Source organism: Garra rufa, chromosome 3 (assembly GCF_049309525.1).
Source record: "Garra rufa chromosome 3, GarRuf1.0, whole genome shotgun sequence".
In the NCBI taxonomy this organism is placed as follows: Eukaryota; Metazoa; Chordata; class Actinopteri; order Cypriniformes; family Cyprinidae; genus Garra; species Garra rufa.
Window position 1 is genome coordinate 26211338 of NC_133363.1, and position 72089 is coordinate 26283426.

Sequence of the window (72089 nt, forward strand, 5' to 3'; positions counted from 1 at the left end):
GCGGTCGGCAGGGAGGGTCGTCCTCGAAGCCAATACGCTGCTGTGGGTGCCGCAGGAGTACCGATTTCACCAACAATTTTCTTCCAGGCCTGTCGATCCGTGGCTACAGTTTTCGCTTGCTCAAGGTTAAGACGACATGATTTAAGGTTGTGTTCGATCTGCTTGACCCATATCTTTTTCGGCGCGTCGCGTCTAATCCTCCACTGGTCAGGGCACTGCCGCCATAGCAATCGATGCGGCAAACGATGATCGCTCATGCGGCAAACATGACCGAACCATCGTAATTGCCGTCTCTGAATTTGCTCATCAATTGATGGTTGATCATGGCATCGGTGACGTATCTCGTCGTTGCTAATGCGGTCGCGCAAGGAGACTCGAAGGATTTGTCGCAGGCATCGCATTTGAAATACCTCGAGCTTGTTGAGGTCGTGCTTGAGAATGACCCAGGCTTCAGATCCATAGAGGAGAATTGGGAGTATCATCGATCGATACAGGCGGATCTTTGTGGAAAGGGTGACATTAGGTTTCCTCCAGACGCACCATTGGAGGGAGGCAAAAGCAGCCGTCGCTTGTCCGATTCTTGAGTAAATGTCTGCCGTCGCTGCAATTTTTTTCTCTTGGATCAATGAGCCGAGATACTTAAATTTTTGCACTTGTTCCAGCTGCACATCTTCAAGATATACAATTGCTGGTGATCCATCAGTTGTCATGACTTTAGTCTTTTCGGCACTGATCTTGAGGCCATAGGGTCGAGCGTGGCGAGCGATGTCATAAAGGATGTTCGTGGCTTCGGCATCATTCTGCGCGAAGATGGCACTGTCATCGGCGAACATGAGGTCTGTTACGAATTGGTCATCTGCAAATTGAACCCCGCGGTGACCCTCGAATGCTCTTCACATGATCGCATCAATAACGATGTTAAAAAGCAACGGGGATGCTACATCACCTTGCCTTACGCCAGTTTTGATCAGAAATTCATCTGAAAGGTCACTCCGAATACGCACGAGACTTGTTGAGCCATCGTACGCCGATTTAAAGAGACTGATGATCTTCGGAGGGATATGGTCTGCCTCTAGCGTTCTCCACAGTGCCGTCCAGTCGATGCAATCGAAGGCGGATTTGAAGTCAATAAAGGCAATCACTGTTCGCTGTCCATATCGGATATGTCGCTCGACCAAATGCCGGAGGGCGAAGATCTGATCGCGACATCCACGCCCTGGTCGGAATCCAGCTTGTTCTTCACGGCTCATCTGTTCATAGTGCATTAGGAGTCGCGACTGCAGGATTTTCATGAAGACTTTGCCGACGACTGAAAGAAGGCTGATTCCGCGATAGTTATTGCACTCACGGCTGTCGCCTTTCTTGTGAATCGGGATAATGATAGCCTTCTTCCATCTTGTTGGAACTTTGTCGAGTCTCCAGATCATCTTGATGAGATTGTGGAGTCGAGGGAGGAGGGTGTCGCCACCGGCCTTAATTCCTTCTGCGGTAACCTGATCCAATCCAGGTGATTTCCCATCTTTCAAGGCGTACACAGCGAGCTTTACTTCTTCGAAAGTCGGTAAGGATTCTCAGTAATCGGCCACTATTATGATTGGCTATTATGATTGGCTAACATCATTGCATAGGAAACAGTATCAGTGCCCCCTCGCTATTGCATGTGCATGTTTTGACAACATGATTTAAAAAAAAAAAAAAAAAAGGATTCTCAGTAATCGGCCACTATTATGATTGGCTAACATCATTGCATAGGAAACAGTATCAGTGCCCCCTCGCTATTGCATGTGCATGTTTTGACAACATGATTTAAAAAAGCAGTCATTTCCAGACAAAGCATTATGAAACCATTTACTTACCATTTGTGATGCAGCTGCAGTCAGACCTAGTAGCTACCGCTTTATCTTTCAACAAATGTTTCTTTGTGAACTCTCCATGACACTGTGCCTGGTTTACAAAACAACATGCTCCAAAGTCTGAACAATCCTCCGACACGTTTCGGGGTGACAATCAAAATAAACTATCCACTTGTTCTTTATGCTGGGATCCTTCTGATATCTGTGCACAGACGCGAACAAGCTATTTAAACCAAACATCAAAGTGAAAGTTTTTTCATATTGACGACAGATTCAATCTTGTGGACTGTGTCAGAAAGCGAATGTGCATCTGTATACTGTATCCAGTGTAAACAAGTTAGCGACAGTGATTGTAATTTTTATTTGCTTTTGACATGACGTGACTTTCACATTCAGCAAAATCAGTAAAAAGTGTCAGCTTTAAACAACTGAATGCCAGTGGGCGGGGCCTATGGTGAGAAGATTATTTGTCGACGTCTTGCACTGGATGGATGTTTTCTGAGGGTTATTACATAAATGTTTTTTTATTGATGATGAGGACATGAAGTTCGATGACAAGTTATGAAACTTGCAACATGTATTAAGCATACAAAGACCTCTTCTATGTCAAAAGATCAAGGGAAATTTGGTTTCTAATGTCATCACCCCTTTAATGTTCCTAATTTACTAAATGATTATTTGGGGTGACCATCAGTTTCCAAAAACTTTTCCAGAGAGAATGCAACATTTCAAGACGACTACAGTTCCTTATTCTGCAGTTTCTGACTCTGAGTAGGTGCTTGTCAGAAAGAGTAGAAACAGTTATTGAAATTTAGGGTGAAATGACCCCATTCTTGTCTTTTTAATGTCTGTTCACTTTAATCTTTAGTCTGGGCTGTCTGTGCGCTTTAAAGAGAACGATGGCAGGGTTAGGTGGAGGTTAGGGGTTGACAGTTGATGAAAATAGATTGAAAGCAGTTTCCGATATACATACAAAGAAGCAAATTGAGCGAGTGTGATCTGAGTGAGTGGAAGTGGATGTAAGAGAGGTAATGCAGTTAATCAGATACTAAACCCTTTGCCCCCTTCCCCGCTGTTCCCCCATGTTGTTTTCAGCATTTGAACGGCGCTAATCCTGTGCGTTACCGCTGACAACAAACTCATCATATATGACGGCAGCACCCCATTTCAGTAAATTCATTCCAGTGACCTCTGTCTGCTGCGACTGAGTGACTTGGGGAGCCAATGGCAACATGAGCACCATCCTCTAAAAGGATTATATTTAGAACTGGGAGCTGTTGCACGTACTGTACACTTCTCTGGGCACTGCAGCCTGAATGACACATAAACAACCAGGAACCTCTCACAGGCTCTGCTCTCAAGGGCTGGCCCACTTCCCCATCCTCTCTCTCTCTCTCTCTCTCTCTCTCTCTCTCTCTCTCTCTCTCTCTCTCTCTCTCTCTCTCTCTCTCTTTCTTAATCTATCATCTAATGCCTGGTTGGTCTGATGATGACTGAAATGAAAAAGAAAGTCATCTCCATATGCCTCTGTAAACAGAAGCTCCTCAAGTTGGTCTGTTCTCCCCAGTCTTCCTCCAGATGGACACAGTAGGGAGGACAGGGAGAGGCTAGTGGTGACAGTATGTTTCTAGGTTGAGATTGCAATGGGACTCTTCCAATTTCAGCAACAGGTAACCACTAATTAGTGATGTCTCCCTATGCTTTTACCCCAGATGTTCCTTTTGTTTGGCATGCGATAATACAAACAAATACAAGATAATGAACAAAATAAAGATCAGACTGCATGAATTTTGGAATACTGGATGGAAATCTTAAAAAAAATAAAAAATAAAAACATTCTGTCATTAATTACTCACCCTAATGTCGTTCCAAACCCGTAGACCCATAGACACAAATTAAAATATGTTTGATGAAATTCGAGAGCTTTCTGACCCTTAGCAACGCAGCTACCATGTTTAAGGCCCAGAAAGGTAGTAAGAACATCATTATCATCATAGTCCATGTGATATCAGTGGTTCAACCGTAATTGTATGAATATTTATTGTGCACAAATAAGTATAACAACATTAAACAGTTCTTCAGTGTCAGTCATGAGGGTCATTAGCTGTGGAATCAGACAACAATGGTTGCTCTGTCTGTTTTATGCTACCTGGTTTCATGTCGAAAATGTACCGCTACAAACTTTTTTACAAGACGCGAAATACGTTCCAATAAGTACATATCACTGCAGTGTCTAACAGAAATTAACACAAGATGCGGTAAAACAGCGTGCACTTGTAATCATTTTTGTACATAGTTACGATTACAGCTCCATATATTTCACATTCCGAACGTAACAAGTTTGCTTGGTGTTAAATCTTGTCAAAAACATGACTCACGATGTAAGAGCTGAAAGATGAGAGATGCAAAAAACATTGACAGCTAAAACGACATGCTTGCGATTGCATTTTTACATCACGTTCGCTTTTGTTCATACTATATCATATATCGGGTAGGTTTAGGTGTAGTGCAGATGGTAAATTATTTTAAAACGTCACGGAGCATTAGAGTTATAGTGCCACTCAACTGACATTTCAAGTCAGAACTGCGGTGACATGTACAAAACAAACGTCACATAAAACGTTCCACATCTGTTCCAGGGGGAAAAAAACGAACACTCTATTAGCGCCACGCAGTGGACATTTCACATCGAATATGTCACATAACTTTCATGACAGTATGTATTTCGTGTCTTGCGAAAAAGTCCCCAGAGGTACATTTATGTCATGAGACCAGGTTGGTTTTATGCAGTAGCAGTGTTATGGCATAGTTAAATACTGAAAAAAACTCAGATTATATCAATGTGGTACCAGTATTTTTTATTTGTTTGTTTTGTTTTTTAATTCTATCTCATCATTAATTGTTTTTCTTTGAAATACTCGTGCAAATAGGAGGGAGTGATTGCTTAGTGGGATGCACAGAGAGCAATGTGAGCAATATTATGATGAACCAAGAGAAAGAACGTCAGGGAACGGGACAATGAGGGAAGAGAGAGAGATATTGAATGACGCTGATACAAGGCTTTGAAGGGGGACCCGCTGTTTTAGTTTCACCATGCTGAGAACAAATGGTAGTAATCTGAGCCTCTCCAGTGCAAATAAATGCCATGATGTGTCCTTTCTCTAAAGAGAGAAAGAGAGAGAGGAAAAATAAAGAGCACAGGAGACAGCACAGAGCGACTAAACAAATGGCAAATGATGGTTTCCCTAATCATTTAAAAGAGCCTCTGTCAACAGGACACCTTGTGCTTGGCACATATGTCCTACTGAAACACTTCTGAGGCATCCCTTCATTAATAAGCAGCTTTCATATTCTGCGTCTGAGAGAGTCATCATGTCATCTCACAGCATGCAGCCCCTTTTAAGTGTCCATAAAGCACTTAAAGACGCTCCCATGATGCTGTGTACAGCAACAAGCTGCATTCAAACTCCGTTGCTTGCATGGATTTATAATGGCATAGGTGAAAATAAATCTAGTATATTTTGACATTAAGACAGAAAGAGGGTGGGCGACGTGTTCATAATGTGTCCTAGAATCCACCTTGGCATGCACATGCTGCATCAAAGCTCTGCACACCCGGTCTTATCTAATTATTTATTAATTAATGACCCTCTTTCTCATCTCTCTTCATCTTAATGTCAGAGTGAGTTTTCCTCCCCGGTGTCTGTTATTTTGGATGATTAGGGAGCTTGCAGGAGGGTGCTAAGGCTCTCTTACTCCGACCTTAAGCATGCAAATTTAAAGCATGCTTAAAGCGGCGGTCTGGGTCTCAAGCTAGTCTGCCGAGGCAGAGATCCATACATTCTGTCCTAAGCTCAGCTTCTGTTCATCTAATTATTAAGGATTCAGAGAGACTCATTTGAATAAAATAAGGGAAATTATGTGTTCGAGGGGAAAGGATGTTTATTGGCATCTATGGTTCCATTAAAACTTTGCATTGCACAAAGCACTCTTTATAGTGGAAAAAGGTTTTTTAGATTTTTAAACAGCAGGTCATATGGGTTTTCAAAAAATATGTTTTGCAGTTCGTAACATAGTTATCCTTAAATGTAAACAATCTGCAAAGTTGTTCATTAAAAAAGTGCATGATAAAGATATTGTCTCTCAAAAGAGATTTGATTCTGAATCGTCTTAACGAGTTGTCAAATTTTTGAATCTTCTTCCTGTTACCAATCTACGTCATTTGATAACATATTAGCATAATCCCTGCCTACCCACGAAATATGAACACTCTAACCTGCCCACAAACACATTAGTGTCGAGAAAATGCTTTGTTCTGAACTGTGAAAGCAAATTTGCAGAAAGTTTCATTGCCGAAAGTTGATGATGTGAAGACCACAATACCACACCAATACAATTACAATCTTTTGTTGAGTTTGTCATCATTTTACAGAGGACTGCTTCTCTAACCTTGGAGAGTTCAACTATGGATTTGCTAAACACTTGTCCATAAAAGATAAGACCGTACCTTCTTAATTTGGACCAACAAGCATCTCCGAACCACTACCTCTAAGTACGATTCATACGATATGTGTACACTCTCAATTGAGTGCTCAAAATAGTTTTTTGTGTTCATATGTGATGCATACCTGTGCAGCTTTAGGGTTTCCAGGTAAACTCAGGATATTACTGTCTTACTGAAATAGTTCTGATAATTCGCTGTGAACCCACTATTAGTGGTTTGTGTGAATCACTCAGCTTCACCCACAGCAGAAGTGAGTATAAGGGTTTTTTATGTATCTTTGCAAATAGCCTTTCTTAATAATCTCATAACCCCACAGCAGAGTTGAATTTTTGCAGAGCTGATTTTGACAAGGTAAAGGGTGTTCTTTTTTACACTACTATTGAGAATTTTTAACCAAAGTATATTATAGACTTTTCATTAAGACCCTAAAGAATCATATGAATTTGTGGAAAATGGGCATCCGATGACCCCTTTAAGAAATGTTCAGTGAATTGCAGTTTTTTGGGGAACCTGCAATGGTTGTTCTATGGCATTGCTGCAAAATTTTTCCATTACAAATCTATATGACTTTCTTTTGTGAAACACACACACAGGCTTTTCGTTTTAAAATGCTCTTCGTCCACACTAGCGTTTTCAATCGTTTTCCAAAAGTTTCTCATCCACATCGGAGAATGTTAAATTTGCTTTACTGTGCATGTGTAAAAGCCTCATAAATGCTTACTGAGATGATAAAGATGGAACAGACTTGAAGGGATAGTTCACCCAAAAAAATGTATTCTGTCAATTAATAACTCGCCCTCATGTCCTTCCAAACCCATAATACCTTCATTCATCTTCAGAACACCAATTAAGATATTTTTGATGAAATCCAAAAGCTTTTCTTTACACACAGAAAGTATTTTTGTAGCTTCATAAAATTAAAGTTGAACCCCGGATGTCACATGGACTATTTTAACAATGTCCTTACCATGTTTCTATGCCTTGACCATGGAACACTTGCTGTCTTTAATCAAAAATATCTTCATTTGTGTTCTGAAGATGAACGAAGGTCTTGAGGTCTCGAAGGTCAACTGCCCTCATATATAAAACAGCAATGCAAATACATTTTCTGTCATTTTGTCATTAAAAGTGTACAGTGACATATCTTTAGCAACACTGTGAAAATGAATTGCACATAACGGGCACAATCCGCTATAAACATATCTGTGGATTCAATGTGCGTCACATAAACATGCATCATCATTTTCAAAAGCCTTATTTTCATAATCTACACTACAGTGTGAAAACTGCGTTTACAAATGTATCCACTTTAAAGAGCAATTTAAAAACCTCAGTTTTCCTTGACAAAAACACCGTCTCAGTGTGAACAAGGCCAAAACGACAAGAAAAATGTGAGTTTTAAAACAAGGCACAGATATGTATATATATATATAGAGAGAGATCTTCTTATCGTTTTACAATAGTCAATAAAGGTCCACTGGGTTACATCATTGACTCTCTGTTCACAAAAAAAAGGTGGTCATGCAGGTTTGGAATTACATGGGGGGTGAGTACATAATGGCATAATTTAAATTTTTGAGTGAACTATCCCTTTAAGATGCCTTTTCCCGGCTTTCTCACTGTTATTCTCTCTCACTCTGTCTTTCTCTCTCATTGGATTCTGTGCTGCGGGTGAGAGGGTTACATTACCACAGTGACCTCTGTTTCCTGAGAATGTTTATTGCAGATTCAGATATTCCTGGTGGATGAAACATGAGTGTGGACGAGTCCTAATTGCAGGTACACATCACATCACTGCAGTTATACAAAAGGTACTGTACTGATCTAAATCTATAACTGACATACACTTGTGAATCTGCCATTATGAGGATTACAAATCCCAAACATGCACACTTTCCCTGCTCAGCATCTTTTGATATCAAACAGTTGTCTGGAGAATGATGCCAACAAAATAAATTTGCCTGTGTCACAGGAAAGGGATGGTGTCGTACTCAACCTTGTTCAATTTAGCATAACAAAAGAAGTGAAGAGCCATTCTCAAGATAGAACATGAAACCATCTGGCTGCAACGTGTGACACATCAAAATTATTAGCTCTTTTTTTCCCCCTCTATCTCATCTAAGGGACCAGCATGTAATATGAAGACATATACACAAGCAGATAAATTGAGTCTTTTTTTTCTTTCCTCCTGCCTCTGCCCATATACTGTACCAAATACAGTGAAATTTGCAAAAGCAAGACTCTGGCTTTGAATTGTACTGTCCTCTGAGGTAAATAAATTGCATTTTGTAAGGTTGTTGTTGAAATATACCTACTACTGTTCAAAAGTTTGGGGTCAGTATTTTTTTTTTAAAGAAATCAATACTTTTATTCAGCAAGGATTCATTAAATAGATCAAATGTGACAGTAAAGGCTTTTATGTCACAAAAGATTTATATTTAAAATAAATGCTGTTCTTTGAAAATATATTGCTGTTTTCACAAAAATATTAAGCAATTGTTTAAGTAACAAAAAAAAGTTTCTTCAGGACCCAATCATGTGACACTGAAGAATGAAATTATATTTTAAACTATAATAAAGTAGAAAAATATTATTATTTATAATGTATTTTATATTAATTATAATATTCCACAATATTACTGTGCATTTCTAATTAAATAAAGGCAGCATCGGTATGCATAAGAAATAATTATTTCAATGCAATAAAATGGTGTGAATAATGGTAGTAAATAATATTAGGTAACAAGGAAAAGATTCGTAAGTTTACATTAGAGAACAGTGTTAGAGTAAAACTTCCACACTTAAGTCTTCAAAGATGGAGCTGTAGGTGTTTCTCCGTTGCAAATGAAATTACATTTTGATCTATTAACATAAACCTTAATATTGTGGGCAGATTTGTGAAAAGTTCAATAAGATGTTCAGAGGCTTTTCTACTTTTTCTGATTACACCAGGGTGGGCCAAGGACTAGATGTTCAGAATCTATCAGAGTTGAACACATTAAGTCAGTCTTTCTTATTTGTTTAAGTGTAGCAGCACGCACATTTATCAAGGCAAGAGCGTTATGTTGGAAAGCAAGAGTATAATTTGCAGAATTAAATTAGAGACAGAATGTAACGGTAGAATCATGGATTTCTCCGAGCTTCCATATTCCATCTAAGTGTTTTTATGTCCTTTTCTATAGAAACTATTACACAAAACTATCTGAAATTGGAAGACCCTATTTCTGAACTAAGTTGCAGGCCACTTAAGGCAAGCAGATAGTTTGGGGAAAAAAGGAAAAGAAAAAAAAACTTAATAGTGTAGCCTCTTTGGTTTCAGTGGTGGAAAAATAGCATGATGGAGAAAGTCAGAGTGCCATCAGCAGTGTTGCTTTAAATTACATTGCAGGCTACATCTACCGTGCCACATGCATTAATATCGCATTGCTTGCTCATGAATTAGACAGAATTGCTGTCATCCTGGCATAACTAGCTTGCTTACTCTCGAGACTGGCCAGCAGCAGACACAGCCTCCCAGAGATCATAAATATCGCATTGTCCTTTCTGCTAAATGCTGTGCAACAGCACAAGAGAAGCGAGATTTTAGATGGCATAGGCCAGCAGACGAGGGAACCTGAAGGGACCTTGGTCCAGGCACTGTTAGAACATCACGACTCACATTAATAAAATACAAGAAAACAGCCTTCTGACTGTCTGTGTGCTATAAAGGTGATCCAGTTGTCCAACTCTGAATACCATCTCTAAGTGCAATTAAGTCAAGTTTCACACAATCTCTTCATGAAGTAATTTTTTTCACAACTTCAAACCACAGTGCTTTGGCTTATCTTTAACAGCTTTATGAATGTGACGGTTTATCTTCAGGAAAATGGGAATTACCTAGAAATTAATGCCTGCAGATAATGCATGCTATTATATAGTTTAGTCATTTACTTGTATTTTAAATCGACAGCAGTGTATAATGGTTATTATCTATTATTAAAGCAGGCATTAGATGTACCCTGCCGTCACACTATCAAGAAGGGCTTCTGTACAGTTTTAAGGAGTGAAGGGTGCAGATGGTTCAGACCCAAAGGACGATAAAAGGCAGTCATCAATAGTGACAGACTCTGATGAGATTCGTCTACGGTTAGTGCCAATTGTGGGTTTTACTGAGCGATCGTGATCTAGGATATTTAGCGCTTTATAGTTGCATATCTGTTATAATAAATGATCATCCCTCTCCAGTCTTCATCAAACCACTTATTTATAAACAGTTATGTACATATTTACACTTAACATTCTTTATTTACATCTACATAAATTGTGTGTATGTTTGTGTTAGGCATTAATTAGTATAAATCAAATGAAAATAGTAATATTTTAAAATGTAATTTATTACAGTGAGCCATCCAGTCTTCAGTGTCACATGATTCTTTAGAAATAATTCTGATATACATGGTTACACTCTAAAAAAAAAATTTTTTTTTTAAACCAAAATGCTGGGTTCAGCCTGCTGGGTCATTTTATTGAGTTATTTTTTATATTTGTACCCAGGTGCTGGGAAAACATTTTTCACTCAAAAAAATGTGGGATTCTTTTTTTGTTTGTTTGTTTGTTTGTTTGTTTGTTTTAACCCAAATGTGGGGTTCAGCCTGATGTTGGATAATTTTATTGGGTTATTTTTAAAAATTTTACCCAGGTGATGGGTAGGTTTTCAGTAACTCAGCTACTGGGTCAGTTTTACTGTCAATAAAAAAGATGAACATACATACCTTACATGCCTCACATGAACCTCGCATACCTACCCAGCACTGGGTCAGTGTAACCCAATGTTTGGTAGTCTGTGCCAAACTGTGTAAAAGCAATTATGCTCTTTATTATTATAAGTCTTTATTATTTTTAGGGATGCATTAGAACATGCTCTCATGCATGGTGGTTAGAAAAACGCATAATTTTTCACATAATTTACATTATTACAATGGCTTTCTCCCCAGGCTGACACAAATGGCTCGATTAGTTATGGATTTGATGAAGGTCCACCTTCCGAAAAACCAAATGTGTTGTGATTGGTTAGCAGTCTCACTGTGTTGCAATTGATGAACAGCTTAAGCCCCGTTCACACTAGACGCGACTTCTGTCGCTGCATGTCGCCAGAGGCTGGCGATGAGGTCGCGAGTGGGCGTTCTCATTACTGGTTGCTTAGTAACGTCATTTAACAGACGTTTTTATCCAAAGCAACTTTGGAAACAAAGACAAGCAGGTTACAATTCATTTTAATGCAGTTAACATTATTTTTGTGTGTGGGCATGGACATGTCATATACAACAGGACAATCACTGCTGGAGCTGAAAGGAGAATGATCACAAGCACTATCGTCTTCTTTCCTATTGGCTGTCGCTCCCGAAAGTCGCTCTTCATTTGCATAAAGTTTAGAGATTCTGAACTTTGTCGCGTCGCTGGACACGCCCACATCCGGTCGCCAACGGTCGCTGACGGCCGCTGTCGCTCTCGTCGCCGGAAATCGCCGGCTCTCCATTGAAATGAATGGGATCGCGTCGCTTAGTCGCTGCATGTCGCGTGTAGTGTGAATGGGGCTTTAGACTGCGTTTCAGTACTGCCACGCCCATTCCCAAAGCAGCAGGCTAGATTAAAGTGATTCTTACGTTTTAAATATAGATATTTTTCTTACAAAAACACATCGGATCGCTAAAGGAGGCTTTTACTGAACCCTCCGGAGCCATGTGAGAGACTTTTTATTATGGGTCGACTTATTTTGGACTGATGGAGAGAAACACTTGTCTATGCCATTCAGCCTATACTCTAGTCACCGTTAGTTTTTACAGCAACCGTGGCTCTGCGTGTGTTTGGACCCTCTATACCGCACACGTCAACAGCACAGCTCCAGCACGGCTACCGGAGCAGTTCACGAACACATTAGTCAATGCTCACATTTATACGAGGCGCCCTGCGGCTCGCTGAAGCATCCCAGAAGCGGCTGTCCATAATACCTCGCTAAAGTTAGGCGAATTCCCCACCCGCCAACTATTTGAATTTTCGTAGGCGGGATTTACGTTGTGACATCATAGCATCTGGAAAACAAACGCTGTAGTCCAAAGGAGCCATTCGTTGTAGTTCTTGAAAAGGGATTTTTTAAAAACTAAATATCTCCCTTTGGAGTGGACTGAGATGGACTTTGAGATTTGTATCTTTGTAGATGTTTTTTATGACCAAACATACACACCACATACTGGCTAAAGTTCAACAAGTGAAAAAGCATAATAGGACACCTTTCAAATTTGTCAGCGGTCATTTTGTGTTCTGTCCTAAGAGAAAACTTGACTGACGAAAACCTCCTGAATGAAATTAAGGTTTGTATAACATTGTATTTCAGTCCAATTATTATTGTATAAATAGAAAAAGTCTGTAGTCTCACATTTTCCATTTTCGTTTAAATGTACATCAGCGAACGTCTGCTTGGAACGCTAGCCTTCTACAAACGCAGCATTCACCCGCCCTCTTCCGTCCACATCCCTTTCGATCTGGCCACCGCTGTCCCCTGACAGCCCCTCAGCCCAACACTTGTGCAGTGGGATCGCCGCGGGGCTGCCAGTTTCCATTGGCGTCTAGGCTGGAGGATCCCTCAGCTCCGCCCTCCAGCCTCAGAGTCCAGAACTCCGCCTCGGCCCCACCGACCCTGCGGCTCCACCACGACTCTCAGCGTCCTCGTCTCCATCGTCGCCCGTCGGTCTACCAGCTCCATCGGGCTCCCTCGTCTTTCCGGCTCCGCCCTGGTCAGTTGTCACCCCTCCGTCGCCTCAGGACTCTGCTCCTCCGGCTGCGCCTCGTCACGCCGTCCCACCGGCTCCTAGGGAATCCTCCCTCCCTTGGGCACAGCCTCCATCCTCTGGCGCTCCGGCTCCGCCGCGGACCTCCGAATCTCCGCCTCGGCCGCCAGAGCCTCCAGTTACGCCTTGGCCCTCCGGATCCTCGGCGTCACTCTGGATCTTCAGCTCTCCGCCTCGGGCTCCTCCTCTGCCAGCTGCTCCGCCTCTGTCGGTCGGCCCCATGGAGTCGTCAGCCCGTTCTCCACCATGGCTCCTCCCTCCGTCGGCTCCACCGTGGGTCGTTATCATGGCTGTGGTCTGGGTCCTGCTAGTTTCCTCCTGCTTCGGGTCCCACCTGTTTCCTCCCTGGCTGCTCCCACCGTCGCCGCCCCCTTGGACTGTCTTGTCTGCAACTAGGACTTTTGTTTTGGTCCCCCTCCTGGGGTTGCGTCCTCCGCCGAAGCCTTCTCCATGATGGACTCAGTTTTTCTGTTTTTTCCGCCCCTCTTTTTTGTTTTCTTTTTTCTTTTTTCTACGGCGCGAGGACGCGCCTATTCGGAGGGGGGCGTAATGTCACAGTTATGTCGGTTTATGTCATTGGTTTCTCCCACTGTCTCCCCCCATCGATCTGTCTACCTTGGTTCAGCCCTCGTCAGTGTGATTCCCGGCACCTGTCTCTGTAATTAGCACACCCTTTATAAGTCTGTCTTTGTCATGAGTTCCCTGTCGGTCTTTATTTGTTAATATTGTCCAACGTGTGTGGAGATATCTGTGTTCCTGCCTGTTCCTGCCTGTTCTTCAGAAGATTATATTAAAATAGCGTTTATTGTGTACTTCGTCTCTCGTCTCGTCCGTCCAGCACGCTACTCTTATAACACTATTACATTAAATATATGGAAACTCCCCATAACACATGAAAACCCAGTTTGTGTGTGATCCTGGTAAATCCTACGTAATGGGGACGAAATGTCCCCACAAAGATAGCAATATCTGAAATCCTTGTCCTTGGGGACATTTTTAGTTCTAGCTTGCAAATTTTTACAAAAATGACGAGAGTGATATGATAGAATGTACAGGAGAACAAAAACAAAAACATCAGCCGTGCTGCATGGGTTAACAATGGATATGTGACTCCTCTTCTAAAATATATTGGGAAATGTTGTCCAAGTATTTGACTGATGAGTATCTTCCTACAACAGAAGGACAGATTACTGTTCAATCCCTCTCTGTCTGATACTCAGCCTCGATTTCTCCCTCTCAATCTCGTATACTTTCTCCTCTTGTTTTTCGACCACATTGAGCACTCTTACATTCTCTTTCTCACCATCTCTTGAGCACCAATACATCAATAATGGGCAAAAGCCTAATTTCAATAGTGCCCTCACGCCATTTGTCCCTTTATCTCTCTCTCTCGGTTTCTCTCTTCCTTTTCTGTGTTGGTGAAGTGCTAATGGGAGTGTAGGGGTGAACAAGTGCTACATTATTGGCAGGCAGGCAGCTGGGAGGGAGGGCTGTTTTAGGATTCAGCCAGAGAAGCACTCTGCTGCACAAGCCTGGGACTCCAGGGACAACGCTGGATTAGTGGTCAGATATGGTGACACATCCTTCAATTCAATGTGAATGAATATGTTTGTGTTTGACTTGTAGCACACATGTCTCACAGCGTTAGAATATGGATCTACAAAGATCTTGCTGATGTCTTAATAACCTTTATATAAAAGTCATACCACTAACTCTAATAATAACAGTTACTACTGTTGTTATTATTATTATTATTATCAACCGATATAATAGCTGATATTTAGTGGCCATTTGTGACCCTGGACCAGAGAACCACTCATAAGTAGCACAGGTATATTTGTAGCAATAGCCAACAATACATTCTTTGGGTCAAAATTATTAAATATAAAAAATATATATTTTATTCTAAAATCATTAGGATATTAAGTAAAGATCATGTTCCATGAAGATATGTATTGCTAAGAACTTAATTTGGGCAACTTTAAAGGCGATTTTTCTCAATATTTTTTTCTCGCCCAAATATTGTCCTATCCTAACAAACCATACATCAATGGAAAGCTTATTTATTCAGCTTTAAAAATTCTGGTTTGTGGTGCAGGGTCACATTTCTCTGCATTGGCTAATAACCAGTAGTGTTGCTTCACAGCAATTTTGTTTATATCATATTTATTTATATCGGCCACTGACCACTGTTAGATATCCAAACCAAGACCAACAGACACCTGCACAGCTTCTTTCCCAAAACGGTATCCCTTATGCAGGTTCTCTCTAAGCGCTGAACATTAATAATAAGCACTACAATTTTGTTCATATTTTTAGAATAAGAGCTGAAAAGGCTGAAGACTGAACCTTTGCTTCCAGGAATGACGTACATGGCTAAAGGAGGTGTACAGTTATTTGAGTGACTGCCAGCCCTATTGAAAAATCCAGTTTCACTCTCAGAAATAAGGGTACAAAAGCTGTCACTGTGGTGATACCAAAAAAGGGTTCATTTATACCTTATAGGTATAGTTTAGCACTTAATTGAAGTGTACATATTAGAACCTAATAGGTAAAAGTGTACCTTCTGAAAAGGTTGGAACTGTGTTTTGAAACATAATAGTGTCATCTGTGGTATATTTTACCATGTCTCCAAAAATCAGTTTGACCAAATGGTAGCTTGTGTTTTCCTGATCCAAGATGGTCTACCACCTTGTTCTAGCTAATGACCATCTTAGACTAGAAACCAGCATTTTCCAGATTAATCTAGATTTCCCAGCAGGGAGGAAAGGAATCACAGATTACCTCGATGGTATTATTACCCGTGGCAAACGATAGGACAGAGAGAGATTAAGAGTGACCGCCTAATCTGAGATATCAGACTTTCATATTAAAATGAAATACTTCTGGTGATATAGTCGCTTGTTGCTCTCGCAGAGTAAACCGCATCAATCGCCGAAGCGCTTTTTATTTTCAGTGATTTGCTTTGTACGTCGGCTGGTACGGTTTTCCTCTTATTGGTCGAGCCGTATGCTGATTTGAGAGACAGAGACGGTTAGTTTGCTCCCAAACCCCGTCAGTCTGTCAGTGGTCTGGAAATGCCAAAGCGCCTCCTCGCTGCTCACGCACTCACACACAAAGCAGAGGGTTCCGGTGGCGCAAGCTGGAACGATCCACTGATGCCGCTTCTTCGTTTAGGTGCTTAACTGCTCCTTAAAAACGTCGAGGGAATCTCTTGTACTCCGACGTTGGGCTTTTTTTTAGTTTTTTGTTTTTTTGGTTTGCGGGTTTAGACACAGGATTGTTTTGTGATGGGTGGTGGAAACGAATCACGGATTTTTTCTCTTTTTATGGAGACCAAAGTGAGCAGATTTCCTACTGTTGAAAGCAAGTTTTATCTTGATAAGAAGCAAATGGTGGAACAGAGGATTCTTTAGGGGCAAAGGATACTTACTCAAGAGAATAACACTTTTCACACAATTTTCCCAATAGAAAGGAGGCTTTCAGGTACGCAGCATTGGATTTTACATTTTGTTTGACTGACGCAGCATCGTTTTGGAGTATCTTATTTGGAGATTTCCGTCCTTTCATTCTACATTTCGGGGAAGAAACTATATACTAACAAGAAAAAACCCGGACGAGAAGTTATGGAGATGCCAATGAAATAAAACCTGTATCTCCAGGTCAAATGACCGCTTCGACTCGATCTCCAATCTGACCATCTTATTTATGACATGGAAAAACGGGGACTCCACAGCGTCCTTTATTATTTCATTCTGAATGCGCCCCTGCTATTCTGTGTAAATGGTGAGTAAACTTGAACAGATTTTAGTCTCTCCCTTGTTTCGTATTTACTCAGCACGAGCAGTCTGTTGCGATTCTGTTAGTTTGCCTCTTTTTTCTCATGTGAAATTACTGCATTGTACTTGTTTAAGTTTCATTGTGTCTTTATTCATACCATATGGTTGCATATTAAACCTGGTATTAAATGCATATGGATGGTAAAACTAATAAATTGTTATGATGACGTGTGAAGAATTGAACATACACCTATCTGAACCATAACACAGCCTACTAAAGCTTTTAAAACACAAGATAAATCTGTGTCATTTTAAATACAGGCCTTATTGGTCTATTTGAGCAGTTTCTTTTAACCAAACTATCTGCTGTTGATGTGTTTTTTTCATAAGCCACATTTACTGAAGTGCCCAAAGATGTGAGTGTCGGTGAGGGCGAGGACATAGAGATGCCGTGCGCTTTTCGAGCCGTCGGAGTCTCGCCGTTCTCTCTGGAGATTCAATGGTGGTACCTCAAGGAAGCGGCCCCTAAAGAGCTCGCTCACGAACTGCAAATTAGCGCTCCGGCCAACAGAGCCAAGGTAAAGGGGCTTTCGTTGTTCTCAAAGCCGCTAAAACGCCTTTTTAGTTTAAGTTTCTATTGGAGTCGCACCGTGCTGTTTGACGGCCGCAGTGGGATGTGGCAGGCTTCACGTGGCCAGATGCGTCCAGTTGGATCCCTTGTGAATGATGAGCGATCTCAATTAAACGCACTGAGGCGATTAATTATTAATTTATGTCGTTGAATCAAGTTGGGTTGTGTGCCTGTGGGTGGGCATTCAGGAGAAGAATAGGGGTGAGATGTCATGTTTAGTTATACAAAAATAAATAATGAATACGTAAATAAATTGCACAAGGTGTTTACGAAGCCCTGAGATGGCTCCTTAAAAGAAACAATATCTTAACTTTCAATTGATGACTGACAAAGCTGTGCATCTCAGCTTTTGTCGATGGAACTGAAGGTCTCCTATATTGAAAGTGACATATGAAACACTAGATGTCAGTTGAACCAGTAATATGAATCCTGCCATAGCCATATGAAAGATACGGCAAACAGCATCAACTGTTGCTGTCCATGGTGCTACTGCCAATGAATGGCCCTCTCGTTTATTATTAATTGTAAAGTCTTTGAAGCATCAATATAAGTTCCCCATTGATATTGTGACACGAGTAGCCTAATTAAACTACTCATGCTGACTACTCATGTTGTTTTGATGCGATCTATTACAGGTTGCCCACCGGGACGCCACGAAAATAAGCGTGAGTATTATAATCCGTATTTACACTTGATCATAATTAATAGCCATAAACGAACGCTACTGTCACATGTTTTTGCTGATATGTTTTGAACTAATGATAAACCTCTTTCACTGAATTTGTTTCAAAAACCTTAGGGGGAAACGTACTTTCGTTTTCATAAAGATGAAATACATACATAAATATTAAATAAATAAATTCCCATATAAATCTGTTGTCCGCAGTCTGTTTGTGTTTACAGAAATTTCAGCTAGTAAAAAAAAAGTTAAAAATTCTAGTTCTATAGGTCATTTTGGGGACTCGATCTTATGAGGTTGGTCTCACTCAAATGATACTGCTCAGGACTAGTACTTATTATTATTAGTACTAATAGATTATTGCCTGCGTGTAAAATGTGAATCAGTAGTAAATAAAGTGATAAATGTGACCCTGAATCCCAAAACAAGCCTTAAGTAGCATTTGTAGCAATAGCCATAAATACATCGGGTTAAAATGATCGATGTTTCGAAGTAATGATCATGTTCCATTAAGATATTTTGTAAAGATATTTTTGATTAGGAATAGGCCTGCATTGCTAAGAACTTCATCTGAACAACTTTAAAGGCGATTTTCTTAATATTTAGATTCTTTGCACCCTCAGATTCCAGATTTTCAAATAGTTATATCTCGACCAAATATGGTCCTATCCTAAGAAACCATTCATCAATGGAAAGCTTGTTCAGTAGGGTCCTTATGTTTCGCAAACGGTGCGTTCGAAACTGTTCCTAACGCAAAGTTCTCGGGCGTTCTGTTGCTTTAGTTAGGCTACTATCCCAGGCAAACGCAAATTCACAAAGATCTATTTGGCTACTGAAAATATAATACTAAGTTGCTTAGGCCTACTGAAATTGGCTAATGTGTATAGTTTAGTCTATTAAACGTACTTTTGTAAGAGTCCCCAACAATTTGAGGGCTATAGCAGCCCCACCCCTGATAATACTTCGTCATAATACGACAAAGAATGGCTAATAGGGCTGCAAAAAGTATGATACAAGTCAAACAACAAAACCTGTTGTGATGTGTCATATCTCTTCGTGAACAGACGGTGAGGGTCCAGGGTAACGCTATTTCCCACAAGCTCAGCCTATCGGGTGTGCGGAAGGAAGACGAGGGAGTGTATGAGTGTCGAGTTTTGGACTTGTACTCTGATGAGACTCAGGAATACAAGGTGCAGGCCACTCTGCGCGTCACACCGCGCGAGGGAATGCTGGCCGAGGAGGCCGTGTCTCACATCCAGAACCGATGGCCACTGAGGAACAGCAACACAGCGACGGGAGGACGTGCCACTTCTGAGCCGGGCCAGGGTCAGGGAAAACCCCGCGTGCCTCCGCCGGTTGGAATAGGACCCGCTCCCCCTTCAACGACTACGACGAGCTCTGCAGTCAAGTCGTCAGCTTCTCCTCGGCCGGGCAATTCATCTATCCTGAGACAACAACACGGATCCGGTGAGTGACAGTGCAACAGCGACACCGAGCGGTCTAGAGGGGAAAAATAATCAGGTGTTCGGTGTTTGAGTTTGCTTTTTAATGGAATTAATGTTTGACGCCAGGATGTAGCTGAATGCTTCTGAAAACGTTCTTGGTGTGGCATTTAATAAATATTATTCCCATGATATGAGTGAGTAGATTTTGCTTTTGACATAATATCTTCTAAGATAGCTGTCTGTGTTTTAAAAATGTATGTGTGTGGTAGGAGTAGGCTATTCATTTTTGTTTATCTACTTCAAAGCATCTCCCAAGTTAAATTTCACTAAGCCATTTATTTAGTATGTTTATTAGGATGTTCTTTTGGGAAGTGGACCATAGGCTAACCTCCACAATGTAGGCAATTTCAGATTGTATTATTCCTGTGAGAATATTTGGAGCTGCCAAAACCCGTAGGCACATTTCTTTTCTGTCATGGTGGAATATTCCATTGACGTTTTTGTTTTTATAGAGAGCTAATTATATTTTACTTCTTTGTTCCTAAACATAACCCTTCGGGAACACTGCATTTATAGATTTTCATTAAGACATTATTTAGTATGTTTATTAAGCTGTTTTCCTATTGGGGACAGTAGACTGCACCCCTGAGGATTGGTGATTTCAGGTTTTACTATCACAGTGGAGACATTTGGTTGCAATGTAGGCTGTTGTTGTGACCCACACACAATTTTAGAATAATCACATTTGCTGGAAGGTTTAATTTGTCAGCGTGCCATATCAAACCTCTGTCTGCTCAGTAGGCAGTTGAAAATTGTGTGTGTGTGTGTTCTCTGTGTGATGCTTTATCTATCATGCTCTGAGAGTGCAAATGCAAGAGATAAAAGCTGCTGGCGACACCATGTCTGTCTTAAGCAGGAAGTGCCATTGCGATCCGTCCAGCCTCGGCGCATAAGTCTCAACCCCCCTTGTCTCTTTATAACCATGGTGCGGTGTGACAGAGAGGTTATCAAGATATCACCTTGTCTCTTTAACTCTTGCCTCGAGGTCAGGGCCTCTATTTATTGGGGGCTTCATTGGGGATTTAGAGGGTTGGGTGTGTTCTGACTCTCGCTTCTGCCACGGCAGGAGTGTTTCCTGCAGACAACGAAGGGCGATTACATGAAGTCTCTAGCTGAGCCAGAGGAGTTTGTTTGTGGCAGGGATGCATTACCCTGCAGTGATTTCTAAACACTCTGGACTATAGACTGATACAGTGAAGTTTACAGTCATACTAGACTATAACTGCGAACTGAAGTCTCATGAGAGATCCCTGTCAACAGTTGTGTTCTTGGCCTTCAGTGTTGAGCAAGAATAGATATCATTCTGTTCATCCAGTTTGATAACTGTAACAGTTTATTTATCACGAGAATATTAAAGAGATAGTTCAACTAAAAATGAAAATTCTATCATTAATTACTTACCTTAATGTCATTCCAAACCTGTAAGACCTTCGTTCATCTTTGGAACACAAATTAAGATATTTGGTGAAATACGCTTTCTGACCCTTTATAGACAGCAAGGGTCCTACCACAGTCATGGATCATTAAAATAGTCCATGTGACATCAGTGGTTCAATCGTACAAAAACACAGAAGTACATAAAAAAAAAATAACAATTTTATTTAACGATTTCTTCTCTCCTGGGAGAGTCTGCCACCATTAACAAGAGTACCATGAAGTATGCGTCGGAGAGCTCTTAAATTTCATAAAAATATCTTAATTTGTCTTCCGAAGATGAATGAAGTTCTTACGGGTTTGGAATGACATGTGGGTGAGTAATTAATGACAGAATCTTTATTTTTAGCTGAAAATTATCCATTTAAGTTAAATTTTAGATTCTTACAACAAACCTACAAATATTTATGTTTTACAAGCTACAAGCATGATCAGCAAAGTAATCCTAACATTATTTTACATTGAAACAAATTAAATTCGAAATTCAAAAGCATTTGTAACAATAGCAGAACTGTTTTTAGTGCTAAATAGAACCCGTTTTATAAAGTTCCATAAAGAACCATGCTTTGAAAGTACTTTATAGAACTTTAATGGTGATATAAGTAACCTTTTTAAAAATGGTCCTATAATATCTTGTAGCCTGTATTGGGGTTTTACATAACAAAAACAGAATGTTATATCAATTAGGTACATTTATTTTATATTGATGTATGAAACTGGTAAAAATGACAGTGCTCTAGCAACAGTTATTAGCTGAATACTTTAATAATTGACAATTGACATTGAACATGAATAAATACATTAAGAAGTAAAACACGAAATGGAACAGGGAAATAGATGTAATGAAGACCAAGGTCCATTGAAATATTTTCAATGGAAAACATACTAAATTTGTTTGAAACAACTTTTGAATTGTGTCTGCATGAGTTTCCTTTTTCTGTTGAGCACAAAATGAGATATTTTTAAGAATGCTGGTGACTAAACATTTGACGGTAGCCATTGTCTTCCAGTGTATAGAAGAAAATACTATGGAAGTCGATGGCTACTGATTTTGATGATATTTGTTTGATACAAATAAAATAATTCATTATTTCCAAACAGGCTACAACAAATTTCTCTGTGCATAAACAAAACAAAAAGTAAATTTAGCTTTTTTTTTCTTTAACACAATGTTTCTTGATGAAGAAGCTAAAAGGGTAAGTTGACCCAAAAATTAACATTCTGTCATTAATTACTCACCCTCATGTCGTTGAAAACCCGTTGCTCATCTTCAAAACACAAATTAAGGGTGCTTTCACACCTGCCTTATTTAGTTCGGTTGAATCGCACTAGAGTTCGTTTTCCCTGTTGGTGCGGTTCGTTTGGGCAGGTGTGAATACAGCAATCGCACTCGAGTGCGCACCAAAAGCGGACCAAAGAAGCGTACCGAGACCTGCCTGAAGAGGTGGTCTCGGTACGCTTTCAAACGAACACTGGAGCGGTTCGTTTATGGTGAGAACATGAACCGAACTTGAACAGACCCAACCGCAAAAAGTACTGCACCTTTTTGGACTAATCCAGGTGCCGTAGTCTGCTGCGCTGTTCATTATGGGATGAGGACAAGTATGTGTTGACAGTTAGCGCTTTAGCAACATAGCCCCTTGACAGCTCGCGGACAAACTTGGAGTTGTGAGGAGGTGCGGAGCCTCATAAATTTGGTCTGATGATCATATAGGTCCCAACTTTCAAAAACTCACAAGAACATCACAATCTGAATGAGAACATTGTTTAAGGTGCCGTTCACATGTCGCGCCTAAAAACGCGTGGAAAGCTTGCGCTCCAGTGGCGTCTGCCGTTGCTAAGCAACCATGACTTGCGCTCTCCATAAATACGCTAAAGTTTCAGCAAAGGATAAATGGATTTTTTTTGCAGCATCCTGAAAAGTTGAGATGTTTTTACCTCGATGCGGCGCGTTCGCGAATTGAAAAAACGTGCCTAACAGTTTAGAAAACACGTTCAATACACTGATCTATATAATTCTCTATTATAGATCAGTGGTTCAATGACACGATCTGGCCAACGAGTGATGTGGATGTTGTCACATGACTGCATTTTGGTTCGTTTCAACTGGTTCGGACCAGAGCAATCAGTGTGGTGTGAAAAGGACCTAAAACGGCAGAAAAATGCTACAATGTATCATTTGTTGCCCTTGGTCCGGACCAAATGAACCGAACCACAGATGTGAAAGCACCCTAAGATACTTTTGATGAAATCCGAGAGCACTCTGACACTCCATAGACAGCAATGGTACTTCCACGTTTAAGGTCCAGAAAGAAGTTGTTCTTTTATTAATATTATTATTTTTTGCACTCAAAAAGTATTCTCATAGCTTCATAAAATTACGGTTGAACCACTGATGTCACATAGACTATGTTGTTTATGTTCTTGGTACCTTTATGGACCCTGAATGTAGAAGGACCCTTGCTGTCTATGGAGAATCAGAGAGCTCTCGGATTTCATCAAAAGTATATTAATTTGTGTTCAAAAGATGAACAAAGGTCTTACGGGTTTGGAACAACATGACGGTGAGTAATTAATGACAGAAATGTTATTTTTTTGGTGCACTATCCCTTTAAACAACAGGATGCATTTGATTCTAAATGTAACTGTGCCACATGCTGTTTTGGGGCCATGACAACCGTGTGTCTATATACATCCATGTTTGTGTGTGTGTGTGTGTGTGGGAGTGACTGTATGTGTGCCAACATGCTCAGCCAGCCCTATCTTTAGTGCAGCCAGACATGGAGGCAGCCATTTGGCGAGCATGTCGGACATTAAGAGGGCCAGTGCACTGATCCTCCACGGTATTGCATTCCAGGCTTTCTCTGGTTATTCTGCTGCCCTATGCTTTATTGTTCTCTTGTTAGAATAGATTAACTTTTGGCTTGTCATATTTAATCAATAATTAAGCATATTCATTTATTTTTAAAAAAGAGAACGTTTTGTATAATTTGGTAATTTACTTTTGATAGGAAATACAAGCCATGGTATAAAATCTTCAGTGCTCAGTGCTAGCTTTTTCCTTATTTTAAGTTTTTAGATTGTTTTTTGTTTGTGGGCTTGTGTACCTTTGTGATTATTAGAGCCCCTGTATTACACTTCTGAATGCGGAAAGGGGTTTTTACAGGGTGAGGCAAATTGATTCAAATGAACCAGCCAACCAACGCTAGTCACTCCGTCATGTGTCAGCTTGGGCACATTTAACATTGACAGGAAGATCTCAAATTTGTCTTTTTCCACTTTTGGTTAGGAGCTCTGTTTTTGTCATTGGAGTGAGAAGGTTAAAGAGTCATCTGCCACATTTGAAGGATTGCAGCTTTCAGTTCTGACCACACTATCAGCTTCTGAGGAGAGAAAGAAAATTCACCCCTCGCTGCTCACGCTCGCTCTCTTTCTCACATACCTCCTCTTTTGGAAACATGCATCTGTCACTTTTCCACAATGTCATCTCATTGAGTGGCAGAAACAATTAATATTAAAGGAATGCCACGGGCGGGAGCTGATAAGCTTGGCCTTCTACACGCTGTCAGGTGCATCAAATTGCCTCTTGCTGCTTTCGCTTCTTTTATTTGTTATTTTTCCCAGCAGGGCTGGGTGGCATGTCTGTCCTTACTGGAAAGAGCAGATTAACTCATTGCACTGTTGAAAATGGCCCACCAAGCCCAAGAACAAAAAATGCAGGTCTCAGAGGAACAGTTCCTCTCTGATCGCTCCTCTCATGAGAGCGTCAAGCATTAAAATGTGTGTTTTCGCAGACGTGCTCTATAATTAAATGCCATTTGTGGTAATGCTTACTGGAATAAGACATTGTTTCAGCATACTGTTTGTTTAATTAATTCAGAAGTTCATTTCATATTAATGCCACGGCTTCCTGATTGTATAATTAAGCTTTGTGTTTGCCCTTAGGTTAAATTGACGTTAAAATACTTTTACAAAGAATCAGCAGGTTAGAATAATCTAATTACACAATTTAATTTTAAGATTTACCCTTGCATTTGGCTGTCTGCTTCAGTAAGAAGTGCAGGGAGAATTTGAAATAGATTCACTGCCATTCAAAAGTTTGGGATTAGTAAGACTTGGAATGTTTTTTAAAGAAGTCACTTATGCTCATCAAGGCTACATTTAGGGCTACATTTGATCAAAAATACAGGAAAAACTATGGAAGCCTGTTTTCACCACTGAATAAAAAATAAAAAAAAGGTTATTGTGACCTGTTATCTCACAATTCTGACCTTTTTTCTCAAAATTCTATGATACAAACTCGCAATTCTGACTTTTCTTCTCAGAATTGTGGGATATAAACTCGGAATATTTAGAGAAATAAAGTCGCAAATTGTGTGATATAAGCTCAGAATTGTGAGTTATAAAGTCAGAATTGTAAGAACATAATCAGTCTTTTTTTTCTCTTCAGAACTGGACTTCATAACTCGCAATTGCGAGTTATATCTTACAGTTCTGAGAAAAAAAGTCAGAATTGCAAGATACAAATTCGCAATTGCGAGAAAAAAAGTTTTATTTCTCGCAATTGTGAGTTTAAATCTCGCAATTCTGACTTTATATCTAGCAATTCTGACTTTATAACTCGCAATTGTGCATTATATCATGCAGTTCTGAGAGAAAAAGATGTAAACTCGCAATTGCGAGAAACAAAAGTCAGAGTTGTGAGATAAAAAGTCGCAATTACCTTTTTTATTCTTATTTAGTGACGGAATTGGGCTTCTATAAAAACAGTAATGTTGCAAAATATTGTGAAAACAAATTTTCATCAGCCATTACTCCAGTCTTAAGTGTCACATGATCCTTCAGAAATCATTCTGATATGCTGACTTGTTATTAGAATTGTCAGTGTTGGAAACAGTTGTGCTGGCAAATATTTTTTGGAACCTATTTCAGTATTTACTGATGAATAAAAAGTTTAAAAGAACAGCATTTATTTAAAATCTAAATCTTTTCTGACAATTATTTGATATCACTTTTTATTTAATTACCATATCCTTGCTGAATAAAACTATTAATATTAATTTCCTTAAAAAAAATCAAATATAAATTTACTGACCTCAAACTTGTAAATGTTAGTGTATATTATTAAAAAAGATTTATATTTATTATTTCTAGTTTCTAGTTATTTAAAACTTTTAATTCATCAAAAATTCTGAAAAAAGTATCACATAGAAGAAAAAAATTTAACAGTATAACTGTTTCCAGCACTGATAATAGATCAGCATATTAGAATGATTTCTGAAGGATCACATGACACTGAAGACTGGAGTAATGATGCTGAAAATTCATCTTTGATCACAATTGATTATATTTTAATGCATATTAAAATAGAAAAACATTATTTTACAACGTAATAATATTACATTTCTTTCTGTATTTTTGATCAAATAAATGCAGCCTTGATGAGCATAAGAAACTTTAAAAAAAAAAAAACTTTAAAATCTTACTCATCCCAAACTTTTGAATGGCAGTTCATCCAAATTACCCTTATGTGGTGTTTAAAGACAAGACTAATAGTTTGAGAAAGAGAGAATGAAATACAATGAAAAGCCCAAACTGGCTTATGCAATCTCTACCCACAATGCATCATGCCACCTCTGGTGCCCTTGATAAGTTTATATCACTCTAGCCACACAGCTGTTTTAATCTAGACTCTGTTCCATGTGTGCATGTGTTTTCTCAGAACTCAATGTTCCCTCTTCATCTAATGCGCTCAGACATCAATCTGGTTATTTTGCGTGCATAATAAATATACAGAACACACGTGTGCCATTCCTAGTTCAGTTATACTTACTTTTCAAAAACATTTTTGCCTCCCACACATTTTGCAAACTTAAAACACCTGTTATCAAATTGCGCTCTCCCTCGAGAGCGAGCACAGGAGCTTGTGGTGGCGGGTTGATTGCGTGCTTGAGGGGAGAAGCCCGGTGTTTAGTGCTGCTGGACAGCTTTCGCACTTAACTGATGAGCCACATCCAGCTGCAGACACCTCTGCCGCAGACATTTTTTACCTGAATGTGTTTGTGCATTGTCACTGTGTGGGAAGCACTTCAGCACTCTTAGACAAGTGTTAATTGTTTCATCTTTGCTTCTGTCATGTTGGGACACTGTGCTTAGTTGTGTACCTGCTGACTCCACTAGGGAAATCAAGGGGAACATTGTCTCAATCTAGCTTTTGTTTGGCTACATGACTCACATAGACAGCGAGAGACCGAAAAAGAGAAGAGAGATGAAGGTAAGCCTGAACATAAAGCATTAGAGCATGAATAATAGATATGTGATAGCTGGCTAAAATGGGTGTAGAGGGAGCTTTAAAAATGGGAGGTGACTGAATAAATGGACAAGCCAGTGAAAAATAAGACAGCTTCATGACTCAACTACATATTTCAATCAATGCAGTGTGTCCACAGTTCATATTTAACCTTGTTAGAGTCACAGTGTGTTTATTTATTCATTTTATTACCATTTTAGACATCATAAGAGAATAATTAACAATGAAAATGGCAGTATTTCTTCAAACTAAGTGGAAATACAGAAGCCGACCTTGTTGGCAAAGACTGTTTTCACAAACACCGCTCAGGCAATCCCTTTAGACGAACAGGGTGTTATTTCTATTTATTACACGGCTCTTTGGAATGCTTGATTCTGATTGGTCAGTTGAGACATTTGCAGGTTCGTTCTTTTCAAATAATCACCGCTCCAAAGTAATAACGCATAGCCGGTACTACTTGTATGTTTAAAATCCCTCCGTGCCAACAAAGATTACCGTTTGGCCCCATCTTGTGACAAACACTGGACAACCACAATTAACAATGGAAAATTTCGACATTAATCTATTTAAATTGTCTTACTAACGTACATAGTTTGAATGTTAGTCACGTGGTACTATATCGTTTCGCGGAAGGATTAAAATGTTAATTTAAAACAAATATGCCAATAAAAGATTTCAAATTCATATTCATGTCCAGTTTTTTTCCTTATGTGGCAAGTAGCCGTGTAATAAGCAGGATAATGTACAGGCAGCCTATAGTTATCACGAAATAAGCTCCTTCAGTGTGGTACAAGATCCTGATCACACTGTCGGGGCTTATTTCTGCGATAACTACCGGCTGCCTGTACATTATCCCTTACTTAGAAACAGTGTAAACAAGATGCTGTTTGCTGCTACACAGTATTTGCCACTATTTACTACTGTAAATAGCATCTTACCTTGTTTTACACTTACACTGTGTACTAACCAGGTATAATATGACTAGATTTCAGGAAGCAATTTGTGGAGGAGAAATGGTGATGGGAAGCAATTGATCACAAAAGTTTCCACCTAGTATTAAGATGCGTTTTAGATGAGCCAAACACAAGTGGTCAGCTGAGATGCAATTCTGTTTTCATCTGGGGCCAGATTTACTAACCGTCTTTTAACGTTAAAGGAGTAGTTCACTTTCAAAACAAAAAATTACAGATAATGTACTCTTGTCATCCAAGATGTTCATGTCTTTCTTTCTTCACTCGTAAGGAAATTATGTTTTTTGAGGAAACATTTCAGGATTTCTTTCCTTATAATGGACTTCTATGGTGCCCCGAGTTTGAACTTCCAAAATGCAGCTTCAAAGGACTCAAAACGATCACAGATTAGGAAAGAAGGGTTTTATCTAGCAAAATGATGGGTTATTTTCGAAAAAAAAAAAAAAAAAAGTTACAATTTATATACTTTTTAACCTCAAATCCTCGTCTTGTCTAGCTCGGCAAGATGAGCGTTTGAGATTTAAAAGTATATAAGTTGTAAATGTTTTTAGAAAATAACCCATCGTTTCACTAGATAGGACCTTCCTTCCTTGGCTGGGATCATTTAGAGCCCTTTGAAGCTGCATTTAAACTGCATTTTGGAAGTTCAAACTTGGGGGCACCATAGAAGTCCATTATAAGGAGAGAAATCCTGATTATGTTTTCCTCAAATAACACCATTTCTTTATGACTGAAGAAAGAAAGACATTAACATCTTTGATTGACAAGGGGGGAGTACATTATCTGTAAATTTGTTCTGAAAGTCCTTTAAAATAGTACTGTCAGGATTTACTAAAGACGCACAGTGAAGAAATATTGCTGAAAAGGCATGGACACAGTTATTTTTGCCCCTGACCTTATTGAATATGCATTTGTAGGAGTTTCCCTTTCAGACGCAAAATTTATGGGAGGAGAGTATTAAATTTAATCACGCAACAGAATTTACTTACATTTGAGCTCATCAAATTACTGATATTTGCGCTGCTCTTGGTAGATTGCGCTGGTCATTATGGAAATGATCTGGCTCCGTCTGTGTTCTTTAATGTGCGCTTTGTCAGTAAATCACACACCGAATTTTCCTCTCCCATTGGTGCTTTATGGAATTGTGCTCTAACGCTAATTTGCTCTGTTTAGTAAATCTGGCCCCTGGTCTCCTATGACAAGTTTGGGTTTCATCAACACTCCCATCTTATTCCATCACACTCTACATCACTTTAAAGGAAGTGTTGAGTACAGGAAATAGCATGAAGTCAACAAACTCATGTTACATGGCTTGCTTTGGCTCACTTGTTTTGGTTGGCTTTGTCACAACACATCCTAATGAAATTTTGCAGAAAAAAAGCTCCATTGTCTGATGTCAACAGTGTAGCAATCTGTGAAGCACAGCTCACACAGAAGTCACTCTCAAACTAAGCAGGTTTCTGACTGTCAACATGGGAAATCTGCTAGTGAAATATTTTGTTCTTACTCAAAATTTGTGATTGTGAGAATTCCTATTGAATGCCTGGATTTCGGCCACAAAAAAAGCCCCACAGTAGCCTACAGCAGTAAATGTGACCACAGCTTTAGACGAGTATGTAGTGCTTCATTATGATTCGTGACGGATCAGAATGGATGAGCATTTCCACTACAAATGCGATGTGGTCACCTTCCTATGTGGTTTCAATTATATGATTTTAGATCCCATTTCCAGCCTCTATTTAGTGCTGACTGCTTGTTATCGGATAATGAAAAACACACTTTAATAAAAGGTAACAGAGCAGGTTGTTGATGTTTCCCTGCCATTCTCGCTCTGTCTGCACAGCATACGTGAACACGCCAATGACGTATGCTGTCTGCACAAACAGGGTGCGCAGAGGTATGCAAATACAAATGTTGACAGGCCGGTACGCCTATTGTAATGTTTGAACCAAACATTTCTTGGTCCTACGCCTTCCACAACATATATAAATACATATGAATACATTTAGACCACTTAACTTAAAGATTGCTATCGGGATGTGAAGACACTTTCAACCAGCATAACAAAAATGTTTCTGAAGACAATCACCTATTACATCTTTAAAGCTGCAGTCCGTAACTTTTGGCGCTCTAGCAGTTACATTGTAGCCAGAGCTGTGTATGATTAGTGGTTCCTACCAGAACAAGTATAAAATAGTCTGAAAATAAAAACGTTTTATAGGTGTACTGTAGTTATCCAAAAACACGGATTGGAAAATAGATTCATGATGTGCTCACTTATTATAAAAATTTTGTAAATTATAAACACACACACACACACACACACACACACACACACACAAAAGCTTTAATTAATTATTAGATTTTCATATACTCATGAGCCCCCTGCAGTTCCTTTATGAACCCCGGTTTGGGAAACTTTGACATAGTGTAGTTTTTAATATTCTTCATGTTGTTAATAACAACAAATGAAATATATTTAATTTGCATTTTAATATCAATATGGTACAGTATTACACTATTTAAATCAATGTGATAAGCAAGTTGGGTCAAAAGAAATCTGGAAGTAATTAAAATGTAGTCTGATTAAATTACCTAAAATATGTAATGTACTGGATTATGTTATTATTATTTGGAATCAGTAATAGACTACAATTTGTAAGTAATCTACCCAGCTCTGGATGTGGGTGTGTCCACCTGGAGCTATTTTACATACATTGAAACCAAGAAACTGACTGAAAGATGTGTTTTGTCATTGTAAGAACAAAAAGATTAAAGTGGAAGAGATACCTTTTATTGTTTGTTTCTTTATCATATTGGCACGTATTGCTGTGCTTTTATTACGCTGCTTGAGGTACATATTGCAGCTGTCCAGAATTCAAATACCCAGGGAGTGTCGCTAAAGTTTACCCAACCCTAAACTTACCCAATAGTGTTAACAAATGCAAAAGTGATACAAAACGCAATTGTTGATGCAGCCATGCTATTTTAACTTCCTTATGCAGATTTGAGCTGTTTTATTGAACCGTAGTTTCACAGGGTTCATACCGGAGCTCTTCATCACTCAAGTGCAATGCCGTATTACGTGAGCTACTGAGCAAAACTACTAAATTACAAAACTCATACATATGAAGCTATAAATGTGACGACAGTGTTCAAAAGAATCAGTTTTCAAATCACATAGGATGTTAAAATAGTTTTGAAGTCATAACATAATATTCTGCTTTATAAATCAAAGCTCTGTACCTGTCATACTTTGTGTGAAAAGAAATAAAAGTTGTCGGGGGGTTTTCTGCCTCTAGTGTTCATTTCAACTGGAAACTGTGGTGATTTGTATACATAGGTATGTTTTTTGTTTTTGTTTTTTTTTCAGTTTTGCAGAAATGTATGCAGAGGCACGTATTTCCAATGATCCTATGTTGTGTTTGGGTGTCTTTTCATAAATGTGAAATGGCTAAAACAGGTAAATTATCAGTATGTATACTGAGTGTGTTGGCTATAGTGTGATCAATAATCCGCTTTTTCAGCCATTCAGGCTTAAATCTTCTTGTTCGCTAAAGCTTTGCTCTTGTCCAGAGCAGTGTGTGTTCTTTTGTTTATAGGCTTCCTGTATGTGAAGATATCAGAATTGCACTGCCATGCCGGGCCACGGTTTTGATATTATAACTCATTATAGATCCATCAGCATCTTAAGTACTTGAAACGAAAAATCATTTGCAGGTGTCATTGATTTACTATATCAGCCTCCGCATTCACAGGCATGCTGGGGCAGCCAAACGTGTGCCTGTAGCTTATAAAGCATGTTTCGACAATCCATAGGCAATTGGATTTTGAGGTGTGTACAGTGTGCTGCTGAAACTCTATTATCCCTCAGAGGGAGAGGAACACGGCCTCAGCTCAACAGATATGATCACACAGTAACCCTCTAATCCTTCATCTTTAGAGTCCATTGCTTCTGATCTCCCAGTGGGCCCTCAAGGGCCATTACAGCTCTGCGTAAGAACACCTGCTGAGATCAGAAGGGAGTGAAAACAATTGATAAAAGCAAAATGTGACATGTGACTTATTTTCAAACACTCTGTAATGCAGCAAGAACACTGCCGTTATACTGATTATAACGGCAGTTATTACCAGTAGAAAATGATTCAGATGTGGGCTGAACATAGATCAGGGTGGTTTGCTGTTATTAAGATAACCATGTACCCTGCATTGCATCAGGAGAAGCTAATGGAGAATGTCAGGTCATTTGTGCTTGGCCCGAGGGCTGGACGTAAGTGAATATTGCTGTGAGCCAATACATTTAAGATAGGGGCAGTTAAGAAAATTCTGCTTCTTAGAGTGACTAGTCCACATGAAAACGTAATCTCAAGGTTGTGGCAAGACCTCAGGCAGGATGCTTCATGTAGCATATAGTTAAAAGAGTGAGAAAAGGGGCAATGGGAACAAATGACCCAGAAATGAATGCTGGAGACTAAATATTTTACACGCAGTGCAGTCAGTCTACTGAGGATGTGCCTAAATTCGCGTTTATCCTTAAAATTCAATTCAGCTAAACTAAATGATTCAGATAACTTGCCCTTATTGGACCAGCATGGATTATTAAACAAACAACATAGGTTTTTTTTGTGGGGATTTACCTTTCCCATTATAATATGTCCTTCTACATACTGTATGAGAATCATAATCCCTCAAAGGTTATAAAATATTATTAAAAGTGGCAGTGACCCTGATCACTGGGGTGTGTTCATTAAATATGTTATTAAGCGAACAGACGGATTAACGTTCTTTTCTAGAGGGTTAAATGAGGAAGAGGAGGAGATTACTGATGACATGTGAGTAATGAGCTGGACGCAGAAGCCCTCTGCGTCGATGTTGACTGTAATTATTTCCACAGCAGTCAGGGTCATGACTTTGCCATTTTAGCTGATTTGCACGTCTGTTCGTGTATTCACTTACCCTTGTTTAGTATAATCTCGTGTGTATCTATCATGTCCCTTGGTAAGAGATTTTCTTTGCGCGCAGAGTGACATTTTGAAGGACGATTTATAGAACAGCCTATGGTTTCAGGCCCAATATAGCTTCAATATATTAGTTTTTAACTCTTCTTTTATTACACAAAGCTTCTCCGCCATTGACAAGTTATTCCAGCAACTGTTTTCACTGTTAGATCTGTGTAAAATAGGAGTGGACAGAGGTTGTTTACGCTCAAGTAAGCTAACATGATACGACTGCGCAAGCTTTGGAGGTGTTGATGGGAGTGATGGGAGAAACTAAGCTTTTCAAAACTTGGGGTCAACTAAACAAATTGCTTTGCAAAATGATTCTCAGTCTGCTGGTCAGAATGTTGTAAATGCCTGATCTCTTGACGAAACGTACCTGCGGGAATCTTTTTGCAAGATGCGAAATACGTACCAATAAGTATATATCACTGCAGTTTCCAACTGAAATGAACTCTGGAATCGGTAAAACAGCACTTGTAATCATTTTTCGTACACAGTTATGATTACATCTCCATATGTTTCGCTTTCCAGGCATAACAAGCTTGCTCGGAATCCTTGGGTACAAATCCGGTGAAAAACATGTCTCATGATGAAAGATCTGAAAGATGAGAGATCGAAAAACAAGCTAAAACGGCATGCTTGCGATTTGCGTTTTTACATCACATTCACTTTTGTTCATACTATCAGGTAGGTTTAGGTTTCGTGCAAATAGTATGTTATTTTAAAACATCACAAAGCATGAGAGTTATAGTGCCACTCAATGGACAATTTAAGTCAGAACCATGGTGACAGCATTACATAAACCAGCGTTACATAAACTGTACCATATGTGCGTGCATCTGTTCCCGGGGAAAGGAAACTAACCCTCTTTTAGCGCCACTTTTCACATTGACTTTTCACATTGAATGTCATGAAACGTGCATGGCGGTATTTTTCCAGGAATGCTCCCGTATTTTAACATTCTATCCCCCAAGTCATCTCCATGTAATAAATAAAGTATCTGGATAATGCAGTGCTAACATAGCATTTATTACAGAAGCCTATAGAAACTAAAAAATATATTTTCTGCCATATTCTGTGATAAGGATGTTAAATAAAATGTGCATTATTTAAACAAATCATAAAATTGCCATTAGGGAAATATAAGAAAAATAACAAATTGTTGACATCAGTGTATCTCATTTTTTTTTTTTTTAATAAAGGTAAGAGATAAAAAAAAATAATAAAACAAATTTGTCAAACCTGACCCAACCTTCACAATCCCCCCAGTCTCTCCCAAGCTCCCATTTGTTATGCAAATCTGTCATTAAAACATCTACAAAACTGATCCAAGATTAGGTGAAAATTGGGGGGAGGTTAAGTGTCTGATACTTTTTCTTTTTTGTTGTAACTTATATGGTACATTGAAAATGTCAAAATATTGAATTACATAAATGCATGTGACCTTGGACCACAAAATCATGGGGGTAAATTTTTTGAAATTGAGATTTATATAGCATCGGAAAGCTGAATAAATAAGCTTTTCATTGACGTATGGTTTGTTATGATAGCCGAGATACAACTATTTGAAAATCTGGAATCTGTGGTTGCAAAACATCAAAATATTGAGAAAATCACCTGTTGTCAAAATGTCAAAATGAAGTTCTTAGTAATGCATAATTATGTTTTGATATATTGACAGTAGGAAATTTACTAAATATCTTAATTGAACATGATTAATGAATGATTTTGGCATAAAAGAAAATTCAATTTTGACCATTACGATGTATTTTTGGCTATTGCTAAACATTGTGTCATGGTTCATTGAGACCAATGAAATTCATGGGAAAAGCTACAACATAACTTAAATCATGTGACTTTGACAGTTTGATACATGCTCCAAATTGCTGGTTTTGAGGCTTCACGAAGTAGTTTTTTGAAAGCGGCCATCACCAGTTGATAGACTTAGACTCTGATAATTCATGATTTAATAGTTGTTCTGAATCTTATCTGGATAAAGTCTTTGACAAAAATGTTCTTGACAGATTTGTTCTGTCCAAGATTTGGATGCAAAATTCACTTTTACATGGTGTTTGCATATAAATGTTTCTTAGCCGTTTGTGAACACAACCACCCTACAATGATAAAAATCCATTTACTGCTTTTTGTTAATCTACAAAAAACCTAAACACTCTCAATTATCATGCTTTTTGATATTCTGAGCAGTATGACGCTATGACAGTCGTATTTCTCTGCACTCAAGCAGCTGTAGCGACAACAATATCTCATAAGCAATGCAGGTGTTTTGTAGTTGGATGTAAAAGTGAACATAAGAGTCTTCATTTTCTCCCAACATCAGGGCCACTGAGAACACAGTGGATTAATTTTATTTTTGATGGTAACACGCCACCAAATACACAAAAAAACAGAAGAGAGCGTTGGGATTAACAGTAACTCATTGTCATTTAAACGGCTATGCACCAAAACAAGTTGCTATGAAGAGAGCTGTTTTGACCAGATAAAAAGGGTGTTGTTTTACATGACCACTAAAGGAATTTTAACCAAAGTACGTTGCAGACATTTCACAAAGACCTCAAAGAATCATACCAACTTTAGAAAAAAAGTGCATCTCATGTCCCCTTTAAAAAATAATACTCTGGTGGGAAAGAATTAAAGTTACATCTCAGTGATTCAGATTCCGAATAAAGAGCAGAGGATGAATGTTTCTAGTTGTCAAATCAAGAATAAGCCCTGCTGTAATGTTTGACTTCACAGAAAGAGCATGAAATTGAACCACACCGTTTTCCGACCGCCCTGAACCAACTCAACCAACCATGCACAAGTACACCATCCTCTTCCCTCTGCAATAATGATGATAGAAGAGAGGAAGCAAAATAAACGTGGCTTCTTAAGACATATGGACACGCTCTAGGAGCCCACTGTAAGACATGCTCCTAGAGCTGGTGTTACGTCGTGCTAGCTGGCTGTTCCTGTCACGCGGCGGCCTGGCACGCCATGCTAATCTGCTCGGGGATGATGGGAGAGTAAGACTAAAGGAGCGTCGTGAGAAATGGCCATGGGAAAATCAGAACCGCAGAAAACAGACGGCCGTTTCACACTCTAAAAGTCAGCAGCGCCGCAGCTCCGTTAAGCAATGAATCATTACCAGTGTGTTTATGTCTCGCGTACACGTCTATATTGGAGGGATGTGTGATCTAAATGTATCCTTCTGGCATTTTCTTGTGTTTGTGTTGTGTGTCGTGTAAGTGCGTTCTTGTCACAATCTGTTTCTGTTGTGCCGCTGTTGGCTAGCACTCAAACGGCCTGTGGGCTGCTGTTTTGCTGTCAGTCACAGAGAGGAAATGTCATGTAGTTTCTACACAAGGGCATGCAGCTTACATTAAGGCCCTATAGGGCTCTTCTCTCTATGTGGCCATTTTTTTCCAACATCTCCAGCAGAGCCGACTGTATTTTGCTCTCGTAAAGTGAGATTGTCAACTTCGATAGAGGAATGAGGCGATAAGAGCAAAATTGCTGAGCAGTCGTTATGAAAGAGCCATTTGAAGGGCTTTAATAATGTGAAATATGGCCTACATGCTGAATCAGATTTAGAAGCAATAAATGTCCTCAGACTAAAAGCATTAAAAATGCTCTGTTTTTCAAACTAATGCTAATGTTCTTGGTAAATGAATGTTTGAAAAAAAAAAAACTGATGATGTTTATTTTATTAAAGCATGCACTGTGATCTAACAAGCATTTGTGTGTGTCTCTCTCTCTCTCTTTCTCTCTGCTGTCGCTGACATTTGCAGGTTCCGGACCCATGGCAACCACTGAGCCACTCCTTTACATCACTCTGCTGATCCTGCATAAGCTCCTCCCCTTCCTGTTTGCCTACTAAGAGACCACAGCCAAACAACTCGCAATGATTTCACTTTATGTACCAAACGACAAAGGGAAAATATAACTACGTATATATATATATATATATATAAATACATATAAATATATCTACCATTATGGCACATCACAGAGAGGGATGAGATATGACTTTGGAGAAAATACAAATATCAGAATAATAAAGAGGAGGCCATTTTCTTTTTCTGGGACTTGTGTAGAAGGTCTGTCTCAGATTTGGATGTAAAATGGATTCTTTAAGAAGCATGATGAAAAACAAAAAAAAATTTAAAGGAGTCTATGTGAATTAGAGCTTCACAACTGTGTCATACACACGACTGACATCCATAAACGCTGCATCCAGTTTCCAAATACTAGTGTTTGCCTTGCTAAATGCATGGCTCTCTTAATTTATTATTATTGTTTCTTTTTTATTGTCTTTTTTTTTTTTAGTTTACTGTGGTTTTAATTTTAGCATTGTTTTTATTGGAGCACCTGATACTGAATCATAAACAACTTGGTCTTTTGAGTTGCCGTTGTTTTTTGTTTTGTTTTTTAATCATTTAATCAATTTTTGCATGAACTGTTCAGCTGTCTCATTTTTCATTTCATTAATGTGAAAGGCGCTCTCTCTTGTCAGTTCTTTCTACAAGACAGTGTGTAATACTGTGTATTCAGTTCCCTCACATCTGAGTTCTCAAGCGTTTTTGTCCCATAATGTATAAAAATGCAACCATATATATTTTGATCAAATAAGGCACATGTTACCATAGTTGTTGTTAGTCACCTCTAATAATGTTTATTTTTATTAAAGGTATGGTGGTCAAGATAAGACATTCATTTATAAAATTTAAAAAGGAAAAAAAAAAAAAAAAAACATTGGTATGTTGCCAACACAGTTGAAATAAAAGTTGTTTCTTTAAAAAAAAGAGAGAAGAGAAGAAATTTGTTTTTAGGGCTTTCCATCTTAAAAGCACTCTGTTTTTGTTTTATTCAAGTGCACTAACACCAGGCAGCTGCATGACGGTAGCGCCTCGGCTAAACACTCGAGCGTCCCACGGGTGTCATGAACTGTAATGTATTCTTCACAATAGGATAGGCCCAATTCCAGCTGAAAAACACATTACTCTCGCTAGCATCACCAACTGAGCACAGCTGGCGTACAACTCACGGTTCATTTCATTAGTCAAATGCACGTCACCCTGTCAAATAACTCTTAACTCTCTGCTGCGGTCTTCACTGAACCCTGCTCGGCTCTCTTCCGCTCTACCTAAACACATCTCCTGATGAATGGCAGAGGCATTGTCCCTTGCTAAAACACTGCATTCTATTGTCTTAATGGAAGCCTGCAAGGCATCACATAACAAACCAGCCTCTCACTGACTCAGACATTCATTGTGTTTATCGCATCCAAGTAACTGACTTTCACTCACTTTGAATTTAACATGCACAATGAAAAGTCATCTTCCTTTCAATGGAATAAATAACCGTTTATACAAACACAAATGGATCCAACGGGTGAAAACGAGCATCCGGCGAGCCAGTCGCCACAACATTAGCATTTTTCTTTTTTAAAACGAAATGAGCCAGGTGGCTTTTATTCTTCATGGTGAAGGTCTCTCCTCCAATCAAATTAATGAGTGTTTGACACGGTCATTTGTATGTGTTACACAACATCCGACAAGGCCCTGAGTGCTTTCCCTACCGCTGTAAATCATCCCTCATTCAAGTAAACTAACACCGCTCTCCTCTTATTTCCTGTCCTTATTCCTTCCAAAATCCAATTCTAAAGAAAATATCAGTGATGGGCTGCAAAATCCCGCTGTGGATGCTGGATTTGATGCAAAGGCATTCTCATGTAAGATGGATCAACTGACACCGTTTCTATGGCCATCAATGAAACAAAATAACAAAGTTACTCACCCAAAAAATGAAAATTCTGTCATTAATTACTTTCCCTCATGTTGACCCAAACCAAGACTTTTGTTCATCTTCGGAACACAAATTAAGACATTTTTGGCTGGGAAAGGTAGTAAGGACATTGATAAAATAGTACATGTGACATTGGTGGTTCAGCGGTAATGTTATAAAGCTATGTGAATACTTTTTGAATGCAAAGAAAACAAAAATAACGACTTTATTCAACAATTTCTTCTTTTTCATGTCAGTCGTTGCTGCACATTTGTGTAATGCTGCTGACACAATAGCTGACGTTCTGATCTAGAACGTCCATCTGACTTAGTTCATCATCTGTATATTCTGGTTCAAGTAAGTAAACCCTGGCAAAAAATTGCAAGTCATCCTCTCTGTCGAAATCTTTAGACATGTTTACAAAGATGTTTACTTCAGAACGACTGCTACTGTCAGCAGCATCACGCATGTCTCTTGAATGCGTATCGAAGACTGACAAAAGAAGAAACTGTTGAATAAAGTCATTATTTTTGTTTTCTTTGTGCACAAAATGTATTCTCATAGCTTCATAAAATGATGGTTGAACAAGTGATGAATCATTTTAACAATGTCCTTGATCCAAGATCAGAAATCTCTCGGATTTCATCAAAAATATTTTAATTTGTGTTCCAAAGATGAACAAAGGTCTTATGGGTTTGGAATGACATGAAGGTGAGTAATTAATGACAGAATTTTCATTTTTGGGTGAACTAACCATTTAACTACAGTATGTCTCTGTCTTTGTCTTGATATTTAGACTAATAATTACTCAGGCCTTCACGGATCTGGCTTGTTGGTCCAGCACAACCCAAAGATACAATACAAATTCAGACTGTAATCTGAAGAATTCTGAGGCCAAAGCAAAACTTTGAACACTTTTCTGTTCTTCTGTTCAATGTTCTTACAGTAGTGTGGCAGGATGTATTATTCTGCTGAAAGAGGCCACTGCCATCAGGGAACACTATTGCCATGAAGGGGTGTATGTGGTCTGCAACAACCTTTGGGTAGGTGTACGTGTCAAAGTAACATCCACATGAATGCCAGGTCCCAAGGTTTCCTAGCAGAACATTGCCCAGAGCATAACACTATCTCCGCTGCCATCTCTTTCCCAGGTAAACAACACACAGCTTTTGCTCCCCTTGTACATTAGTGAGCCTTTGGCACTGATGACTCTGATGCTGATTCACTGGTTGTCAATCCGTGAACCAATTTAATAGGTACTAACCACTGCCTACCAGAAACACCTCAAAGGACTTGCCTTTACAGAAATGCTCTGACATTCTCTCATCAACATCGCTCAGATGTTTTTGCTTGCCTACATTTTTTTTTTTTCTGTTTTCATTACATGGAATTCAAGAACTGACTATTCACTTGCTGATATATATTTCAAACCCTTGACAGGTGCCATTGCAATGATATAACAATGTTATTTTCTGATAAGTATAAAGTTAATGTTGATAGAACAAACTTTTTATTCAGAAATTGCTAGTACATTTCACAAATAATTAAAAAGAAACAGCAATGTTTTTTATCTTTTTTGCAGTATATATGCAAATCTGAGAACAATTTGTGAAAGATCTTATATTAGAGGAGTCATATGAGATTACAAGAGTGGTTATATTAAGATAAAGATCTGGAAACCAGGACATTTCTCTCGCTCTAATACCAGTCTCATTAGAGAAACAGCTGAGATATGAAAGAGATATCATTTATCATTTCACCTCATATACAGAAAGTAAATTCTGTCTATGACAAACCTAAACTGATAACAGACGAACAGTCAAATGCTGGTATCCCTGGGATTTTGAAAAATGTAGATCAAAAAGAAACAATATGGTACATTACAAAGAAGATTTTCCTTACATACATTATATATCCATCACTAAAGCATGTTTAATCCAGAGAGTCACAAGGTCATATTGCAATTTTGGCAAAGAAAGTTTAGAAGAGGTTAATACTGTAGGTCCAGTACTTAACTGTGGTGACTTTGCTTTTGTAAGGTGATATAAAATGTGTTCTAGATGCACAATGGACACATATTTAAGCATTATATGAAAGAAAATAAAAATATCCTACTTGGCGAATCACAGAGTGACGGCAAGGTTGATGTGTGGTTGATGGACAGATGGTAGGATAATAATCTTGGCATTAAACTAGCAAAGACAGAAATGTATGTGTCCACACAAAAAAAACACAAAGTCTACAGTAGATAAAGACTTCAGAGCAAGGTTTACAATGCATTCAGTTCATAAACCATATCTGCCGCATAATCAGCTGCACAGGGCATTAGTCTCCCCTTCCTAAGGACACAAAGGAAAGTGCTTGGACTGGGATCCTAGGACACTGGGATCATGATCGTGTTTCATTTGTTTGCCTGTTTTTTCACAAGTTACAGTTGGCGTACGTTGAGATGATGCATTATGTACCAGCAACTTTTCCCCTCAGACTTACACTTTCACTTACACTGAGGATGATAAATCCCTGATGCAATCTGTCCTATTCCAATAAGGCACAACACAGAGATAGCCAAACAACATGCAGAGGGGTGTCACAGTAAAGCAAGAATAAGCGTAATGCCAAACATGGTCTGTTGCACTCTCAGCTGGAGTGACAGTATCAGTCCCCTTCACTAATTAACACAAGCACTGGCCTGATCACAACCACAACCACAGCCATTCAAGACAAAAACATTTCTGAAAACATCTCTTGTTAGGGAAATTCCAAAAACATACTTCTACATTCACATTATTGCAGTTTCCAGGTTAAATGAACACTAGTGGCAGTAAAATAACAATAAATTTGATTCCTTTTTACATAAATGATGATTCCAGGGACTGATGATTAATTAATAAAAACTTGTTTTTGTGAGCTTCCTTGCATAATACTATGTTATGACTTCAAAACACCATTAGCAAATTGTATGATCTGTAGACTTAAGGCCTGTTTACACCTGGTCACTTAATGTGTTTTCTCTGATCGGATCTGATTTGTTAAAACGTTTCCATTTACACTTGGCCACATAAATGTGTCTTTGTAAAACGGATATAAATCCGATCTTCAATTCTCACCCTATAATTAATCTAAAAGCATCAACGAAAGCAACTGATAAGCACTGCATTTTATTCATTATCAGCTGATTTCAAGATCAAAGATCACAACAAGAGAGAGCACGGCATCAGCACTGGAAAGATAGGTTAGTCTCACTACTTTTAAAGAAGATGATTGGTTGTTGAGTGCCTGTGACTTACTTTCAGTTTAATTTGTGGCAGTTTGTGTGTCAGTTTGCTGAAGTGCGGCTCAACTACTCATCAGCAGTGATGCGTGTTGCATTAGCACTGTCATATCTGACTATAACATGCCATATAGCCTATAAAACACTCTCACACATTTATTATTTTAACATTTTGGGAGGAGTAACATTTGCATATGTAGGGTCTGGACCAATCAAACACACAATTGTTCATTAGAAGTAGAAAAAAATCACAACTTTCTTAGTCCCCAACTGTAGGCTCCGGCAAGTCTCACATGGCCCACAAGGCCCCGGTTGCTATAGTGACCAGGACCCCTCTGCCAGACCATAAAAACTTTACGACGCAAAAGAATGTGAATCGCAACTTCCCCAACCAACTCTCTCCTAAACAGACTGCAATAGTAACTGACTTCGTTCATTAATTCTTTAACAAACCTTCCTATGAATGAACACACCAATCCCCAAGTCAGTGTGTATTTCATTGTGGTTTAGGTATCTTGTCTTTTGGTGTAATGTTTTTATGCATGTGTTGCTATAGATATGGATGGATGTGTTATGCGGTGTAACCACATGGTCATGTTTGGTATCTCTGAATTTGTATTTTGATGGCCTAAAGGATGATACATATTATATGTCAATACACATGCAACATATTACAGTTGCATGAATCCCTAGTAGATATGAATGAGTACCCACATGCTCTCAGGAAAAGGGTCAAAAAAAAGCCCCCTTTCTATCCAAACCTCCCGCTTGGAATTTCAGCCTCTCTCATTGGTCAAACCCAGGCTGGGGGGGCGTCATTCTTCAAGCCTTTAAAGGGCTCCCCCACAGTTCCGCCCTCTCTCTTCTTTTACTCTTCGCTCTTCTCTTGGACTGAAAACACGTCACCCGCGCCCCCCCCCAGATCCATGGGGGAAGGGGGGGGTGCTCACCCTGCAATCATGAGGCCTACAAACCCTTCTTCGAAGCCATGCGGTCTCCAAGGACACTCAAGGAACTGAAAAGGACTCTCTGAACTGAACACATACGGAACCAATGCACAACAACAAAAGCTTGCAAGTATCTGTCCTTTCTAACGTAGATAGCTGCGTTTAAGGCGTTTATAAAAACGATTTCAGGTTGTTCAGAACCGTTTCATACCTGTCCAATGCAACTCACTTTCTGTCTCTCTCTCACTCTCTCTCTTACTCTCTCTCTCACGCGTTCTCTGTCTATTTGTGTTTTATGTATGTTTGTCTATGTGCGATCGTTTGTAAATAGTTGAGTTTAATAAACAACCATATATTCACATATAATGATTCTCTGTGCTGAATGCTTACATTACAACAGTCACTTAAACTGTGTCGATCTCACATTGCTACCTTAAAGCCCTATTGTGTTCAAATTGTTTTAACTCCGTTCTGATTCGTAAAGAAAAACGTTGCCGTGACGACGGCCAACGTCAGAGTAATGAGTATCGCTGAGTAATTTGCTGGACAAAGAAACAAGCCGATATCATCATTACTGTTACTGATCAGAAACTGGAAATTGCGTATATTTAATGACGATTATTATACACAATTTCCTGTGAGTTAAACTACTTTCCCTGACCGAAATGTATGTTTTAAATAACTCATTTCATCCTATACATTGGTCGGAAGACCTGGTGGAGTTTTGCAGTGTATATGTGATGAGAGAAACAGTCTCATGCATATACACACATATATTGATCATCTTAAATTCTTTGAGCTAATGACATTCTCTACATATTGGCGTTAGAATGCGGGGCAGTTTTAAACTATGTGATGTGAGCAACTCAGGAATAATTTGTGTGTCTCCATGCTTGTTTATTCAAACTCGGCTTGTGACTCGCGTCTCTTTTGTTTGTGTGTGTGTGTGTGTAAGAACGGTGTGGACCCGCCCACCTTCAACACCTTCACAGATGCTTGAGCCTCTCGCACAGAGAAACTCAACAGCTGTAAAAGATGTAACTTAACTGCAGTTTATATATTGACCCTATAAAACTAAGAAATATTTTATAGCGCGTCCTAAAGCCACCCTAAATTGAGCGTAGAAATCCTCTTTTTAGCGTGAAGAAGCTGATTGAGCGAGTTTCCTCTTTCACTTTAAGGCCTTTATATTTATATTTTGAGTGTAGATAGATTAGCCATTGATGTGCATTCCAAGGCTAATCAGCTATCTTGCTCCTTTGGGTTAAAACCTCAGATTAGCTACCTGATAAAATTAACCCCTTTTGCTCGTCGAATAGATTTAATATAGTAAACAACTTCGCGTCATTACTGTACAAATCTTGATCGAGTGTTATTTATTTGTTTTTGTGCAAAGCACACACAAGTCTTGTGTCAGCAGCCTGACTCAAGATCGACGTGCACGCATAGTAACTAAGCAACCTTTTAATAGTGAACGCATCCTATTAAGATAAGGTTTGCAAACCCACACATGTACCTGTGTTCAGTAAATGGACATAAGAAATATACACCCGCGATAACTCTTCGCCGTGGTAACGGCGCTTAGATGCGCGTTTAAATCCACACAAGGTGGAATCTGAAATCCCGCATAAAAAGGTATTTCCTTCTATTAAAAGCTAGAAGTCTGTCTAAAACCTTTTCCAATACCTATGCATGATTTCATGTTTTTGTTTTCTTTGGGCAAAAACGCTTATGGATAGTCCCAGTCAGTCTCTCCCTTCTCTTTTCCCTTTTGATTTTACATTATTAATTATTGTTATTTGAACCATAATGATAATTAACATAATGTATGTTTTCTTTTTTGTGTGATTTAATTTGAATTATTTCACCGCCTTAGATTCAACTCTCCCTTTAGCAATTATAATTGTATTTGCTCATTTTAAATTTTTGATTAAACAGTCTTGATTAAAATTTAAACTTTGACCAAATCGATCAAGTTGCACTCTCAGTACCCCAAAAAGCTAACTCAGCCCATCCCAGGAGGTCTGTTTTTCTTTCTCAGCTCTGCCATTTCCCAGGTGTGACGACTCCATAGCACCCCCACCCGGTGGGCCCCGTCACTGACCCCAGGGCTGGCAGTCAGCTCACTTTCTCTCTTTTGCTTTAACCCTTTATACCTCTCTTTCTGATGGATTTTGTTTTTGTTTTTCTCCCTATTAGAGACTGAACCTGTCTGAACATCAGTGAAATCTTTTGGTAACTACACCGATGAACTGAATAGCTCCAAAGTTAATCGCTCATCATTAAGTTTACTCATAGTTTCCTGTGTTTACCCACACAAACTATCTGACCCCTTCTTTACAGCTAGGATAATAAGCGTTTAGTTTGCGTCACCATCTGATGACATCAGTTAAGTGCGCAACACATAGCAACATTTTAGCTCATTAGTTCTGTACGGACTTGCATTGGCTCGTTGTGCTTTGTCTCTCCCTCTCTATTTGTGTCAACATGTCACCATCCAGTCCCGCCATCCAGTCCAGACAAGGCAAAGATGCCATCCTGCCCTGGGTCTAGTGACTACAGCACCTGAGCGGAGAACAGCCGGACGACCACGCACAAAGGCGAATGGATCACGATCCAGCCAAGAGCTGCAGCTGCAGAGAACCAATCAACTCATCTACAGCCCGGATCATCAGTGACCACGCCCTCAACAAGATGGTCTGTCTAAACCCGCAGCGGAGAAAGCTTCAACCACGACGGAACCAGGACAGCGCGCAGAACCGCCCAGACCAGCTGGATGTCCAGGGATAGTGGACGGAGAGGACAAGGACCTACAGGAGGAGAGAGGAGAAAAGCTTCAAGACACGCCTGCAACACCCCCACAGACTGAGCGCAGAGAGCAGTACAGCAGAACACTCCTAAACAGCAGAAGCTCTCTTTACAATGGCCCCAGGCAGACAATGACAATCATGCCACGGCCAAAGCCTATAAAGGCCACCTGCAAGCAGCGTACGCCGAAGTTCAAGCAACGACTCCGCAAAGAAACAAAGTGAGCTGAACCCAGCACACCTTAAAGAACTCAAAGGCTTGCAGATAACAATGTGAACAAACAGGAGAGCTCAACACACAATCTCTCCCGGGCCTAACAGCCCACCGTTCACACCTCACACGCCAGCACGCTGGCCGGGAATCTGACAGCTGTCACCACAAAACGCTGTCTTCCTGAACACTGCAGTAGGCTACAACACACGCCTGTCTGCAAAACATTGACTTTTAAGCAAGAACATTGCCCAGTGTGACCACGAGACAGATCCGCTTAGCTCCACCTCCAGCCAACAGGACCCCAGCCATTTATACCAGCAGTCAAAACTGTCAAAACTGAATACAGCAGCTAAGAACACGACTGCTACGACCAGCATCTGAGCCTACGTGAGACAACACGACAGACACCAAAGGAAGACGGCATCAACGCCAGAACTCTTTCTCCTCAGATATCCACATCACACTGTGAGTCACCACCCAAATGCTACGGCCTTCTTCCGTACAGCGATGGCTCGATTCAGCAGACTCTACGGACAGCCGGAAAACGGCCAAGCACCAGAAGGCAATAAAGATTAGCAAAGTGATTGACCAGCTGCCCCATGCCAAGAGGAACGTCTGACTGACTAAGGTGAACGAACATACAGTGGTGTATGGGAGCTGAACACGCAGCGACATCACTGTGTGGGAGTGATCTGAGATCAGTGCAGACCAACAAATGACAAAAAAAAAAAAAAGGAACAAGGGCTTCTAGGAACAGAAACATTTTGGTGGCATAACTGTTACCAGAGTAGAATAGGAAACGGCGTAAAAAGATTAAGCAAATAGTAGAAGACAGAGCTGTGCTAGCTGGAAAGTGCTACATCTGCCTGAGGGGCAGATTGCAGCATTTGTTTACAGTAAACCATATCACACGGCCCAAAAGATGCAAGCCTGGAGCTCCCACGCACCTGACCATCAACACTAAGTGCATGTACGCACCATGTACAAATCACAGATGGACACGCCCTTTCTTCATCAGCACCAACCTGCTGACTCGTGTTGAAACCACACATTACAAAGATTTGGGCTCAAGTACGGGACCTTAACCAGCCAGCCAACCAGTCAACTCATCTGAAGTTCACTGCCAAGTCACAAAAGACAAGTGTGACATCCCAGCCACTGTTCACACGCTCCCGAAACTACAAGGGAACCAGGTACTTCATCAGATGTCAAGTGCATACAGCTTCCATCGCACTAATGCCTGACAACCATGGACAACACTGAGGACACCTGTGATTTGAACTTAACTTGGAATAGACAATGCAAAACCTGCTACTTCCTGTTTCTCACAGCCCACGAGAACTCCCTCAACTGCGAGAAAGCCCTGCTAGATAAGATTACTCCCAGATGTTACACTCTGGCGAACGAACTACCTGCATTCACCAAAAAGGGGTCACTGTTCGGCTCAAAAACACAGTGTGGCCAAAACCCTAACGGTGCACACACATTCAATGGAATACGTGAAGCAGTGCCCACTCTAGAAGCCACACCCCCTTTCTGAAAAGTAATCTTTTGCAGTGTACATACCATACAGGTACTTCAAAGACTTTAACACTTCCATCATAAAGAGCCTAATAAAAAATGGCCACTCCAAAGTGGACGACATGACATCACACCAAGCCTACCTGCATCCAGGGCTACACAGAAACCACCTACAAGATTGGAAAACTGTGAAAAGAACTGCCCACTCAGGTAAACAAGCGCGCAAGACAGTGTCACAAACACCAAAATGACACCTGCGCTACACCAAATCCCTAAGTTGCACACACTGAAGGGGATATCATCTGCCATCCACTACCTCCACCCTGGTCCACACTGACAGCGCGGCCAGAAGGGGGGTGGATTAGACATGCAGCGGCTCTCAGCAGAGCCCAGCACCCAGATGACAACAGCTGCGCTGCACAAGCCATCCAGCGATATGTCAAGCACACCAGAAGACAAAGGGAATCACAGAGACCTGCCACCACTGTGTGATGTTTATAACTGTCAATGCCTGCAGACCAAGGATCCCACACACACAAACCCATGTGCCCATAGACCCAAGAGCGAGGCAAGACACGCCCAGAGCAGGTATCTAGTGGAAAACGACAAGCCTGTCCCACTGCAACACCTTAAGCCGGGCCACCTGACATCACAGCACGAGTGACGGCAATCGGATCAACCCTTGTGTCACAGCAAGTCGCAAGAACTCCCTCTGAAAATTACTAACCTGCATAGACTCAAAGTAGGCTAAGCTCAGTTTCAAACAACACCACTCAGTTTCAAACAGACGAGCATCAACAACTGTTCCAGACAAGCATTGCCATCACAATAAGAACATTACATGCTATTCGTGGAAAAACAGTGAAAGGCCCAGGAAAAAACTGAGGGATTTTGTGGCTGCCTAAGGTTTTCAACAACAAAAACCCACCCACCCAACCCAAGCATCGCTTCTAAGCCACAAGCAAACACCTCACGCTGCTACGCCGCCTGCATCAAACCCATGCACACTGGCTCCATCTACAAAATAGCTCTGCTAAAGCAGCCTCCACTGCTCACAAGCAATGCTGACACCTAGCCTTGCACTGTCCGACCACACTGAGGCACTAAGCCAAAAACAACTCAGTGATGTCTCACACATTCTGCATCTAGCTGACAACATCTTCACATTTGTTCCTGATAACCAAACATCGCTACAGCTCCCAGCTTTTCAGGAACAAAAGGGGGGTCAATATGGTGATCTGAGCAATGCCTCTCATTTCACTGATTTAAGGCCTAATTATGTATTATGTATCAGTGTATTCACATCGATCCGCTCATGTGAAACATTTACGTCAAATAAATGTTGTTATTCTAGTGTAGCTGACTAATAATTCACCACTGTCTGTGAAGCGAACATGTTTTTTTTTTTGATTTGTGAAAGAGTTGCATGTGACGTCATGACTGAGCACACCTCATCTGACCACATATGAGTTCCTGTGCTTGCTCACAGCACGGACCAATCACTGCTCTCCTTGGGCGGTGTTGTGAGCTTGCATTGGTCTCTTAGCAACACATGACCCCGGAAATGTGAGCAGACACTTCTGGGTTAATCTGATAACGGCACCACCCAATTCACAGACCTTAGGGTAAACTAACAACCGCGTATAGCTAAAGCTAGCTCTGTAGCAGCCCTAAACGCATGCAAGTTAAAGCCCTCCACCTCAACTGATAGCTGTTAGCACTCAGCTAACACTTAGACACGTGTGAGTGTGGAGTGTAACATTTAACCCAAAGAATACAGACTTTGGAACATTTTAGACTAAGGGACTTTGATTTTAACTAGTGATGGGAGAGGCAAAGCTGCTTGAGGTTTGAATCGAACAATTCATTTGTGCCACAAATGATTCACTGTTGCGAAACGCCCAGTGCTGGAAACCCCTGCTGGTCAAGACAGGGAAACTGTAGTGAAAATGTAACTCAATGAAACACCCTACCAAACCAATAAACAATGATTTATTGAAGGTGTAATTAATTAAAGGTGATCAACGATCCCTAATACTTTTAAAAAATAAGGGTCTTTTAATGAGTTATATTTCAGTAAACGAATGAAAGCTTTGCCAATCAGACCAATATGAGACTTTAAAGTATGCCTCCTGCCTTTAAATGTGTCACTAAATGTGTACAATATATAGAGTTGATCCAAGATTGAATATAAATCTTAGACATTACATTACATGGAATTCAAGAACTGACTATTCACTTGCTGATATATATTTCAAACCCTTGACAGGTGCCATTGCAATGATATAACAATGTTATTTTCTGATAAGTATAAAGTTAATGTTGATAGAACAAACTTTTTATTCAGAAATTGCTAGTACATTTCACAAATAATTAAAAAGAAACAGCAATGTTTTTTATCTTTTTTGCAGTATATATGCAAATCTGAGAACAATTTGTGAAAGATCACTGCATTTTATTCATTATCAGCTGATTTCAAGATCAAAGATCACAACAAGAGAGAGCACGGCATCAGCACTGGAAAGATAGGTTAGTCTCACTACTTTTAAAGAAGATGATTGGTTGTTGAGTGCCTGTGACTTACTTTCAGTTTAATTTGTGGCAGTTTGTGTGTCAGTTTGCTGAAGTGCGGCTCAACTACTCATCAGCAGTGATGCGTGTTGCATTAGCACTGTCATATCTGACTATAACATGCCATATAGCCTATAAAACACTCTCACACATTTATTATTTTAACATTTTGGGAGGAGTAACATTTGCATATGTAGGGTCTGGACCAATCAAACACACAATTGTTCATTAGAAGTAGAAAAAAATCACAACTTTCTTAGTCCCCAACTGTAGGCTCCGGCAAGTCTCACATGGCCCACAAGGCCCCGGTTGCTATAGTGACCAGGACCCCTCTGCCAGACCATAAAAACTTTACGACGCAAAAGAATGTGAATCGCAACTTCCCCAACCAACTCTCTCCTAAACAGACTGCAATAGTAACTGACTTCGTTCATTAATTCTTTAACAAACCTTCCTATGAATGAACACACCAATCCCCAAGTCAGTGTGTATTTCATTGTGGTTTAGGTATCTTGTCTTTTGGTGTAATGTTTTTATGCATGTGTTGCTATAGATATGGATGGATGTGTTATGCGGTGTAACCACATGGTCATGTTTGGTATCTCTGAATTTGTATTTTGATGGCCTAAAGGATGATACATATTATATGTCAATACACATGCAACATATTACAGTTGCATGAATCCCTAGTAGATATGAATGAGTACCCACATGCTCTCAGGAAAAGGGTCAAAAAAAAGCCCCCTTTCTATCCAAACCTCCCGCTTGGAATTTCAGCCTCTCTCATTGGTCAAACCCAGGCTGGGGGGGCGTCATTCTTCAAGCCTTTAAAGGGCTCCCCCACAGTTCCGCCCTCTCTCTTCTTTTACTCTTCGCTCTTCTCTTGGACTGAAAACACGTCACCCGCGCCCCCCCCCAGATCCATGGGGGAAGGGGGGGGTGCTCACCCTGCAATCATGAGGCCTACAAACCCTTCTTCGAAGCCATGCGGTCTCCAAGGACACTCAAGGAACTGAAAAGGACTCTCTGAACTGAACACATACGGAACCAATGCACAACAACAAAAGCTTGCAAGTATCTGTCCTTTCTAACGTAGATAGCTGCGTTTAAGGCGTTTATAAAAACGATTTCAGGTTGTTCTGAACCGTTTCATACCTGTCCAATGCAACTCACTTTCTGTCTCTCTCTCACTCTCTCTCTTACTCTCTCTCTCACGCGTTCTCTGTCTATTTGTGTTTTATGTATGTTTGTCTATGTGCGATCGTTTGTAAATAGTTGAGTTTAATAAACAACCATATATTCACATATAATGATTCTCTGTGCTGAATGCTTACATTACAACAGTCACTTAAACTGTGTCGATCTCACATTGCTACCTTAAAGCCCTATTGTGTTCAAATTGTTTTAACTCCGTTCTGATTCGTAAAGAAAAACGTTGCCGTGACGACGGCCAACGTCAGAGTAATGAGTATCGCTGAGTAATTTGCTGGACAAAGAAACAAGCCGATATCATCATTACTGTTACTGATCAGAAACTGGAAATTGCGTATATTTAATGACGATTATTATACACAATTTCCTGTGAGTTAAACTACTTTCCCTGACCGAAATGTATGTTTTAAATAACTCATTTCATCCTATACATTGGTCGGAAGACCTGGTGGAGTTTTGCAGTGTATATGTGATGAGAGAAACAGTCTCATGCATATACACACATATATTGATCATCTTAAATTCTTTGAGCTAATGACATTCTCTACATATTGGCGTTAGAATGCGGGGCAGTTTTAAACTATGTGATGTGAGCAACTCAGGAATAATTTGTGTGTCTCCATGCTTGTTTATTCAAACTCGGCTTGTGACTCGCGTCTCTTTTGTTTGTGTGTGTGTGTGTGTAAGAACGGTGTGGACCCGCCCACCTTCAACACCTTCACAGATGCTTGAGCCTCTCGCACAGAGAAACTCAACAGCTGTAAAAGATGTAACTTAACTGCAGTTTATATATTGACCCTATAAAACTAAGAAATATTTTATAGCGCGTCCTAAAGCCACCCTAAATTGAGCGTAGAAATCCTCTTTTTAGCGTGAAGAAGCTGATTGAGCGAGTTTCCTCTTTCACTTTAAGGCCTTTATATTTATATTTTGAGTGTAGATAGATTAGCCATTGATGTGCATTCCAAGGCTAATCAGCTATCTTGCTCCTTTGGGTTAAAACCTCAGATTAGCTACCTGATAAAATTAACCCCTTTTGCTCGTCGAATAGATTTAATATAGTAAACAACTTCGCGTCATTACTGTACAAATCTTGATCGAGTGTTATTTATTTGTTTTTGTGCAAAGCACACACAAGTCTTGTGTCAGCAGCCTGACTCAAGATCGACGTGCACGCATAGTAACTAAGCAACCTTTTAATAGTGAACGCATCCTATTAAGATAAGGTTTGCAAACCCACACATGTACCTGTGTTCAGTAAATGGACATAAGAAATATACACCCGCGATAACTCTTCGCCGTGGTAACGGCGCTTAGATGCGCGTTTAAATCCACACAAGGTGGAATCTGAAATCCCGCATAAAAAGGTATTTCCTTCTATTAAAAGCTAGAAGTCTGTCTAAAACCTTTTCCAATACCTATGCATGATTTCATGTTTTTGTTTTCTTTGGGCAAAAACGCTTATGGATAGTCCCAGTCAGTCTCTCCCTTCTCTTTTCCCTTTTGATTTTACATTATTAATTATTGTTATTTGAACCATAATGATAATTAACATAATGTATGTTTTCTTTTTTGTGTGATTTAATTTGAATTATTTCACCGCCTTAGATTCAACTCTCCCTTTAGCAATTATAATTGTATTTGCTCATTTTAAATTTTTGATTAAACAGTCTTGATTAAAATTTAAACTTTGACCAAATCGATCAAGTTGCACTCTCAGTACCCCAAAAAGCTAACTCAGCCCATCCCAGGAGGTCTGTTTTTCTTTCTCAGCTCTGCCATTTCCCAGGTGTGACGACTCCATAGCGCCCCCACCCGGTGGGCCCCGTCACTGACCCCAGGGCTGGCAGTCAGCTCACTTTCTCTCTTTTGCTTTAACCCTTTATACCTCTCTTTCTGATGGATTTTGTTTTTGTTTTTCTCCCTATTAGAGACTGAACCTGTCTGAACATCAGTGAAATCTTTTGGTAACTACACCGATGAACTGAATAGCTCCAAAGTTAATCGCTCATCATTAAGTTTACTCATAGTTTCCTGTGTTTACCCACACAAACTATCTGACCCCTTCTTTACAGCTAGGATAATAAGCGTTTAGTTTGCGTCACCATCTGATGACATCAGTTAAGTGCGCAACACATAGCAACATTTTAGCTCATTAGTTCTGTACGGACTTGCATTGGCTCGTTGTGCTTTGTCTCTCCCTCTCTATTTGTGTCAACATGTCACCATCCAGTCCCGCCATCCAGTCCAGACAAGGCAAAGATGCCATCCTGCCCTGGGTCTAGTGACTACAGCACCTGAGCGGAGAACAGCCGGACGACCACGCACAAAGGCGAATGGATCACGATCCAGCCAAGAGCTGCAGCTGCAGAGAACCAATCAACTCATCTACAGCCCGGATCATCAGTGACCACGCCCTCAACAAGATGGTCTGTCTAAACCCGCAGCGGAGAAAGCTTCAACCACGACGGAACCAGGACAGCGCGCAGAACCGCCCAGACCAGCTGGATGTCCAGGGATAGTGGACGGAGAGGACAAGGACCTACAGGAGGAGAGAGGAGAAAAGCTTCAAGACACGCCTGCAACACCCCCACAGACTGAGCGCAGAGAGCAGTACAGCAGAACACTCCTAAACAGCAGAAGCTCTCTTTACAATGGCCCCAGGCAGACAATGACAATCATGCCACGGCCAAAGCCTATAAAGGCCACCTGCAAGCAGCGTACGCCGAAGTTCAAGCAACGACTCCGCAAAGAAACAAAGTGAGCTGAACCCAGCACACCTTAAAGAACTCAAAGGCTTGCAGATAACAATGTGAACAAACAGGAGAGCTCAACACACAATCTCTCCCGGGCCTAACAGCCCACCGTTCACACCTCACACGCCAGCACGCTGGCCGGGAATCTGACAGCTGTCACCACAAAACGCTGTCTTCCTGAACACTGCAGTAGGCTACAACACACGCCTGTCTGCAAAACATTGACTTTTAAGCAAGAACATTGCCCAGTGTGACCACGAGACAGATCCGCTTAGCTCCACCTCCAGCCAACAGGACCCCAGCCATTTATACCAGCAGTCAAAACTGTCAAAACTGAATACAGCAGCTAAGAACACGACTGCTACGACCAGCATCTGAGCCTACGTGAGACAACACGACAGACACCAAAGGAAGACGGCATCAACGCCAGAACTCTTTCTCCTCAGATATCCACATCACACTGTGAGTCACCACCCAAATGCTACGGCCTTCTTCCGTACAGCGATGGCTCGATTCAGCAGACTCTACGGACAGCCGGAAAACGGCCAAGCACCAGAAGGCAATAAAGATTAGCAAAGTGATTGACCAGCTGCCCCATGCCAAGAGGAACGTCTGACTGACTAAGGTGAACGAACATACAGTGGTGTATGGGAGCTGAACACGCAGCGACATCACTGTGTGGGAGTGATCTGAGATCAGTGCAGACCAACAAATGACAAAAAAAAAAAAAAGGAACAAGGGCTTCTAGGAACAGAAACATTTTGGTGGCATAACTGTTACCAGAGTAGAATAGGAAACGGCGTAAAAAGATTAAGCAAATAGTAGAAGACAGAGCTGTGCTAGCTGGAAAGTGCTACATCTGCCTGAGGGGCAGATTGCAGCATTTGTTTACAGTAAACCATATCACACGGCCCAAAAGATGCAAGCCTGGAGCTCCCACGCACCTGACCATCAACACTAAGTGCATGTACGCACCATGTACAAATCACAGATGGACACGCCCTTTCTTCATCAGCACCAACCTGCTGACTCGTGTTGAAACCACACATTACAAAGATTTGGGCTCAAGTACGGGACCTTAACCAGCCAGCCAACCAGTCAACTCATCTGAAGTTCACTGCCAAGTCACAAAAGACAAGTGTGACATCCCAGCCACTGTTCACACGCTCCCGAAACTACAAGGGAACCAGGTACTTCATCAGATGTCAAGTGCATACAGCTTCCATCGCACTAATGCCTGACAACCATGGACAACACTGAGGACACCTGTGATTTGAACTTAACTTGGAATAGACAATGCAAAACCTGCTACTTCCTGTTTCTCACAGCCCACGAGAACTCCCTCAACTGCGAGAAAGCCCTGCTAGATAAGATTACTCCCAGATGTTACACTCTGGCGAACGAACTACCTGCATTCACCAAAAAGGGGTCACTGTTCGGCTCAAAAACACAGTGTGGCCAAAACCCTAACGGTGCACACACATTCAATGGAATACGTGAAGCAGTGCCCACTCTAGAAGCCACACCCCCTTTCTGAAAAGTAATCTTTTGCAGTGTACATACCATACAGGTACTTCAAAGACTTTAACACTTCCATCATAAAGAGCCTAATAAAAAATGGCCACTCCAAAGTGGACGACATGACATCACACCAAGCCTACCTGCATCCAGGGCTACACAGAAACCACCTACAAGATTGGAAAACTGTGAAAAGAACTGCCCACTCAGGTAAACAAGCGCGCAAGACAGTGTCACAAACACCAAAATGACACCTGCGCTACACCAAATCCCTAAGTTGCACACACTGAAGGGGATATCATCTGCCATCCACTACCTCCACCCTGGTCCACACTGACAGCGCGGCCAGAAGGGGGGTGGATTAGACATGCAGCGGCTCTCAGCAGAGCCCAGCACCCAGATGACAACAGCTGCGCTGCACAAGCCATCCAGCGATATGTCAAGCACACCAGAAGACAAAGGGAATCACAGAGACCTGCCACCACTGTGTGATGTTTATAACTGTCAATGCCTGCAGACCAAGGATCCCACACACACAAACCCATGTGCCCATAGACCCAAGAGCGAGGCAAGACACGCCCAGAGCAGGTATCTAGTGGAAAACGACAAGCCTGTCCCACTGCAACACCTTAAGCCGGGCCACCTGACATCACAGCACGAGTGACGGCAATCGGATCAACCCTTGTGTCACAGCAAGTCGCAAGAACTCCCTCTGAAAATTACTAACCTGCATAGACTCAAAGTAGGCTAAGCTCAGTTTCAAACAACACCACTCAGTTTCAAACAGACGAGCATCAACAACTGTTCCAGACAAGCATTGCCATCACAATAAGAACATTACATGCTATTCGTGGAAAAACAGTGAAAGGCCCAGGAAAAAACTGAGGGATTTTGTGGCTGCCTAAGGTTTTCAACAACAAAAACCCACCCACCCAACCCAAGCATCGCTTCTAAGCCACAAGCAAACACCTCACGCTGCTACGCCGCCTGCATCAAACCCATGCACACTGGCTCCATCTACAAAATAGCTCTGCTAAAGCAGCCTCCACTGCTCACAAGCAATGCTGACACCTAGCCTTGCACTGTCCGACCACACTGAGGCACTAAGCCAAAAACAACTCAGTGATGTCTCACACATTCTGCATCTAGCTGACAACATCTTCACATTTGTTCCTGATAACCAAACATCGCTACAGCTCCCAGCTTTTCAGGAACAAAAGGGGGGTCAATATGGTGATCTGAGCAATGCCTCTCATTTCACTGATTTAAGGCCTAATTATGTATTATGTATCAGTGTATTCACATCGATCCGCTCATGTGAAACATTTACGTCAAATAAATGTTGTTATTCTAGTGTAGCTGACTAATAATTCACCACTGTCTGTGAAGCGAACATGTTTTTTTTTTTGATTTGTGAAAGAGTTGCATGTGACGTCATGACTGAGCACACCTCATCTGACCACATATGAGTTCCTGTGCTTGCTCACAGCACGGACCAATCACTGCTCTCCTTGGGCGGTGTTGTGAGCTTGCATTGGTCTCTTAGCAACACATGACCCCGGAAATGTGAGCAGACACTTCTGGGTTAATCTGATAACGGCACCACCCAATTCACAGACCTTAGGGTAAACTAACAACCGCGTATAGCTAAAGCTAGCTCTGTAGCAGCCCTAAACGCATGCAAGTTAAAGCCCTCCACCTCAACTGATAGCTGTTAGCACTCAGCTAACACTTAGACACGTGTGAGTGTGGAGTGTAACATTTAACCCAAAGAATACAGACTTTGGAACATTTTAGACTAAGGGACTTTGATTTTAACTAGTGATGGGAGAGGCAAAGCTGCTTGAGGTTTGAATCGAACAATTCATTTGTGCCACAAATGATTCACTGTTGCGAAACGCCCAGTGCTGGAAACCCCTGCTGGTCAAGACAGGGAAACTGTAGTGAAAATGTAACTCAATGAAACACCCTACCAAACCAATAAACAATGATTTATTGAAGGTGTAATTAATTAAAGGTGATCAACGATCCCTAATACTTTTAAAAAATAAGGGTCTTTTAATGAGTTATATTTCAGTAAACGAATGAAAGCTTTGCCAATCAGACCAATATGAGACTTTAAAGTATGCCTCCTGCCTTTAAATGTGTCACTAAATGTGTACAATATATAGAGTTGATCCAAGATTGAATATAAATCTTAGACATTGGTTCATGAGACCTAGCATCGAACGGCTGAAATTTCAATTCAATTTGAAAAGCCATGGTGTAAGAAGCCTCGTTTACTGAAATCACCATGCACTCCGAATCATGGATTCGAGAAATAAGGAATTGACTGAGGGCCCAAACCTCTACAAAGTATGCTCAAAGACCCCATCACTAGTTTAAACAATTTAGCTCCCCCTTTCTCTTGGATTCATTTCCTGCTTGGCTGTCACCCTCTATGTAGGATCAGTCAGGGTAGCCCCTCTTCACATACTTTGGTTTTGACCATGTTATCCTTATTTTGACTTCATTCTGCCTCTCTTTTATTTGGTTTAATTTACTAACCTTTATTTAGCTTGAATGTAACAAATTCAGCTAAGATGATTTAAATTAAATTAGAAATTTGATTAAATCAATTTATTCACTTCTCTCTTGTGTTCCCTAAAGCTATTAGGACACTTTCATTAAGCTTTCACCTTAGTTAAGTTTGTCCGACCATCATCATCTCTGTCCCGGTATAGGATTATAGCAGTTCCAGAAACTGCTGCCCCTTTAACGAACCAAGCAGGTTATTGGCAGACTAATTCCTGTCCCTCTCTATACCCCTCCTTACATAGATGTTTGATGTGTCTCTGCTAGCCGAGCTAACAGCCCCTAGGTTTAATGACACTCCTGCAGCATTCCTCTGAACGAGTGACAACTGCTAGGTCATATCTCAGACTTAAACTAAATAAGGAAAGCCCTTCTTTCTCCCACTGTCTCTTTACGATTTTATTTCGGTTTGTTTTATTCAATACCTTCCTAGTGACCCAACCTGAGAACCATCAGTGCATTGAGTAAAAATGTGACCACATGTACAGCATGGTCAGTAGCTGACCCTTGCTTTCATCCTGTTTTAAAGTTACTCAAACCACTCCCTTTGCGCTCACCTGCACAGAATCTCAGGGTCCAATCTCACTAGCTCCCCAACGACAGCTATCCACACCTTACCTGGCCTACAGAGCCAATCACCATAAAGATAGCTTACCACCTCTGTTTTGTGTTTGTACTTGCATTTGCCTTCTGCCTCTCTCTCTCGTGTCTCCACAAGTTAACCAGCGTGTCTCAGACATCCAGCCCTGCCAACCACCAGGACCAACTGGAGACTCGGCAGAGTGCTGTGAGGGACATCCTTTAGCCTAAAGCAGCCAACAGCCTGCAACGGCAGAGAAAGGAACAGCGGGACTGCAACATGGTCGCCTCACATCCAGCCTGGACAAGCAGGAGCTGACCAGCATCATCATCTCCTTGGCCCACACCCTCAAGGGTCTCAGACAGGAGGTAAATGAACTGAACCTGCAAGTCACAGAGTTCCAAAGGGAACCGACACTCGCTGGAAAAGAGAAGGAACCGACAGACGCAAGGAACCTGACAGAGCAATGGAAGGAAATCACCAGTCTTTACGAAGGCTTTAACAGCTGCCAGACACAGGGAGCAGCTTGAAAATGCCACCAGACAAGACTTAAACAGAGAACTGTTCCACACAAAGTCACTGTTAAAACAGTGCACACAGAACTTAATAAGAGAGACACAAGAGCCAAGGCCGTAGAAGGTCTCCTGCATGCAGCCAGAGCTGAAGTCCAAACCTTAACTCAGCAATTCTGCAACCTTAAAGAGGAGCTCAACACGGTCCAGAAGGACTTGGAAAAGTCCTACGGACTGCAGATGGACTAGACAAATAACATACACCCTGCTGCACATCACACAGCCGGCAGTGCAGACCCCCTTATCCCGGTACACAGATACAAGAGGGGAAGGGGCAAAACCCTCTGCTCGACACAAGTCGACTTCCTGAAAACTTCTGCAGTGTCAGAAGGAAAAGGACTCATTCAGGTGAGTCCTGAAACAGCACATGAAGTGACATGATCTCAATCAAATGGACACAGACATCCCTGCATTCACACCAGAACTTGTAGGAGACAACGATGTCCATGCCTACCTGGGAGACATTTGACTTTCACCTGTGGTCTTGGACCAGTGTGAATCACCAAGATAGACTCCGTCTGCTCTGGGTCACCTCTAGCCCAGAGGTCCAACACTTCCTGGCTCGACACCCAGGACCCATTCAATCAGACTACCAGCAGCAAAGACAAGCTATCATTAAGTAATTCTCAGACTCGGAGTCTGAACATGGACTGAACGCTGACCTAGCCACTCAACAGGGCTATAATGAAACTCCCTTTGCTTACTGTCATAGACCTCAATGAGCTTACTTCGGAGCTTGCAAGGGCTTACTTCAAGAGCCTTTTCATCCAAAACCTCCAACCTATTGCAAGTCACCATTTAGGCATGCTGGCCTGCCTCCACTCAATGCCTTTAACAACTGTGTCACCTGGCACAGAAAGCCTTTAACAAACACACACAAGGCCTGCTCAGAAAGGTTCTTAAGACCCTACTGACTGTGATCTACAAACCCAGAGGATAAAGTTGGCACCAGAAGGCACCCCGGTATGGCTTCAGCGCAAGACCCTCCTATAAAGATTCCTAGTCAGCCTAAGACTCACAACATGAAAACATGTGCTCAAGGGAAGCAAGAGTCTCCATTAACAGATTTTGGATTTGGCTGCCTGAAAGGAAATCTTAAATGGACATCTAAGCCTTACATGTCAACAGACTATGCACGGCCCTCTTGAAACCTACAGACACTTGCTACAAGCAATTTGAATGGACACTGCTGCATATTTCCACAACAATGACTTGTCACAGGAACACTGCCTCCAGAGAGCACAAATGGCATGACAACAGACTGTAAGCAAATCACCTGTGCCATTTAAGCTGACGATACCTTGCAACCCTAAGTTAGCTAATGACGTCAGTAGCTAGCAGTTAGCATCATTCATTCGAAGCCCTTAACTACAGCTCGTGGGCATGCAGTGCAAAGTGATCCAACCCAGTGTCATTTAACCATATTTCTGGCTCCTGATTTCTTAAACTTTTGTTTTTCCCTTACTTTGAGGTCTCCTCAGCCACTTTCGCCTTCACTATTTTAGGTGTATCCCCTCCTGGTTCAACTAAATTTGCAGTTACTTAGTTAAATTTAAATATTTAATTACATGTTAACTGTTCAGTTAGAGGAGAATTTTCCTTTTGGAGATATTTCATGTTGGGAACTACTCAATAGCACGTTGGCTAAAAACCTTAAGGAAGGAAACACCCATGATGTGGTCTTGAACACGCAGCAGCAGTGAGCCACTTTGGTATGATGATCAAAGCAAACTTAATGGTCGATCCAGATTGCTATTGAGTATTCCCAATTCCAGGTCACCCTGTGGTGTTAATCACTTAGCAGTCAGCTATTCACTTATTACATCTGTTTGATGTAGTTACGCTAATCCCTTTCGTTCGAGTGTGGTTTCATATCTCCATAGAGCTGTAAGGAACCAGAGAAACTTTTCATTTGTGATTCTGCTTGTTCTCAACGAGTGCACCAAGTACTATGACCCTCCTACATGAGTAATCTAAATGATTAAAAGGGCATAACGATAGTCATGCACATTGGTAACAAGCATTATTTGAATAGGAAAGCTGTCCTCCTTCCTTTCCCTCCTTTCCTTTACTTTTTAAGAGATCTAGCCTTAGGCGAGCCATCAGGAGATTCTGAGAAATACTTTGACCATAAGAACCATCTTAAGTCATTTATTAAATCTCGGCTTACGCCCTTAAAAGAAAAACTCCCAGAATCACACAAATCTTAGCATCCAAAGCTAAGATATTGATCATAGAAGACACTCCACTTGCGAGCCATGCCCCGAAACAACGAGCTGTAGGTTACATCGCTAGCTGACCTATTAAACCCTAACCGGGTCCGTCTGAAACTTTCTTTACACTACAAAATCTTTATGACAATTCTCTGCGAACACTGGAACTACCCGCCCTCTCACAGGTCAGAGTCCAACCAGCGATTCCAGACTGCAGGGACCACAGATACTAGATAACAACCACCTGACACAGACCAACTTGGGTCAGGATGACAAGTGACAGTGCCTCGACACCTGCCGCACGAGTTCGAGGACCCATACCTTGCCACCGTCTACAGTTTCACACCTGATAACATAGACCATGGCACCACAGCCACTCCTTGAAGCACCAACCTCCAGAGAGCCACCTCTCTCTTCCAGCCGTGAGTGCCGGGTGCATGTCTGACTGTTCCGCACCTTTGACGTCGCCCGCTGTTGTCTGTTGGACGGACAACAACGTTCGAAAGAGGGGATATGTAGGGTCTGGACCAATCAAACACACAATTGTTCATTAGAAGTAGAAAAAAATCACAACTTTCTTAGTCCCCAACTGTAGGCTCCGGCAAGTCTCACATGGCCCACAAGGCCCCGGTTGCTATAGTGACCAGGACCCCTCTGCCAGACCATAAAAACTTTACGACGCAAAAGAATGTGAATCGCAACTTCCCCAACCAACTCTCTCCTAAACAGACTGCAATAGTAACTGACTTCGTTCATTAATTCTTTAACAAACCTTCCTATGAATGAACACACCAATCCCCAAGTCAGTGTGTATTTCATTGTGGTTTAGGTATCTTGTCTTTTGGTGTAATGTTTTTATGCATGTGTTGCTATAGATATGGATGGATGTGTTATGCGGTGTAACCACATGGTCATGTTTGGTATCTCTGAATTTGTATTTTGATGGCCTAAAGGATGATACATATTATATGTCAATACACATGCAACATATTACAGTTGCATGAATCCCTAGTAGATATGAATGAGTACCCACATGCTCTCAGGAAAAGGGTCATAAAAAAGCCCCCTTTCTATCCAAACCTCCCGCTTGGAATTTCAGCCTCTCTCATTGGTCAAACCCAGGCTGGGGGGGCGTCATTCTTCAAGCCTTTAAAGGGCTCCCCCACAGTTCCGCCCTCTCTCTTCTTTTACTCTTCGCTCTTCTCTTGGACTGAAAACACGTCACCCGCGCCCCCCCCCAGATCCATGGGGGAAGGGGGGGGTGCTCACCCTGCAATCATGAGGCCTACAAACCCTTCTTCGAAGCCATGCGGTCTCCAAGGACACTCAAGGAACTGAAAAGGACTCTCTGAACTGAACACATACGGAACCAATGCACAACAACAAAAGCTTGCAAGTATCTGTCCTTTCTAACGTAGATAGCTGCGTTTAAGGCGTTTATAAAAACGATTTCAGGTTGTTCAGAACCGTTTCATACCTGTCCAATGCAACTCACTTTCTGTCTCTCTCTCACTCTCTCTCTTACTCTCTCTCTCACGCGTTCTCTGTCTATTTGTGTTTTATGTATGTTTGTCTATGTGCGATCGTTTGTAAATAGTTGAGTTTAATAAACAACCATATATTCACATATAATGATTCTCTGTGCTGAATGCTTACATTACAACAGTCACTTAAACTGTGTCGATCTCACATTGCTACCTTAAAGCCCTATTGTGTTCAAATTGTTTTAACTCCGTTCTGATTCGTAAAGAAAAACGTTGCCGTGACGACGGCCAACGTCAGAGTAATGAGTATCGCTGAGTAATTTGCTGGACAAAGAAACAAGCCGATATCATCATTACTGTTACTGATCAGAAACTGGAAATTGCGTATATTTAATGACGATTATTATACACAATTTCCTGTGAGTTAAACTACTTTCCCTGACCGAAATGTATGTTTTAAATAACTCATTTCATCCTATACATTGGTCGGAAGACCTGGTGGAGTTTTGCAGTGTATATGTGATGAGAGAAACAGTCTCATGCATATACACACATATATTGATCATCTTAAATTCTTTGAGCTAATGACATTCTCTACACATATGTGGTTTCAACAACCAGATGCATTTACACTTTCTAGTTTCGTATGGAGTGCGGCCCAGACCACCTCCTGAAGTGGTTTGAGCGATCAGATTCTCGAGACCGTTTCAGAGGGCATTTACACCTGGACATTATCCGATCAGAAAAAAAAAACAGGTATAAACAGCCCCTGTTACATCTTGACTTTGCATAATCAGCTCTATATGTATGGCTTTTCTGACTTAGTAAACTTGCTCGGAAGCTCACCTGGTGCAGCATTGCACTTGTAATGCAGAGTGCTTGTAGAAGCATGGTTGCTTCACTAAATGTGTTTTCATTAATGTGTTAACACTATAGGTTAGGTTTAGGGTAGGGTTTAGTGTAAGTGGAATGATATACTGATGTGGATACTGATAAAATTGTAGCACAGCTTAACGCAAAATTAATTTCTGAACTGCCGTGATATAAAACAACCAACATAATAAAACGTTACCAGATTCACATTCAACCATTTGGGGTTAAACTGAACGTTATAAATTAACAGCTTAAAGTGACCAGGATAGGGTTAATTGACAGAGTAGAACTGGATGGGATCTCAAAATTATAAAACTCTTTGCAGCACTGCTATCTACATTGCAACTGTAATGCAAAAACACTGTGGGATTATGCATTGCTGTTTACCATCATAATACCAAGAAAACGTGTGTATGAGTGGAATAAGATAGTAAAGAATGACACATCATGCTCATCTTCAAGTAATTAATCAGTCATGCTGAAACTAGACTCAATGTGAGATCAGGGTGTTTGCTTTAATATGTGTGATTCAAAGTGAGAACTGATTTGTTAAAGTGTAAATCTCAAATCATGATGTAAATTCAACTTGAATAGAATGGTTAGAACTTGGTAATGAAGTATTAATGGTAATAAGACGTGTATTGCTTAATATAGCGTAAAATATGTCTCTTACTAAAATATGTAGCAGAAAACCCATGAAAGACTTACATTAAACTACAAAATACAAACAGAAATGCTAGATGCCATCCTGGCAGGATATAAACATGTAATGCTTGTCATGATGCCACAGCCACTGAAGGTGTTTCTCAGCATGGATTTCTCTCGATATCCGGGACATTTAGACTCCTTGTGGGGAAAATCGATGGTACTGCATTTGGTTTAAGCCTATGCATATATCCATTGCCACCTGTAAGCTCTTTCAGTAGCTGTGGTCATCATTTCAGTATTTTCACCAAGTTGTGTATTCCGAGTTGTGTTGTGGCAAAAGTAGCAACAGGTAGCGGCAGTAGCTCACTGAATGAAACCATTTCAGATCATCAAAATAATAGCATCCCCTATAGTCCAAAATGTGTTTCAAACGATGTGGATTTTTAAAAATAATATAAATCTTTCATGGGTTTTCTACTACATATTTCATTAATAGACACCATTTACATTATATAAGACCATTTAAGTCTTAATACCTGGGTTCCCCTTAAAAAAAAAAAAAAAAAAAAAACCTTTTAAAAGCTTATATCTAAAAACCACAGTGTGTGAAGAAAGGCAAAATGCAGTGACAATAATTCTGAAGCATTTTTACTCTAAGATCTCTCAGGCGTGTTAGGTCCTGCAGTGGCACAAAATGCAAGGACCCTGAATTCTAGGACATTAATTTGCACTCGCTGTTACACATATAGCTGGCATCAAGCAGAAGAGATTACAACTGGCTTCTCAGGCAAGAATACAACTTAGCGTATGGGGGAGGTATCGTTCACCTTATGGAAATCTCTAAAGATATCATTGTTAGTATTTGTTTTCAGTGTTCATACATGTATATCTGTTAATTTAGATAAAGTTTAAACTGAAACACACATACACAAGCTACATGCCAAAAGCAAGACTGAAAGTACTTTCCAGTGGATGGTAAATATACAGTAAACACTTGTAAATGTGCATTTTAAATGTACCATTTGAAATCATTCCCAGACTCGATAAGGAGCAGACCATGTCCTTAGAGACTAAATACTACACGGTTTAAATAATGATCACCATCTTCATTTTGATTTGTTTTGCTCATCAGTCCTTGTCCACCATGTATCATATTTTCAACTGCTTCTGTCTAGAATTTGTCTGACCTTGCCAATTAGACAATGGCTGAAAAGGACAATGTCTTACAAGACAAAGCGATACACTTGAGCTTTAATGCCTTTGTTGCCATGTACTGTTTTTGAATGCAAGCAGGCGCACTAACAGGACTCTACGCCCTCGGGCTAATTTTTCCAGTGCTTTAAAAATGTACGGCCATATGCGAACCCTGCATTTATCATGCTGGAGAGTCTTGATTAAAAGCCATATGCTTCACAAGTCCACATTAAGTGGTTATCAGCAAACGAAAGCAACGGGCTTCCTGACCTGACTCATTATTCCTGGGTGTATGTAATCAGCGAGGATAAATTTCTGGCGCAGCTGGAAAAGGTGTTCGAATAAAGAGCGTTTTGGTTCCTCTTCCTGACACGGGTATCACTCTCCGACTGCTGTTTGGAATGCATAGACGAGAAACAGTCCCTCTAAAGCTTATTTATAGTCCAGCACTTTAGCAAGCGCATTGATCTTTTTTAAAGCATTTCCTCTGTGGTCGGCACCGGCTGTGTTCTTTGAATTTTAAGCTGCGGATGGATGTGAGATGTCTGGTGATGCTTGCATGATCTTTCCCCAAGAAACAAGGAGGATCTCAAGCAGGCTATAAGCGCTTTAGGTCAATGAGAGGATATTGTTTGAGGCTGTACGACTAGCCATAAGCAGAAAAATACATTCAGGGCTTTTGTTGGGGACAACAGGCATGAAACTGTATCTGCGATGACTTTAGCCCTGAAATGACCTGCAGAGACTAGATAGAATGATATTTGATAGCTTGATTAAATGTTAAAAAGTGAGAGAGTGGATGTGTCGACTGCAGGTCTAATCCAGTTATGCTTAAATCCTGTGAGAGATTCTGGGTAAGACTCAAAACAATTACCCCTGCCAACAGCCTGTGTCAACTCTGATACTGCTATTGTCTGAGCAGCCAACTCCGAGCGAAGCTCACCTACACACAGATATATTCCCTGACAAGGCATGCAAACAAATGTAAACTCATTAATGAACCCACTTGCCAGCTGCACACTCAGGCACAACAAAACTTCAAAGTAATGTCTGCCAAAATAAGAAGCAATTTGAAAGAAAAATGCATATTTGAGGGGTAAATCAATTTAGATTCAGGCAATGTTTGTTCAGAGCTTTCTTTTTTTTCACTTTCTTGTTTGCTTTTGTTTAAAACAGCTCTAAACACTATTTAAATGTGTTAAAATTCACGCTACATATGCTGTTGCTGACTTTTTAGACACAGACGATTGCTTCTGCCTCTAAAACGTGAAGCAATTAAATTGCAGCTTTGCAGCATTTATATCTGTTACTTTTATGTATTATGTTTCCCATATACATTCCTTTAATTTTGTTCTATCAAGACAGATGGAGGTGTAAGCTGTAGGCGTGAGGGTCATATCCATCTAAAAACCCATATTTCTAAATCTCAGTGTATTTATCACTGTAAACCTTGACAAATCAGTCAATCCATTTCACTTCAGAGCTATGCTTGAAGCTTTACTTTAGTACTGTTCTTTAGAATTTCACTAAAGTCTACTGCAGCGAATCACTGCATCACAATCAAAATAAGTGTTTAAAGAGATTCAGAGCCTAAAGCGCATTAATGATTTACAGCACAGGCCTCTGTAAAAGCTGGGAAACAGTGCAAATGGAAGTCTTGTAGAACTGAGAGCCAGTGAACCTGCACAATGTTTACACATAAATAATTGATATCAAATTACAGGGAAATTATGACAGCAGCATACTGCTTTCTCAAGTTAAAACAGCTGCTGGAAAGATTTTAGTAACACTGGGTGTTTGTTTTCTTTTCTGGCAGTTTTTGCACATATTTTAGTTGGCATATGAATAAATCAAAAGTAAAACTAATGCAAAATGCGAACATGGAGGTACTAGAGAAAACTGCCACATAATCCTTGTATGATTGTGTTTTATCATTTATGTTTGGCAGTCCATTCACTGAAAGCTCACACGTGCTGGTAGAGAACACCACAAAAATTCACATTATCTCATTCAGTCTTGCGATGTCCCTGTTCTAATTTTGGTGAGCTGTGATTGGGAATCGAATACAGTAAATATCAGAAATTGTTTTAAATATCACCCCTTCTCCATTTTTAAGTAATTGTGACAGACCTCCACAAAAAGAGCATAAGATTTTAGGAAAAAATGCTTGTGTTCTTGCAGACTTGTGAAATGCCATCATTCATTGCCCAAGTACTGTTCCAATTCAAAGTTCACATCTAGAAAAGTACAGTTCAAATCAAGGATACATCAAGAGGTGACTTGTGCAAGACTTCAGACAGCCAGGTATCCTAGAATGTATTTCACACCAACCAGCGAGAAAACCCCTTATAATTTTCAAAATATTAAGCCCCAGCCAGACTACATGATTTTAGTCCGATTTTGCCATGATCTGCTTCCTGCAGGGTGTCGTGGGGATTCGTATACGACAATGAGCGTCGGGACACAAGATTCGATCGTTTCATCTTATGTAGTGTGTCATAGTGCACAACATGTCTGCCATGCTTCACGACGTCAACACAGAAAGACTAGCATGTTAAATTTTGCTGCTCCCATGATAGTAGATTGACATGAGCGCCTTACCTTAGACCCGCCCTCACCGAGCTGAAACAGTCTGAATACGATCACCATTGTGTCGACTCAGGTGCAGGGGAAGACAAGAATGTCTGAGACTGAGTGATTGAGGTGTTCTGTTGTTGGATATAATAATGAACATAGCAGTCATCTGAGCCACTGAAGACGCAGAGGATTAACTTTACGTTCATTTTTAAAATGAAAGCGCCGATTCCCATCTACATATGCATGCCAATGTTCATGCTAATCGTCTCTTATACAGCTTCACCCACAGCAGAAGTGAGTATAAGGAGTTTTTATGCATCTTTGCAAATGTCCTTTCTTAACAATGTGCTAGTTGGCCATTTTCGCCGCTAAATGCGGCAAAACGCTGCTAAACGCGGCTAAATGTGGCTAAAGTAAACATCACGTCTCATCATCCCAGGCAGAGAGGGGTGGGGCGAGCAGAGCTCAATTGCATTTAAAGGGCCGTACAATATTATGAGTTGATATTTTGCAGAGCTGATTTTGACAAGGTAAAATGGTGTTTTTTACACTACTATTGAGAATTTTTAACCAAAGTATATTATAGACTTTTTATTAAGACCCTAAAGAATCATATGGACTTGTGGAAAATGGCCGTCCGATGACCCCTTTATTAAAAATCATTTAGTTCAGTTAGAGAACAGTCTACATTCACAAACTGAACGTGGCTGCATGCAGTGTACCAAACAACAGTTGCATCACAAAAATTGCAAATTGCAAAAATAATTTAGCAGAGTAGAGTGAGTCGAGCTGAAGTGTGAGGTGAGAAAGTATATATATATATATATATATATATATAAGGCCTGACTGTTGTTGTTTATCTAAAAGGTGATTTTGGAAGCTCATTGGAAAAACATTTGTTTCTTATTTATTTGATTCCACTGTGTTTGCAGATTTTCAGTATTTGTTTTATAATTAAAGCTTGTGGAAGTTTTGTTGTTGTTATTTTACCTGGGCATAGTGTTTTTATATTCATTTTGGGAAAAAAATGTATCATTCTACGTTTAATACAAGTCATTTTGTCGTACTGTTTTGTTTTTGTCTATTCAATCAATTGACACTGTATTGACGCTAATTCGAAGAAAGGCGTGGAAAATAGGTAAAACATGGTGCTTGCTGGCTATTGTTTGTTGTGATGAATGGTCAGGTAGCATTGTGTAGCCTGACATGTTACGTGTTCAGGACGCGACAGGTTTTATGAGTCAAAACCGCATAACCTGACATAGTGACTGTCGTAATCAACAAAAAAAATAGTGTAGTCTGAATGTGAGAATGTAGTTCTCACAGTTCTGTCTGTTTGTATTCTTGGTTTCTCCCATTGTCTCCCCCTCTGTCGGTCAGACCCCTGGAGTCGTCAGCCCTTCCTCCACCATGTCTCCTCCCGTCAACTCCACCATGGGTCTTCTTCATGGCTGTGGCCTGGGTCTCGCCTGGTTCCTCCTGCTTCAGACCCCTCCTGTCTCTTCATTGGCTCCTCCCTCCGTCATCACCCCCCTGGACTGTGTTTTGTTGGCCTCCTGAACTGTCTGTCCGGCCATGGCCCCCTGAACTGTCTGATCCGCCATGGCCTCCCGAACTATTTGTTTCACCCTGGAGGCCGTTCCTATCTCCTGTGTCCTTGCCTACCGGCCTCCAAGGTGCCCACCTATCCTCCCCTTTGGATGTTCCGATATCCGGAGGGGGGCGTAATGTCACAGTTCTGTCTGTTTGTATCATTTTGATATGAAATCTTTCAAGATTTTTACAAGGTAAACATCCGTATAACTTTTATATTGTAAGGTAATAGTAAGATTAACACTTACTGAACTGAAACAACTTAGAGGGTTACCTAATTATCCACACATTTTATTTATACAAACAGAATGCATTGTTGTGCCTTTAGACATCAGAATCGGAATGTAAATCATTTTGATTGAATACTGTCATTAAAAATGAAGCTAAACACAGATGTTTAAACAGACAGGCTATGGATGAAACCTGCTATGATAACTCTAACTTTGATTTAAACAATAGGCCTACACAATATTCACATTGCAGTTCATAGGGGACATATTGTATTACAGTTACAGCATGAAATACTTTTTAAACCTATAACATTTAACTATTTTATCTCACAATTCTGACTTTTTTTTTTTCTTGCAAATGCAAGTTTATATTTCCTAGTTCGGACTTTATAAATCAATTTGACTCAACAATAGCGAGTTTGTCAATTCTGAGGAAAAAAAGCCAAAAGTGTGGGATATAAACGCGCGATTCTGAGCTAGGGGGAAAAGAGAAAATTACAAGCTGATTTGTCTTATCAGAATTGTGAGATATAATCTCGGAAATCAAAATTTTTAAATATAAACTCAAATTTACCTTTTTTATTCTTTTATTCCATAGCTTCTATAAACTGCTACTTTAAAAAATGGTAATTTTCTGCCACCAGATAAGCTCCGCCCACAAAACAACATTATCACTGTTTGCAAACACCAATTTTTCTCTTTTTTGGGGGGTGTTTTTCCATTTTACTTTGATAGGACTGTGGAGATATGATAGGAAGTGAGTAGGAGACAGAGATGGTGGGATTGGGTCAGAAAAAGCCTACGAGGCAGGAATTGATCTCAGGACAACCGCACCACATGTCGGTGCACTGCAAGGCTATTGACGCCGACTGCAAACACCGTGGTCTATTGAAATGTCATTTTACATTTTGGCCATATAAACATCAGCAACTGCAATTTTCTATTATTGAATATGTTGGGTTTAACAGGGTTAAATGTCAATATCACAGTACAGTATACTATAAATATTGTGTTTGAATATCAAACAAAATGTGGTTTAGGTGTTTTAAATACTGAATACGAAAATACTAATTATAACTGCATTCAGTCTTTTTTATTTATTTAACAAGGATTTTATTCGTCATATTATCCTACTGCAATTTTGTGTTTTTGTGTTTCAGTCTGAAACAGAGCGAGGTGGAGTGAAGCCTTTGTGTTAATGGAAACCCACAGCTTGAGAGATTTGTCATTTTACAGGAAGGCAAAACATTTTCACCCAAGAGAAAATAAAGCTGTTCAGAGTTGGCTTTAATAATTTGACCCCAGGGGGAACCGACTTGCTGAAAAAGAGTAGTTTGAGTCCTCACCTACTGTGATTCCTGTGTTTACTATTCACTATTCAGCACAGACTGTTCCATGTGTACTTCACTGTCAGAAGCACAAGCACTATGAAGCTGTGTGCAACTTCTGCAAGAAATGTT

At 40.4% G+C, this 72089-nt stretch overlaps 1 protein-coding gene across 1 annotated transcript; it reads left to right on the forward strand.

Moving 5' to 3' along the window:
• Positions 1-16075: 16075 nt before the first annotated feature.
• Positions 16076-38310, forward strand: vstm2b (V-set and transmembrane domain containing 2B). The gene is made up of 5 exons (XM_073837011.1): positions 16076-16967; positions 17351-17538; positions 18227-18256; positions 19335-19737; positions 37279-38310. The coding sequence occupies exons 1-5, from the start codon at positions 16895-16897 to the stop codon at positions 37365-37367; spliced, it is 783 nt and encodes a 260-aa protein (XP_073693112.1). The 5' UTR covers positions 16076-16894; the 3' UTR covers positions 37368-38310.
• Positions 38311-72089: the final 33779 nt, after the last annotated feature.

Coding starts and splice junctions, on each gene's coding strand:
- vstm2b (XM_073837011.1), top strand. CDS start 16,895: ATGGAAAAACGGGGACTCCACAGCGTCCTTTATTATTTCATTCTGAAT. Junction 16,968..17,350: donor CCTGCTATTCTGTGTAAATG/GTGAGTAAACTT, acceptor TTTTTTCATAAG/CCACATTTACTGAAGTGCCC. Junction 18,257..19,334: donor GGGACGCCACGAAAATAAGC/GTGAGTATTATA, acceptor CTTCGTGAACAG/ACGGTGAGGGTCCAGGGTAA.